General features: G+C 46.1%; 5 long non-coding RNA genes across 9 annotated transcripts, besides 1 other annotated feature; 2 read left to right on the forward strand and 3 right to left on the reverse strand.

Moving 5' to 3' along the window:
• Positions 1-6,345: 6,345 nt before the first annotated feature.
• Positions 6,346-22,867, reverse strand: LOC107985411 (uncharacterized). Of its 2 annotated transcripts, none has more exons than XR_001754485.1 (3): positions 22,836-22,867; positions 7,387-7,529; positions 6,346-6,625 (listed from the first exon to the last, which is right to left on the reverse strand). It is a non-coding gene; the product is annotated as an uncharacterized LOC107985411 (long non-coding RNA). The 2 variants fall into 2 exon arrangements; XR_001754484.1 differs by lacking the exon at positions 22,836-22,867 and adding an exon at positions 13,625-13,797.
• LOC643406 (uncharacterized) lies at positions 13,796-19,734 on the forward strand. The gene is made up of 2 exons (NR_029405.1): positions 13,796-14,093; positions 16,234-19,734. It is a non-coding gene; the product is annotated as an uncharacterized LOC643406 (long non-coding RNA).
• Positions 22,868-28,283: 5,416 nt separating the features above from the next.
• LOC124904863 (uncharacterized) lies at positions 28,284-45,202 on the forward strand. Of its 4 annotated transcripts, none has more exons than XR_007067507.1 (4): positions 28,284-28,499; positions 28,641-28,850; positions 29,698-29,791; positions 30,534-30,609. It is a non-coding gene; the product is annotated as an uncharacterized LOC124904863 (long non-coding RNA). The 4 variants fall into 4 exon arrangements; XR_007067510.1 differs by having other exon boundaries at positions 28,409-28,499; positions 29,729-29,791; XR_007067508.1 differs by having other exon boundaries at positions 28,409-28,499; positions 30,516-30,600.
• LINC00654 (long intergenic non-protein coding RNA 654) lies at positions 38,667-47,196 on the reverse strand. Its single transcript, NR_015406.2, has 2 exons — positions 46,898-47,196; positions 38,667-44,463 (listed from the first exon to the last, which is right to left on the reverse strand). It is a non-coding gene; the product is annotated as a long intergenic non-protein coding RNA 654 (long non-coding RNA).
• Positions 46,942-47,051: an enhancer, noted in NCBI's record as "active region_17518". NCBI's record gives its function as "activates an Ori minimal core promoter by ATAC-STARR-seq in GM12878 lymphoblastoid cells {active_cell/tissue: GM12878}" and the evidence as "EXISTENCE:reporter gene assay evidence [ECO:0000049][PMID:35858748]".
• Positions 47,197-50,474: 3,278 nt separating the features above from the next.
• On the reverse strand, positions 50,475-52,602 carry LINC01729 (long intergenic non-protein coding RNA 1729). Its single transcript, NR_109860.1, has 3 exons — positions 52,476-52,602; positions 50,861-50,928; positions 50,475-50,637 (listed from the first exon to the last, which is right to left on the reverse strand). It is a non-coding gene; the product is annotated as a long intergenic non-protein coding RNA 1729 (long non-coding RNA).
• Between the last annotated feature and the right edge of the window lie 16,004 nt (positions 52,603-68,606).

The following is a 68,606-nucleotide window of genomic DNA, read 5'->3' on the forward strand; positions in this document are numbered from 1 at the left end:
CCAGCTTCATCCATGTCCCTGCAAAGGACATGAACTCATTCTTTTTTATGGCTGCATAGTGGTTCCATGGTATATATGTGCCACATTTTCTTTATCCAGTCCATCATTGATAGACATTTGGGTTGGTTCCAAGTCTTTGCTATTGTAAATACTGCTGCAATAAACATACGTGTGCATGTGTCTTTACAGTAGAATGATTTATAATCCTTTGAGTATATATCTACCCAGTAACGGGATTGCTGGGTCAAATGGTATTTTTGGTTCTATATCCTTGAGGAATTGCCACATTGTCTTCCACAATGGTTGAACTAATTTACACTTCCACCAACAGTGTAAAAGCGTTCCTATTTCTCCACAGCCTCACCAGCATCTGTTGTTTCCTGACTTTTTATTAATCGCCATTCTGACTGGCGTGAGATGGTATCTCATTGTGGTTTTGATTTGTATTTCTCTGATGGCCAGTGATGATGAGCATTTTTTCATGTGTCTGTTGGCTGCATAAATGTCTTCTTTTGAGAAGTGTCTGTTCATATCCTTTGCCCACTTATTGATGGGGTTGTTTAATTTTTTTCTTGTAAATTTGTTTAAGTTCTTTGTAGATTCTGGATATTAGCCCTTTGTCAGATGGGTAGCTTGCAAAAATTTTCTCCCATTCTGTAGGTCTCCTGTTCACTCTGATGATAGTTTCTTTTGCTGTGCAGAAGCTCTTTAGTTTAATTAGATCCCATTTGTCAATTTTGGCTTTTGTTGCAATTACTTTTGGTGTTTTAGTCATGAAGTCTTTGCCCATGCCTATGTCCTGAATGGTATTGCCTAGGTTATCTTCTAAGGTTTTTCTGTTGTGTTTTGAGATGGAGTTTCACTCTTGTTGCCCAGGCTGGAGTGCAATGGTGCAGTCTCAGCTCACTGCAACCTCCGCCTCCTGGGTTCAAGCAATTCTCATGCCTCAGCCTCCCAAGTAGCTGGGGCTACAGGCGCATGCCACCATGCCCAGCTAATTTTTGTATTTGTAGTAGAGACGGGGTTTCACCATGTTGGCCAGGCCAGTCTTGAACTCTTGACCTCAGGTGATCCACCCACCTCAGCCTCCCAAAATGCTGGGATTACAGGCGTGAACCACTGCGCCTGACCTCTTCTAGGGTTTTTATGGTTTGGGGTTTTACATTTAAGTCTTTAATCCATCTTGAGTTAATTTTTGTATAAGGTGTAAGGAAGGGGTCCAATTTCTGTTTTCTGCATATGGCTAGCCAGTTTTCCCAGCATCATTTATTAAATAGGAAATCCTTTCCCCATTGCTTGTTTTTGTCAGGTTTGTCAAAGATCAGATGGTTGTAGATGTGTGGCGCTATTTCTGAGGTCTCTGTTCTGTTCTGTTGGTCTATTTATCTGTTTTAGTACCAGTACCATACTGTTTTGGTTACTGTAGCCTTATAGTATAGTTTGAAGTCAGGTAGTGTGATGCCTCCAGCTTTGTTCTTTTTGCTTAGGATTATCTTGGCTATGTGGGCTCTTTTTTGGTTCCATATGAAGTTTAAAGTAGTTTTTTCTAGTTCTGCAAAGAAAGTCAATGATAGCTTGATGGGAATAGCATTGAATCTATAAATTATTTGGGACAGTATGGCCATTTTCATGATATCGATTCTTCCTATCCATGAGCATGGAATGTTTTTCTGTTTGTTTGTGTCCTCTCTTATTTCCTTGAGCAGTTCTTTGTAGTTCTCCTTGAAGAGGTCCTTCATTTCCTTTGTAAGTTGTATTCTTAGGTATTTTATTTTCTTTGTAGCAGCTGTGAATGGGAGTTCACTCATGATTTGGCTCTCTGCTTGTCTATTACTGGTGTATAGGAATGCTTGTGATTTTTTCACATTGATTTTGTATCCTGAGACTGCTGAAGTTGCTTATCAGCTTAAGGAGTTTTTGAGCTGAGAGACGATGGGGTTTTCTAAATATACAATCATGTTGTGTGCAAACAGAAAAAATTGTACTTCCTTTCTTCCTATTTGAATACCCATTATTTCTTTCTCTTGCCTGATTGCACTGGCCAGAACTTCCAATACTATGTTGAATAGGAGTGGTGATAGAGGGCATCCTTATCTTGTGCCGGTTTTCAAACGGAATGCTTCCAGCTTTTGCCCATTCAGCATGATATTGACTATGGGTTTGTCATAAATAGTTCCTATTATTTTGAGATATGTTCCATCAAAATCCTAGTTTATTGAGAGTTTTTAGCATGAAGGGATGTTGAATTTTATTGAAGGTCTTTTCTGCATCTATTTAGATAATCATGTGGTTTTTGTCATTGGTTCTGTTTATATGATGAATTATGTTTATTGATTTGTGTATGTTGAACCAGCCTTGCATCCCAGGGATGAAGCTGACTTGATCATGGTGGATAAGCTTTTTGATGTGGTGCTGGACTCGGTTTACCAGTATTTTATTGAGGATTTTCGCATCGATGTTCATCAGGAATATTGGCCTGAAATTTTCTTTTTTTTGTTGTGTCTTTGCCAGGTTTTGGTATAAGGATGATGCTGGCCTCATAAAATGAGCTAGGGAGGAGTCCATCTTTTTCTGTTGTTTGGAATAGTTTCAGAAGGAATGGTACCAGCTCCTCTTTATACCTCTGGTAGAATTCGGCTGTGAATCCATCTGGTCCTGGGCTTTTTTTCATTGGTAGGCTACTAATTACTGCCTCAATTTCAGAACTTGTTATTGGTCTATTCAGGGACTCAACTTCTTGCTGGTTTAGTCTTGGGAGGGTGTATGTGTCCAGGAATTTATCCATTTCTTCTACATTTTCTAGTTTACTGGCTTAGAGGTGTTTATAGTATTCTCTGATGGTAGTTTGTATTTCTGTGGGATCAGTGGTGATATCCCCTTTATCATTTTTTATTGTGTCTATTTGATTTTCTCTCTTTTCTTCTTTACTAGTCTAGCTAGCGGTTCATCTATTTTGTTAATCTTCTCATAAAACCAGCTCCTGGATTGATTGATTTTTTGAAGGGTTTTTTGTGTCTCCATCTCCTTCAGTTCTGCTCTGATCTTAGTTTTTCTAGTCTTCTGCTAGCTTTTGAATTTGTTTGCTCTTGCTTCTCTAGTTCTTTTAATTGTGATGTTAGGGTATCGATTCTAGATCTTTCCAGCTTTCTGATGTGGGCATTTAGTGCTATAAATTTCCCTCTTAACACTGCTTTAGCTGTGTCCTAGAGATTCTGGTATGTTGTCTCTTTGTTCTCATTGGTTTCAAAGAACTTCTTTATTTCTGCCTTCATTTCATTATTTATCCAGTAGTCATTCAGGAGCAGTTGTTCAATTTCCATGTAGTAGTGTGGTTTTGAATGTGTTTCTTAATCCTGAGTTCTAATTTGATGCACTGTGGTCAGAGAGACTGTTATGATTTCTGTTCTTTTGCATTTGCTGAGGAGTGTTTTCCTTCCAATTATGTGGTCATTTTAGAATAAATGCTATGTGGCACTGAGAAGAATGTATATTCTGTTGATTTGGGGTGGAGAGTTCTGTAGATGTCTATTAGGTCCACTTGGTCCACAGCTGAGTTCAAGTCCTGAATATCCTTGTCAGTTTTCTGTCTTGTTGATCTGTCTAACATATTGGCAGTGGGATGTTAAAGTCTTCCACTATTATTGTGCGGAAGTCTAAGTCTCTTTGTAGGTCTCTGAAAACTTGTTTTATGAATCTGGTTGCATATATATTTAGGATAGTTAGCTCTTGTTGCATTGATCCCTTTACCATTATGTAATGCCCTTCTTTATCTTTTTTGATCGTTGTTGGTTTAAAGTCCATTTTATCAGAGACTAGGATTGCAACTCCTGCTTTTTTTAAATTTTCATTTGCTTGGTAAATATTCTCCATCCGTTTATTTTGAGCCTATGTGTGTCTTTGCATGTGAGTTGGGTCTCCTAAATACAGCACACCAATGGGTCTTGACTCTTTATCCAATTTTCCAGTCTGCGCCTTTTAATTGGGACATTTAGCCCATTTACATTTAAGGTTAATATTGTTATGTGTGAATTTGATCCTGTCATCATGACGCTAGCTGATTATTTTGCACATTCATTGATGCAGTTTCTTCATAGTGTCATTGGTCTTTATATTTTGGTGTGTTTCTGCAGTGGCTGGCACCAGTTTTTTCTTTCCATATTTAGTGCTTCCTTCAGGAGCTCTTGTAAGGCAGGCCTGGTGGTGACAAAATCCCTCAGCATTTGTTTGTCTGGAAAGGGTTTTAGTTCTCCTTTGCTTATAAAGCTTAGTTTGGCTGGATATGAAATTCTGGGTTGAAAATTCTTTTCTTTAAGAATGTTGAATATTGCCCCCCACTTTCTTCTGGCTTGTAGGGTTTCTGCCGAGAGATCCACTGTTAGTCTGATAGGCTTCCCTTTGTAGGTAACCTGACCTTTCTCTCTGGCTGCCCTTAACATTTTTTCCTTCATTTCAACCTTGGAGAATCTGACGATTATGTGTCTTGGGGTTGCTCTTCTCAAGGACCGTCCTAGTGATATTCTTTGTATTTCCTGAATTTGAATGTTGGCCTGTCTTGCTAGGTTGGGAAAGTTCTCCTGGATAATATCCTGAAGTGTGTCTTCCATTCTCCCTGTCACTTTCAGGAACTCCAATCAATCATAGGTTTGATCTTTTCACATAGTACTATATTTCTTGGAGGCTTTGTTTATTCCTTTTCGTTCCTTTTTCTCTAATCATGTCTTCATGCCTTATTTCAGTAAGTTGATCTTCAGTCTCTGATATCCTTTCTTCTGCTTGATCGATTCGGCTATTGATACTTGTGTATGCTTCACAAAGTTCTCATGCCATGTTTTTCAGCTCCATCAGGTCATTAATGTTCCTCTCTAAAGTGGTTATTCTACTTAGCAGTTCCTTTTACCAAGGTTCTTAGCTTCCTTGCATTGGTTAGGACATGATCCTTTAGCTCTGAGGAGTTTGTTATTACCCACCTTCTGAAGCCTGCTTCTGTCAATTCATCAATCTCATTCTCTGTCCAGTTTTGTGCCCTTGCTGGACAGGAGTTGCAATCATTTGAAGGACAAGAGGCATTCTGATTTTTGGAATTTTCAGCATTTTTGCACTGGTTTTTCCTCATCTTTCTAGATTTATCTACCTTTGATCTTTGAGACTGATGACCTTTTGATGGGGTTTTTGTGTGGGGGTCCTTTATGTTGATGTTGATGTTGTTGCTTTCTGTTTGTTAGTTTTTCTTCTAACAGTCAGGCCCCTCTTCTGCAGGTCTGCTGCAGTTTGCTAGAGGTCCACTCCAGACCCTGTTTGCCTGGGTATCACCAGTGGAGGCTGCAGAACAGCAAAGATAGCTGCCTGCTCCTTCCTCTGGAAGCTTTGTCCCACAGCCTGATGCCGGCTGTAGCTCTTCTGTATGAGGTGTCTGTCAACCCCTGTTGGGAGGTCTCTCTCAGTCAGTAGGCACGGGGATCAGGGACCCACTTGAGGAGGCAGTCTGTCCCCTAGCAGAGCTGGTGCACTATGCTGGGAGAATCCCTCTCATCAGGATCAGCTGCTCTCCTCAGAGCTGGCAGGCAGGAACGATTAAATCTGCTGAAGCTGCACCCACAGCCACCCGTTCCCTCAGGTGCTCTGTCCTAGGGAGATGGAGGTTTTGTCTGTAAGCCCCTGACTGGGGCTGTTACCTTTCCCCTGAGATGCCCTACCTAGTGAGGAGGAATCTAGAGAAGCAGTCTGGCCACAGCTGCTTTGCTGCAACCAGCCCAGACTTCCCAGCCTCCTTAGCACTGTCAGGGGAAAACCGCCTACTAAAGCCTCAGTGATGGCAGATGCCCCTCCCCACAGCAAGCTCAGTTGTCCCAGGTCGACCTCAGACTGCTGTGCTGGGAGCGAGAATTTCAAGCCAGTGGTTCTTAGCCTGCTGGGCTCCGTGGGAGTGGGACCCACTGAGCGAGACCACATGGCTCCCTGGCTTCAGCCCCCTTTCCAGAGCAGTGGACAGTTCTGTCTTGCTGGGGTTCCAGATGCCACTGGGATAGGAAAAACAAACTCCTGCAGCTAGCTTGGCGTCTGCCCAAACAGCCACTTGTGTTTTCTGCTTGAAATCCCAGGCCCTGTTGGTGTAGGCACACGAAGGAATCTCCTGATCTGCAGATTATACAAACCATGGGAAAAGTGTAGTAACCTGTCCCAGGTAGCACAGTCCCTCATGGCTTCCCTTGGCTTGAGGAGGGAGGTCCCCCAGCTCCTTGCACTTCCTGGGCAAAGTGACACCCCACCCTGCTTCTGCTCGCCTTCTGTGGGTTGGACCCACTGCCTAACCAGTCCCAGTGAGATGAACTGGGTACCTCAGTTGGAAATGCAGAAATCACCTGCCTTCTGCGTTGGTCTTTCTGGGAGCTGCAGACTGGAGCTGTTCCTATTGGGCCATCTTGGCCCCCTTCAGAAACCTGTATTTAAGAATACTTGTCAGAGTCTTTTCCATGAATTTCCATATAGAAGCAAATTTTGGTCTACAGCTGATTATGAACCTCTTTTTGAGAAGAATCAAAAAGTAAAACAATAATTGTCTGTGGATGGCAACAGTCTTAGATCAGCCATGGTTAAAGACACAATTGGCAAGAAAATTTGATTACTTCTGTAACAGAAAAAAATTTAACATAATAATTATAATTATTACTAATAACATACATTAAGACATCAGAATTATATGTATCTCATACAATTTTGGAAGACATATTAATAACACCCATAAAATATAATCCAAGGAAAGGCAAACACTGTTTCATATTTGACAAGGCTTTCTCTAGGATTTTAACATACCAAATAAACCCAATACGTCTCTCTTGGACTTTCAGGGACATTAATATCTAAAAGGTTAGTTTAAGGTCAAAAAGACTAAATTTAGAACTTGAAGCTTTGATTTTGAAAAGTTTGTCTAATATCAAAGGTTCAAAACACTTGATATCATAAAATAGGATGACAGATTACTGTAAACTAAGTCATTCACTTAGCCAAAGTGATAATTCACAAATTTACACTTCCCATTGCCCACCCCTCATGCCTTCCACCCTGAGATTTAACAATAGTGATGGTGGCAGGAGGCAGACAGGTACCTAGGTGGGAAGGGGTGGGTCCCTGGTGAGGCCCAACCTTCAAACCAGGGATGGCCTGAAGCCTGGAGGCCAAGCTGCCAGTTCCAGGTGGAGTCCCTGACTGGGAGTAAGAATTTCCTTGATGCCTTTCAGCCAGTTGATGGTGACTGGTTTTTTGGACCTACCCTTGAACCAATCAGCATGCACTTCCTCCCACTCATGGACCAATCAGCATGCACTTCCTCCATTCTGCACCTATAATAACCCCTAGACTCAGCAGGACTCAGACACACATTGGGATTACCTTCCTGCAGGTAGGAGCTACCCACTTTGGGTCTCCTCTCTGCTGAGAGCTGTTCTGTTGCTCAATAAAGCTCTTCTCCATCCTCACCCTCCAGTTGCCTGAGTAACCTCATTCTTCCTGGACTTGCGATAACAACTCAGGACCTGCGAACAGAGTGCACAAAAAGGGCTGTAACACTTTCCTGGCCAGCTCACTGAGCTGCAGGTCGTGATATGCTTCCCTGTTCACCAAACTGTGGGAGTGAAGAGTGGTGACCCTTCTGGGGACGCAGACCTCAGAATTCCCAAGCCAGAGCTGTAACACTATAGCCCTCCCGCCCTCCACCAGTGCTGGGCGGCTGCCAGATGTGACAGGAAGCAGTGGCGGGGCAGGCCAGCCCAGGAGCTGTGGGCTGGAGTTGGGGTGATGGGATTGAACAAGCCGTAACACAAATGGGCTGAAACACATTGCCTCCCACCGCTGTTTGCCATGCTGTCGCGCTGCGGGTGGTGGGAATGAGAGAGCTGTAACATGCACCCCCAACCCGTAGAGGATCTGCAGTTGCTGGCATCTCCAGGTTTTCAGGAGCCACCACATTCCCTTCATCCAGATGCTGGCAACTGCAGGAGAAGCCGCTTGTAGTATGCCTGCTCCAGCCGCAGCCTTGCATGGAGCCAGTGCCTATGCCGGTGCCTGGAGCCGTCCGCCCTGCTGCGGCAGTTGGCGTGCCTGGCTGTGTGCAGGGGCCACACTCCGCACTTGCTCACTCACACACCCTTCGCCTTTCTGCATCTGGCTTGCCCTCGGCAGGCATGGGATCTGGGCTGGTAGTGCAAGCTGGGCACAGCCTGCCAGGCTGAATGGGTGGAATGAACCCAGTGGGCGTGAGCAATATTCAAGTAGAGGCGCTGCCGGCCATGAGGTTTCTAGCTGGTGAAGCGACACCCAGAGGATCCTGTGACAATAGGATTTCTGAAATCTGCATTGGCTTGTGTACAATTTGGGCACTGTATGAGTCAATTGGGGGAAACAGTTTTTGAACAGGAGCTGCAGGGAATTAGAAAAATCTAAGGCAGACTGACAGAAAAGTCTTCAAAGGGAGACAAAAACAGGCTTTTCCTACTGATGAAATGGGACCTACTGTCGATGACTGCTACAGAGTTACTCTAGAAGAATTCAGAGGAAGATGTGAGGAGTTCACTCTGGAGCCACAGTGGCCGGTAGAGGCTGGAAAGAAGAGAGAAAGGAACTTACTGTCATTGCAATGACAATGACAATAAGATCTGAGCAAGAAGGACAGTAGGGAGAAGCTGGGAACAAAGACAGGAGGGCTTGGGATGTGCTTAAAGGAGAACACTTGGTTTATTTTCCCTGGGTTGGAGGGCTTAGGTATATTTTTGTCTTATAAGGTCCACAGTTAGATTTTCTTAAGGCACAGGGGAGCCATTGAGGGTTAGGGAGCTGGAGAGTGGTGTGATGAAAGGTATGTTTGCATAGCTTCTATAAGTAAATGTTTCTTTCCACTGGTTTCAGTGACAAGGCACCAGCTCTCCCGATACTGTGGTTCCCGCAGGAGTCCCCTATGCCTATGTAGGCACCACCCACTGTGACAGGAGATGCCCTTCCTGCCCACAGTGTCTGCCTGCATTTTGAGACTTTCTGCTTCCCCAGGGTGAGTGAGGAAGCTGGCAACAAGCCTCACTCAACGAGAGGAAACTTGAGGCCAGCTGGGCACTTGAGGGAAGGAGACCAGCAGTGGAACACAAGTCGGGGTCCCAGGATCCCTGGGCTTTACCTGACACTTCCACATTCCAACTGTGGGGTCCATAAGCAAGCCCTGCACCTTCTCAGTCTCAAGATCCACTGACAGCCATGCCATCCTCTCCCTGTCACCAAAGCAGTCTGGCCTTCCAGCTGGCCTCCAGATGCAAAGGCAGAGTCTGATGGAGACTTGGTGTCCTGAGAACTCCAGAATGGGCTGTCAGTGCTCTAATTTTTCAGGTATGTCTATTCCCATAATTTGAAAACAGTGATAACAATAATAATACCATCTATGGGGCACTTTCTACATGCAAGGCACTCCACTAAGCCCGTTAAGAATGCTATTTCAATCCTTATGATACACGTATGGTGTAGGAACCGTGATGCCACTTTTGTGGCTGAGGAAGCTGAGAGTAATAAAAGTTAATGGACTTGTCCAAAAGAATTCTTCTAACTCTAGAATTCAAACCCTCAATTCATGTGGCAGTAATTCTAAAGGGTCACCCATTGCATTTGCATGTCAGCCCCATCCTGTGAAAGTACAGATTCCCAAGGCTTCCCTGCAGACAGACTGAATTGGCCTGTCTCGGGCTGGGGCCTGAGAGAGCCTGCACTTTTAGCCACTGCACCACCACTTTCCACCTCCCCTACACTGCCGGGACAGATCGTATTTTCCCAAGATGGACACATCTATACATTTATTCCATGCCACCTGCTCTTCTTGCAATGTGATTAACCTTCCTCTTCCTGAAAGGTGGGGTCTAGTTTCCCTCCCCATCAATCTGGATGGAAGCTTGTGGCTTCTCCAAGCAGTGAAGTGTGGTGGGAGTGATTCTAGGTGACTTCTAAGGTTAGCTCAAGAGGATACAGCTTCTGCCTGGTGTTTCCTCCCTCTTTCCCTCAATTTCTCTCTCCCTCCCTCCCTCCCATTTCTTATTTTTTAATGTATTAATTTAACTTTTATTGAAGTATCGTATATGTGTATTACATGTAATAGTATACACACACACACAGAAAAACGTGCAAATGTCATAAGGGTACATCTTGATAAATTTTCTTTTCTTTTCCTTTTTTTTTTTTTTTTTTTTTTTTTTGAGACAGAGTTTTGCTCTTGTTGCCCAGGCTGGAGTGCACTGGTGCGTTCTTGGCTCATTGCAACCTCTGCCTCCTGGGTTCAAGCGATCCTCTTGCCTCAGCCTCCTGAGTAACTGGGATTACAGGTGCCTGCCACCACACCTGGCTAATTTTTTTGTATTTTTAGTAGAGATGTGGCTTTACCATATTGGCCAGGCTGGTCTCAAACTCCTGACTTCAGGTAATCCACCCACCTTGGCCTCCCAAAGTGCTGCAATTACAGGCATGAGCCACTGCGCCTGGCCCTTGAAAAATTTTCACAACCTCAACTCACTTGTGTAACCAGCACCAAATCAAGAAATATACAAAAAAGCCAGCATCGCAAACTCAACAACAACAAAAAACCTGATTCGAAAATGAGCGAAGGACTTTTGTAGACCTTTCTCCAAAGAAGGTATACAAATGGCCAATAAGCATTTGAAAAGATGCTCTGCATCACTAATCATTAGGGAAATGCAAATCAAAACTATAGCAAGATACCACTTCACACTCATTAGGATGGCTACTTTAAAAAAAAAAAGCGTGCGCACGCACACACACACACACACAGAAAATAACACATCTTGTGAGGATATGGAGAAATTGGAACCTTTGTGCACTGTTTGTGGGAATGTAAAATGGCATAGCTGTGGAGGAAAGCAGTATAGTGGTTCCTTAAAACATTAAAAATAGAATTACCATATAAGCTAGTAATTATACTTCTGGGTATATACTCAAAAGAATTGAAAGCAGGGTTTCAAAGAGATATTTGTACACTTTTGTTCATAGCAATAGCTAAAACATGGAAAAATCGAATTATCCATCAGTGGATGAATGGATAAGCAAAATGTGGTGTATCTATACAATGGGATATTACTCACCTTAGAAATTCTGTAATATGCTATGCTAAAACTTGAAGATATTATGCTAAGTGAAATAAGCCAGTCACAAAAAGAAAAATACCATATGATTCCACTTATATGGAATCTACGTACTTAGTCAAAATAAAGACAAAAAGTAGAATGCTGGTTGTTAGGGACTGAGGGAAGAAGGGAATGGAGAGTTAATGTGGCTGGCACAGGAGCCCACCATCAGGAGCTCTGGGTTCTGGGAACTGCTCTGCTCAGACTGTTTGAGACTTCAAGACCCTTCCACAATCTGGACCTAGTTCCTTTAGGGGAATGCAGCCTGTTTCAGAATATGCAGTATTGCACAGAATCACCTGGGTTATGGCCCCTTCATGGCGTCTCTACAAAAATATCTATATATATAAAAATCACTCAAGCATGGTGGTGCACCTCTGTGGTCCCAGCTACTCAGGAGGCTGAGGTGGGAGGATAGCTTGAGCCAAGGAAGTCGAGGCTGCACTGAGCCAAAATCGCATCACTACACTCCAGCGTGGTTAACAGAGTGAGACCCTGTCTCAAAAAAAATAAAAATAAAAATAAATCACTATTGCAATCACAGTTTTGTAGATGGCAGCATAGGGCATGACTCATCCCTGTGTGCTCAGGGTCTCAGGAGCTCCAAACCCCAAGGAAGTGCAGCCATTCTGCTAAATCACTCCAGGAATCAACCCCTGGGCGTCTTCTGAAGCACATGTCTACACCGGGGAAGAAAACCTCCTCCATAACACTAAATGCTGAAGGTAACATGAGAAGGACTTGGATAAATTTATTGCACTTCAACTACTGGAGAGCTATTTAGGCAGCACAGCTGCCATGGGCTGCAGCCTACCCGTGCCCCACAGCTTAGCCAAAAGAACCTGGCATCAAGAATAAATGTCATGTAGCAAAGGAGCCTCTATGGAGTTGGACATCACAATTTCCAGTCATGCTTTCTGCCCTCACTATGGGGAGGGCAAAGAACTTGTGAGCTAGATTGAAAGCTCCATCCTTGGTAGGAAACTGGAAGGCCAGGTTAGAGTGTGGGTCCCGATTTCCCAGAACTGAGCTGGTGTTTCCAAGGGACCTCCCTCATCCCTGGGCAACAGGACAGCTGGTCAGCATAGTGGCTATAGGTGCTTGGGTGAGAGAGGTGGCAAGTGGTTAGGAGGTGGCTGCTAGAAGAATGAAGGATTGGGGCAGACAGCTAGCTGCTCATCACAATAATCTGAGGGCTTTAAAACTGCTGATATTCACTCAGCCCCACAAAACAGTAGCAAGAGCTGGGGAAGTGAGGTCCAAGAGGCAGTAACTTTGATGAAACTACCAATGAGTCTCATGTGCAGCCAGGATGACAGCACATGGTAAGAACAGCAACAGTGGCTATCAACACCAGTGGTCGTCAGCACCAGTGACTGTCAGCACCAGTGACCATCAGCACCAGTGGCCATCAGCACCAGTGATCATCAGCACCAGTGGCCATCAGCACCAGTGATCATCAGCACCAGTGGCCATCAGCACCATGGCCATCAGCACCAGTGGGTCATCAGTACCATGGCCATCAGCACCAGTGGCCCGCATGGGAGGGGTTCTCACATGGGGCTTCTGCCTGGCTACCTGGTGAGATTCTCCAGGGCTGAGTGTTTTCAGAGGACCTAGTTGTTACGGATCATCCTGCATCTGCCCTTCCTGGCACATTAATGATCACAGTCAGCATGCAGCACAAAGCCAGGTGAAGCTTTCCGGTAAGGAGGGTCGCAGGCAGCCAGTGGCTCCACCTTCGTGTGCAGACACCACGTGTTCTCAATGATCAACACACAGTCACTAGGGACATGAACACATTGTGGCATAAACCGTGTCCGGGTGTGAATGTCCACAGACTCCAATGTCCCTGTATACACTCAGGTGCACAGCCCCTTCCAGCTCCAAGTGGCAGGTGCCAGGAATCTCAGGTAAAAATGTGGGCCTTTGGTGCTGAGCTGAAGCAGGAATTCTCCACTGTTCTGGGTGTCCTAGACCAGAAGTAAAGGGAGACTTCCACCTTACACCAGTGCGCCTTGCATATGGCAACTGCTCTTCAAGGGACAACTGAGTGAAGGACTCAGAGCCCCAGTTGGAACTCAGAGGGCACCCAGGGCCTCGACCCTCCTCCCTGACAACCTCACCCCCAGCTCAGTCCTTGGCATCCCGCCAAGGTGCCTCCATGATACCTTGGACTTCTAGGAGCAAGAGTGAAATGGGATTCAGTGAGTTTTATTCTGGGACCTTCCTGACCTTCTGGAGGGTCTCCGTGGAGAAGTGACTCCTAATATCTTTGAATTCTAAGATAGTCATTTTTGAGAGCTAGGTAAGTACTATGACCTCTCCTTACAGAAAGATGAATACGCTTTCAGGAACTCAGTGGTCTCTATGGAGCCCATCTGTGGGTCTCACATCAAGAAACTTCCAGAGACAGATCTGACTCTGAAGACTGCAGGGCACTGCAAGAACTCGATGGGTACCTGAGGCCAGAAACTGGCAGAGCTCGCGGAGGAAGCCACCAGCCCCTGGCCCGGCCTCCCTCTTGGCTGTTCCTCCCCCGGGCCCTACCGGGCTGTGCGTTTGATAGGCAGCTGGAAGACCCAGGTGGGCGGTTCAATCGGTCACGTGGACACGCAGCTCAGCCAATTAGAATCTCGCGGCAGTTGATTCCTAGAGGTGGAATCCATTAAACTGACAAAGCCCCAGTCCCGGGGTCCTAATAGTCGGGACTATTAGGTCATCCTGGGTACTCAGGCCTCTAGACTCTAGACTGAGCTGCCTTGGTCACTCGGGGACAGTTGGCAGAGTATTCGTGGTCAGGGAGGTGACCCGTGGTCAGCAGGATCAGGCCACCCAGGGACAAAGGGTGCTTCTGCGCCAGGCCCTGGAGAAGGACAGAGCGGTGGGGACTCGGGGTCGGCCGCAGATAGGGGAGTCACCACCTGCCGGGTAAGAGGGGATTCATCACAGGGGCCGAGGCAGGACGAGCGCCTCCTCCCAGCTCAGGCCGGGTCCCAGGCTGGACTCCTCCCTGTCCCCCAGGGCCGGCCTCCTTCAGAGCTGGCTCGGGACAAGCCTGGGATGGAAAGGGGAAGTAGAAAGAGCTCAGGGCACAGGGATTGGGGCCGATCCTGGGGTCTGAGCTGTGGGGTGAGGAGGGGATCGCCTGTCCCCTGGGGAGTGACGATGTCACCCAGCCGTGGCCGATGCTGGAGGTCATGATCTGAACCTTGACAGGTAACCCCAGGGCTGCCTTCCTGTTCTTCCCCTGGGCTGTCAGGGGACACCCTGCTCTGTTTTGTTTTTAAGTGACCAGAGACAGACACGTAACATAGAAAACGCTATCACTTTGATCATTTGTTTCAAATGGAAGAAAAACCGACACAAGTGGGTTTCTGGTGGGAAGCGCTTCCCTCCAACTCCAGGAACTCCATCAAGGAGTTAAGAAAGCACAGAGTCCTGTCAGCAGCCAGAGACATGCTGGGCAGTGGTGACCTCGGAGCCACCCCGCGACATGGAGATCTCGAGCTCCGCCCTCCGTGCAGGGAGATTCCTTTTGGAAAAAATCTCTGGCAGAGTGGGAGGGTGTAGGGGCCAGCCACATACATGCTTGCTGCTAGGACCCCTTAGCCATGGGCAGGGTGGGCACAGTGACCAGGGCCAGGAAACTTACAGGCCCACCAAAGAGTGTCAATTTCAGTCAGAAGAAAAAAAATTGAACTATATGATATTAATATATTTATCATTATACCAGTAACTCATAAAATAAAACTTCAAACTTTTTTTATTTTTTGAGACAGAGTCTTGCTGTGTTGCCAGGCTGGAGTGCAGTGGCTCCATCTCGGCTAACTGCAACCTCCTCCTCCCAGGTTCAAGCCATTCTTCTGCCTCAGCCTCCCGAGTAGCTGGGACTACAGCCACCCACCACCACGCCTGGCTACTTCTTTGTATTTTAGTAGAAACAGGGTTTCACCGTGTTGGTCAAGATGGTCTCGATCTCCTGACCTCGTAACCTGCCCGCCTTGGCCTCCCGAAGTGCTGGGATTACAGGTGTGAGCCACCGCACCCAGCAAACTTCAAACTTTTTAATGGAACAAGGACACACAGACATTAATCCCCAGTGTCCATCAAAGTTGCAATGCAGCCCTAACGCCTGGCATCCTTGAAAGGGACGGGCATTTAGTAATGAGATATGCACAGCAGCATAGTCAGCTGTGTGGTGCATTCTCAGCTGTGCCTCAGCAGCCCTGATGCAGACATCCAGAAGGAGCACAGCCACTTTATCCAGAGGTGAAGTTTTGCAGCAAGACAGCATTCATAGGGGGAGTTCTCAACAAATGTCAGTCCCCAAAAAGGGAACTGGCTTTATTATGGTCCTTAGGATATTCACTCGTAGAGAACAGGACCTGACAGACAAAGCAAAGAACGAATACTAAGATTAGAAGTATTTGGCACATTTGGGATGAGAAGGAGGCACAATGGGAAAGTGTTGAGTTGAAATCAAACTTGGGTTAAATGTGTTCAGTTTTGCCCAGGATCATTCTTGGCCACAGGACTCAGTTTGCTGAGCAGGTACACAACACACAAGGATACAAGCAGCCATTGCACACAGACACACCCACATCAGACACAACCTGCTCCCCTCTCCTCCCTGCACCAACAGGCGCATGTGGCAGGGGTCCTGGTGGAGCTCTTCCAGGAGAAGTGTCTGGGGACCCTCATGGGAAGGGAACTCCGTGTCAAGGCACCCCCTTTCCTCAGCCACAGTGAGCTCTTGGGAGCTGGGCAATGGTGTGGGAGAGGTTGTGGGGGGTAGCAAAGCAGGGGAACCAGCCTGGAATTGTCTCAGAGAAAGACCAGGCCACTAAGAGTGCAGATGGAGACATGAGACATCCGAGGGAGGGAGGAGAGGGGACCCCCTCGTGAAATTGGGGCTCACGTAAACCTGCATCAAGCACTGTGGCAGTGTTCAATCAGAAATGCTGCCCAGTACCCAGGTGGGGCACATACATGCTCAACACGTGAAAAATATCTGTTCTGATTTGTGCTTCAGAAGAAGAGTTAATGTCTCCTTCATCTTTCTCTCTAGCAATCAGCCATGACTGCCTTTGCACTGTCCATGCTCTCAGCCCACCACCTCCTCCCCCTGCCATTGCAGTGGCTAACACTGGAGACGAAGACCAAGACACCACCGCCTTTCTCCAGTACCACTCAAATCAGCACAGGCAAGGACAAAGGCCTCAATCCACAACTGCTGAAGATGGACCCTGGCCACATGGGATGGTCAGACACGCCTGCCCAGCTATCTGCAGGCGAAGAGGCTCAGAAGAGGTTTAGGGGCCTGAAGGACATCTTGCTTCCATGTCCATATGAGCAGGCTATTTCTGCTCCATGAGTCAATTTTGCCATATAAAATACTTAATTTCAGCCATTCCAGGGTGCTGTAGGATGCACAGCTTCCCATCAGCCCACCTGAACTCCAGCCATGCCATTTTAATACCAGGAATAAGGTCACCTGCTTTCCTGCCCCTTAGGAGGCCAGAGCCGTGGAAGCAAAATGGCACTTCTGTTTACCTGTTATATTATTTTTTTGTCATCCTTATATGCTTGGAAAATGCAATTATATGAAAAAAGTTTAGTAATTACAGACATAACAGCAGAAAGTCCTCGGAACCAAGCTTACTCTCATGGCCGATTCTGCTCCACCTGGGACTCTGCTGTGCTGCGGGCATCCTGTGGTCAGAATCGCAGAGGGGCCATCAGGGAGGGCCTTCCCAGAGGATGGACCTCACGTGACTGCTGCGTGGGCAAGTGGCACTGGCCACTCTGCCTGGAGAGAGGAGTAAATGCAGGGCTGGCCAGGCGACCTGCACACTCTGCTACTGGCCTTGTCCATCTTTAGCCTCTAATTTGAAAATGAGGCTCACACAGACCAAGAGTATCTTTGAGGGTTAGTACAGACCACAGAAATGCCCTGGGCCTTTCACTCTCTCCTTTTGCAAATTCCCATGTGTGGAAATGCCGTTTGGATAATGAGGGAGCCTGAAGGAGGTGGACACATGAGCAGCCCCGACAGGCCTGGCTCCATCCTCTGAAAATGGGGCCCCGTGCCCGGCGTGTGGCCTTACTGGTTCAGTCTTCTTTACAGTGGTAGGTTTTGAGTGCCCAGATGCCCAGTGCCTCCTACCTGGAACAGCACAGGATCTGGCAGACCCCTGGAAGAATCACATGCACACTTAAATATTCAGGGAGTTCCCACCCAGCAGAGCTCGCCTCTGTGGCTACCTTGGTCTTGCTGCTGATATCTGCCAGAAAAGGCCTGGACTTGGAGACAAGCCTGGGATTTACACTCAGTCCTTCCCCATCTGGCTGGTTCCATTTCCTTGGCTCTCACTGCTGGAAGTCTGTGCTCCTGAACATCAAGTCAGAGGGGGCATCTGAATGCAGGGCAGGGAGCCTCAGATGGGAAGAAGTCAGAGGAACCAGAATGTGTCAGAAAATGCCAAGTCATGTGCCTGAGCTCAAAAGTCAGCTGGGCCACAGGCTGGCTGTGTGATCTTGGGCAAGTTCAACCAGCTTCTTTATACCTCTTTTCTTGCCTCAAAATGATAAGAGAAACCACTTCACTAATACACTGAGGGCTGCTATTAAGTTCTATGTACAAAGACCCATGGCAGGCCCTATGCCCTTCGGTGAGCACTACTCCTCCTTACAATTTACTGCCAGGAACACTGGGCAAGAGAACTTCAGTGGAGCAGGGATTGGCTGAGCATGAGCCAGGGTTGGGGGAAGTAAATAATGGGCTGTTGCCAGGGCCTGAGCCCAACAGAGAAAGGCTGTGTGCAGAGGGAGGGCCTCAGGTCCTGGGGCTCCTCCTGGCCTCTTTCGTCCCGACTACTTCACACCCTCCTCTAACAACGACTCCCACCTCCTTTTCCAGCTCTCCTTGATCCTGCTCAGGGTGGCGCCTGCTGTCCCTGGTCCCTTGGTCCCCACCTGCCTCAGTGCCCCCCAGTCACATCTGCTGTTTCTGCCATGGGTCAGCAGACAGGGTAGGGGTGACTGGTGGTGCAGAAGAAACCATCTGAGAGGGGGACCCCAACACGGACAGGGCACAGACGGGGCTTCCACCAATCTCAGTGGATGAAGATTCTGTCCCTGCCATCCCCGCATTCTCTCCCTGGTCTCAGAGGCCCTCCTGGGTCTCCAGTTGTCCTCTCTCCCACCTCCACACTTTCTTGTTCCAGTCCTGCTCTTGGATTTCTTTAATAATTTTCCTACCTCCAAGATCCCCTGATGATCAGTTTCTGCCTGGGGTCACCAGGCGACTGACCATGGTGGGGATGGTGACTTGAGACTCCTGGACCACAGTGCAGGTGACATATGCAACCTACAGAGTGAAAAGGAACAGTGTCACTGCTGGGTCATTTTGAAGATGAGGCTTAGGTAATGGATTAAAGACTTAAATGTTAGACCTAAAACCATAAAAACCCTAGAAGAAAACCTAGGCAATACCATTCAGGCCATAGGCATGGGCGAGGACTTCATGACTAAAACACCAAAAGCAATGGCAACAAAAGCCAAAATTGACAAATGGCATCTAATTAAACTAAAGAGCTTCTGCACAGCAAAAGAAACTACCATCAGAATGAACAGGCAACCTACAGAATGGGAGAAAATTTTTGCAATCTACCCATCTGACAAAGGGCTAATATCCAGAATCTGCAAAGAACTTAAACAAATTTACAAGAAAAAATCAAACAACTCCATCAATAAGTGGGCAAAGGATATGAACAGACACTTCTCGAAAGAAGACATTTATGCAACCAAAAGACACATGAAAGAATGTTCATCATCACTGGCCATCAGAGAAATGCAAATCAAAACCACCATGAGATACTATCTCACACCAGTTAGAATGGCAATCATTAAAAAGTCAGGAAACAACAGGTGCTGGAAAGGATATGGAGAAATAGGAACACTTTTACACTGTTGGTGGGACTGTAAACTAGTTCAACCATTGTGGAAGACAGTGTGGCGATTCCTCAAGGATCTAGAACTAGAAATACCATTTGATCCAGCGATCCCATTACTGGGTATATACCCAAAGGATTATAAATCATGCTGCTATAAAGACACATGCACACGTAAGTTTATTTTGGCACTACTCACAATAGCAAAGACTTGGAACCAACCCAAATGTCCGTCAATGATAGACTGGATTAAGAAAATGTGGCACATGTACACCATAGAATACTATGCAGCCATAAAAAGAATGAGTTCATGTCCTTTGTAGGGACATGGATGAAGCTGGAAACTATCATTCTGAGCAAACTATCACAAGGACAGAAAACCAAACACCACATGTTCTCACTCATAGGTGGGAATTGAACAATGGGAACACTTGGACACAGGGTGGGGAACATCACACACTGGGGCCTGTCATGGGGTGAGGGGAGGGGGGAGGGATAGCATTAGGAGATATACCTAATGTAAATGACGAGTTAATGGGTGCAGCACACCAACATGGCACATGTATACATATGTAACAAACCTGCACGTTGTGCACATGTACCCGAGAACTTAAAGTAAAATAATTAAAAAAAAAAAAAAAGATGAGGCTCAGGCAACACATGTCCCTTAAATCCAGTCTATGAGGGCACCACAAAGTCCTTATTCTTTGCAAATTCTAGCAGAGAGGTTGTACTAGTTTTGGAGAGAGGCCTCAAAAGCAAGATCCTGTTTCTTGACACAGCTTACCCTGGTGAAGCTCCCTGGCCAAGCACAAACTCCCAGGTCAAGCACAAACAGCCTTCACCAATGGCACCATCAGCCCTCAAAGAGGAGGTGGCACTAACACTGTAAGTGGGCAGCTGCTATGGTCTTCTGCTGCCTGGAGAGTTTTGCCTCCATCACTGCTGACCACCTGGGGAATTCCCAGGAACTACTCTTCAAAGGTACACTCGGATGCCCCCTCTGCAAAGACATTTTGTTCCCTTACTGTACCTCTGAAATCATTTGTTATCCAAGCATTTGCAAATCCACCTGTCTTCTGTGTGTGGCTTTCTGTGTGGCATATCTATGGACATTGAGGGTGAAAAACAAGAGGAAGACTCTGTTCCTTTTCTTAGGGAGCTCACAGTTCACTGGATAAGACAGAAGGAAGCCATTGACTCTGAAAGGGAACAGGATGTGGCAAAGATGGGGCAGAGGGGTGAGCACAGAGGGGATCAAGAGAAGGGGGAGAAAGACCATTGTCATCAGTGCAGCCTTTCTGGGGAGCAATGTGTGAGCTGAGCTTTGAAAAAGAAATGAGGTTTTAAAAGAGTGTGGGAGGAGAGCCCTCCTGAGATGTATGGAGAGACCAGTGCCCCTCGTCCCTGCCACTCCCGCTCCTGCAGCTGTTCCCTTCTTCCCTCTGTCCCAGCTCAGCACAGTCACAACTCTCCAAATCATGACACTCAAAATGCCACATCTAAAAAGAACATCATGGCTGGGTGCAGTGGCTCACACCTGTAATCCCAGTACTTTAGGAGGCCAAAGTGGGTGAATCACCTGAGGTCAGGAGTTTGAGACCAGCTTGACTAACATGGTGAAACCCTGTCTCTACTAAAAAAAAAAAAAAAAGTTAGCCGGGCATGGTGGTGCATACCTGTAATCCCAGCTACTTTGGAGGCTGAGGCAGGAGAATCACTTGAACCTGGTGGGAGGAGGTTGCAGTGAGCCGAGATCATACCACTGCACTCCAGCCTGGGTGACAGAGCAAGGCTCCGTCAAAAAAAAAAAAAAAATCCGAGTTCTGGGTGGGTGCCTCTGCTTCTTCTGACTTGACCGCCCCCTTCCCTGCTCTCTTTGTGTCTCATGTAGTTGTTTCCACTCACTCAACCTCCATACTCCCTGGACAGCACATGAAAAAAATTGCAACTCTGAATCCCCATCTGCTTGTGTGTGATTCGTATCCTCTGTGAGTCAACAAGGTGAATATATTCCTCATTTGGTTGCGGGATTTTTTAAAACGTCTCAAACAGTCTCTGCCCCCTGAGAAAGTAAATTCATTCACCTACAAAGAGAAAGGAAAGGGACAGCCATCCACCAATTGACTCCTGAGATTCCCTCTGCATCCTTCAACACTTATTGGGACTTACATGAAACAATATGACAACTTTTTATTTCTATCAAACTACAGCTTTCTTCCTTGTATCTGAAGAAGTTGGCACCCTCTACACAGAATAGGAGAGCACAATTTCAACAGTTATTGCATACATCACTGACCATTCTTACTACTCCTCAAAATTCATTGCAGGTCCACCAAATGTTCTGTTTGTTGAAGATTAAATTATAAAATTAAATTTCAGCAATATGCATATATAATTAATGAACCCAGAGAAAAGATCAAAATGGTGAGCATATAATATAAATGTGTACATATTACAAAGAAAAAATATGGAAAGCTACTATCATACTTACTTGTTTTTCTAATCTGTCATGAGGCCATTTTTTTTTTTTAAGACAAGGTTTCACTCTATCATCCAGGCTAGAGTGGAGTGGCCCCATCATGGCTCACTCCAGCCTGGGTTTCCTGGGCTCAACTGATCCTCCCACCTTAGTATCCAGAGAAGCTGGGACTCACAGCATACATAAAAATTAATTTCAAAATGGATCAAAGACCTAAATATAAGAACTAAACTATAAAACTTTTTGAAAAAAACATAGGGGTAAATGTTTGTAACTTTGGATCAGAAAAATAATTTTTTAAATATGACACCAAAAGTAAAAGTGGCCGAGCATGGTGGCTCATACCTGTAATCCCAGCACTTTGGGAGGCCAAAGCGGGAGGATCTCTTGATCCCAGGAATTTGAAACGAGTCTAGGCAACATAAAGAGACCCCATCTGTACAAAACAAAATTTAAAAATTACCTGGGTATGGTGGCATGTGCTTGTAGGTCTACTCTAGCTACTCAGGAGGCTGAGGCAGGAGGATCACTTAAGCCAAGGAGTTTGAGGCCTAATTTGAGGCCGAAGTAAGCCATGATTGTACCATCATGCTCCAGCCTGGGTGGCAGAGTGAGACCCCTGTCTCAAAAAAAAAAGTACAAGTGACAAAAACAGAATTGGAGTTCATCAAATTAAAAACTTATGACTTCTAAGACCACCACCAAGAAACTAAAAAGACAACCCATAAGATGGGAGAAAAACTTGGCAACTTGTCTATCTGTTAAGGGACTTGTATCAGAATACATAGGGAACCCTTAACAACTCAACAAAAGGCAAGTAACCCAAGTGAAAAAATGAGTAAAGGATTTGCACAGACATTTCTCCAAGATGATACACAAATTGCCAATAATCACATAATTAGATGCTCAACACCATTAGTCACTAGGGAAAGGCAATCAAAAGCAGAATGAGATGCCACTTTATACCCCCTAGAATGGTTATGATAAAATCTACAGACGAGAAGAACGAGTGTTGGTGAGGAAGGAGAAATGAAACCCTCATACACTGCTAGTGGGAGTGTGAAATGGTACAGTCATTTTAGAAAACAGGTTGGTGACCAGGTGTGGTGGCTCACATCTGTAATCCCAGCACTTTGGAAGGCCAAGGTGGACAGATTGCCTGAGCTCAGGAGTTTGAGACCAGCCTGGGCAATATGGTGACACCCCCATCTCTACAAAAAAATAATAAAAAATTACCTGGGTGTGGTGGCTTGCGCCTGTAGTCCTAGCAACCTGAGGGGCTGAGACTGGAGGATTGCTTGAGCCCAGGAGGTCAAGGCTGCAGTGAGTCATGTTCGTGCCACTGCACTCCAGCCTGGGTGACAGAGTGAGACCTTGTCTCAAAACAACAACAATAAAACCATAAAATAGGTTGGAAATTCCCCTAAACAATTAAACAGAGTTACACTTTGACCCAAAAATTATAGGCCAGGTGTGGTGGCTCATGCCTGTAATCCCAGCACTTTGGGAGGCCGAGGCAGGTAGATCACCTGAGGTCAGGAGTTCGAAACCAGCCTGGCCAACATGGTGAAACCCCGTCTCTACCAAAAATATAAAAAATTAGCCAGGTGTGGTGGCTTGTGCCTGTAATCCCAGCTACTCGGGAGGCTGAGCAGGAGAATCGCTTGAACCCAGGAGGAAAATGTTGCAGTGAGCTGAGATCACGCCATTGCACTCCAGCCTGGGCAACAAGAGTGAAACTCTGTCTCAAAAATAAATAAATAAATAAATAAATGAAATTATACTCTTAGATATATATACAGAAATGAAAACATGTCTATGCAAAACTTTACACAGGTGTTCATAGCAGCTTTATTCATAGTAAACAAAAGTGGAAACAGTTCAAATGTCCACCAGCTGATGAATGGCTAAATGTAATACCTGCATACAAGGGAATATTTTTCAGCAAAAAAAGTTATAGGCCAGGCAGGGCAGCTCATGCCTGTAATACCAACATTTTGACAGGCTAAGAGGATGATGTCACCTGTTGCCGGAGAGAGTGTCCTAAATGTGAGTTGTCCAGCCAGGATGTGGCCTGTATGCTGCACCTGCTGTTCTTGGTGTATTGGGCAAGGAACTGAACAAAATGCCAGTGTGGGCACAGATTTATTGAAGAAAATTCAGAGTGGGATTGGGCTTGAGCAAGCGGCTGCTCAAGAGCCCCCTCAATTACGGTTTTTATTAAAGAAAAAACCCGGCAACACCTCTCAGTGCCCTTCAGAGGCCTCCAATTGACCACACCTCATAAAGGATTGGCCTGAGACCAATCGGAGGCTGAAGTGGCTTGTTATCATGGGAGCAAGGATGTGGCCTATATGCTGCACCTGCTGTTCTTCTGCTCATTTGAACTGGCTGCACCTGCTGTTCTTCCACCCCTGCGGCACTGGCTGCACCAGCTGAAACCCTGGTTACCCTAATTCCCTATTCTCCTGCCTCATTTCCCTCTGAGAGATATGATCCCCATAAATCTTTATGGGAGGCAAAAGGGCTGAAGATCAGTTTTCTGTAGCTACTTTCTACTGGTCATGGGCATTGTCCCTGCCTACTGAGGATCATGGCTCTCTATTCCTAAGTATTTAGGTGGGTATCCATGGGTTGCGGCAAGCCTTGTACGTGGTTATAAAAGGTACAGCTGGCTTGATCTAGTCACAACAGGTAAGTATTTTGGCCTGATTTTGAATTTTGTTCCAAAATTGGCTGAAACCCTTATACAAACATCTGTAAGTGAGAGAGCAAAAATCAGTTAACATTTTACACCAGGGAAAATTGGTAGGCATTTACTTATCTTTTGACTGTCTTTTAAATAGGTAGTTCAGGTCTTCTACGGGTTCACAGGTATAGTGGCTGGTGGGAGTCTCCGGTTCCAGGTCCAGGGCTTCAGATGTTGCAGGCTTAAACCTGGAAAGAGGTATCCAACTATCTAATCCTAGTACTTTGGCCATGGAAGGCATGGCCAACACCAGTGAAAATAGTCCCTTCCATTAGGGTTGTAGTTGTTGAGCAGGTGACTCCTCATTCCATGTTTTAACAAGTACCTTATCTCCTGGCCTGACCTTGGTTTGCTGGTTAGTTCCTGGTGCGGGGAGCCTTTGAGTTCCAAACTCTTGCGAGACCTGCTGAAACTGTCCTAGGTTAACTAGGTATTTTATTAACTCAGCCGTTTCTGGATCAGTAATTAGATCATTAGTTAAAATGGCCTCCCATATAACATTTTATATGGGCTTATATTAATTTTTGCTCTTGGAGAATAATGGTTTCTTAAGAGGGCTATGGGCAGTAAGTTGATCCAAGTTTCTGATGTTTCCTGACATAGCTTAGCTAATGCCAGTTTTAGAGTTTGATTAGCCCTTTCTACTTTCCCTGAGGATTGAGGCCTCCATGCTGAGTGTAAATAGTATTTAATTCTGAGAGCCTTAGCAACCCTTTGAGTTATTTGGGAGGCAGAAGACAAGCGATTATCACTTTGGAGGCTTTGGGGCAACCCAAACCAGGGGATTATTTCCTTCAAGAGAACCTTGATAACCGCATTAGCCTTATTCCGTTCTGATAGGGTAGGCTTCAACCCAGCCAGTAAAGTTGCTTCATTCTCTCCTCGACTCCAACTGTCTTTCTGGAATCAGGTGCAGTTTGCTCACAGGGTCTTAGAGTAACTGTCTTCCCAAATCTCACCCTCCTTTGTGATGTACTCCTCCCAGTCTTTTTTTTTTTTTTAATTGGATTCTACTTCTTTGGATGATGCATGCTGGTGTTTTCAAAAGGTTCCTGACTAGTTGTGTCCTTTATAAAATAATCTGATAATATTTTAGCTTCTTCCTGAATTTTGTAGCATATTTTTGAGCTTCTGCTGAACCCATTTTTGAGTCTCATGACATTTTCCATGTATGGAATTGTGCCAATAGAAACAAAATGTGGTCATATAGCCTCCCCCAACACTTCAACCAAACTGGTTTACGTCAGATCCTGGCAGCTTCTGCTGTCATTGGATCTCAGTGAGGCCTTTGCACCCATTCCCTCCCTTTGTGATTCATCCACGGACATCTCTCTCCATTGATTTGAGAACCATCTCAGCAATATTCCTTGCCTTATTCCAGTTCTCACTCCATCTCACTGCCTGCTGTTTCCTGTGAAATAAAGAAATGTCCCACACTTTAGAGAGTAAAACAAAAATTGGGGCTTAGAGAGGGTGGACTTGTCAAGAAGACACAGAGCTGTGAGTGTGGTAAGCCCTTAAAATGGGCTCAATGACATCGCTGCCTCCCAGGGATCCCTAATGTCTAAGAGTCCCAGTGAGCTGGGATGAACCCAGGGCCCAAGACGTGCTGTCTGACCCTCCCACCTCCAAAAGCACACCCAGTGCACATGGCATGAGGCTTCCATGGTGATGGTAAAGAAACGTCATCTGCCATCTCTCCCATTACTGCCGTGTCCCGTTACTGCTGAGTTGCCTGTCATCCCATTCTGTGCTGAGTGTCCAGATGTGATCAATAGAATCAAGGGGAAATGTTCTGAGAGGAAAGGGCCTGGAGTCAGACCAGGGGCTTTGAGCGCTGAGCTCAGAGCCTTCAAACCCGGGGAGCTCAACAGCAGTGCCAAGAAGAATGGGGGACATTGGGGTTTGAGTTTATGTTTGGAAGAATATAAGCATGACTTGGAGACTCCTATGTTCTTGTGTCCCCAGAAAGCAGAGCTAGGAGCCGCTGGAGGGAAGATTGGTGCTAGAAGTTCATGTGAGAACAGGGCAGACCCCTGCATAAATGCGGGGCGGGCGGGGCGGGGGAGGTCTCCCAGGCACTGCGGGTGTTTGAATCAAGGCCCAAACCCTGTGGCAGGAGTACTCTCAGGGAACTCAAACATTTATTTTACTAGGGCTTTAACATGAAGTATCAGTTCTTAAGAAAATCCACAACATGTGAGTGAAAATCTCATTTAATCGGCTATGAGATGTTATACAGGTGGAAAACTGGGTTAAGTGTTAAATTGTTATCACCAAATTGTTGCAACAAATTACCAATGCAGCAATCATGCATAGCTGTAAGGGCTCAAGTAATGGAGGGGGTGGCCAGCACCCTGGCAGAGGGAGACAGCACAGAAGGTCTTTGTGACTCAGGTCATAGAATGGAAAATGGTTTTGTGGGCAGACAATGAGAAAAGGGGGACAGAGTAGCTGTGTCCTGAAATAAAGCCTCTTAGGTGTTATTTGACCATTTGTTTCTCCATGTGAATGTGTAACTTTGATTTTAAAAATAAATAGAAAAGAGCCTCTTTCCTGACAACACCCGATCCCTGAGCCCCACAGATGGTGTTCTGGTTTCTTGCAGGAGTTTCTCTTCCCGCCTGCCTGCTCCCTTTTAGGACAAACCCACCAGCAAGGAGGTCTTCTAGCTCTTATTGTGTGTGTTCTCCTGCTGGTCCTGGCTTTGGCCCCAGGGACCTCTGGGTTCCCTCAGCTGCACTTCCATCCAGCCTCAGTGCATAGGACTCTGTGCCTGACCTCCTCCAGGCGGGGCTGCTGCCCCCAGGTGTCCAGCTGGTACGGAGCTCCCGTGGCAGCTCTCCTCTGATGACCGAGTGTGCTGGGGATGCTAAGGCTGACTTGTTGCTGGCACAGCCAAACCTTCTTTGCTGACTGTTTCAAAGACTCCCTAAAGGCTCCACGTATTTTCCTTAGAACACAGTCCTGAGCAGTCCCACCCATCCTCTTCCCCTCTCTCCCCCACACTGGGGGTCACACTTGCTTCATGGTCTAGTGGCTTACCCAGTTTTTTCTCATTCTTTTCATTATGTCTGTTCCCTCCTAAAACCCCTGCAATTTAGTTTTGGCGTCTGTTTCTCAGAGGAGCTCGGTAACAGACTCCACACTCTCTTCTCCCAGTCCCTGCTGCCCCTGTGGCAAGGTGGGCAGTTGGGGACAACAGAGCCGGCTTCCCTTGTCCAAAGCATAAGCTATTCCTTAGCAAAATGGAGCGCCGCCCCCGCAGCTAAGGGCTGCATTTCTCCTTGTTCCTGCTAGTCACATCCAGCACATCTGGGCTATCACTCTTGATGGCAACATTAGATTGGGGCCCACTGTGGTCATAACAGGGGTGGACCAGGTGGCAGAGTCTTCAGTCACCATGGAAACCCCGGCATCCAGTGCTAACAGGTATTTTAGAATAGAGGCTCAGATGCTCGCAGATGCGGCCCCAATCCTCCGCCCCCTCCCTGCAGCTGCTGGGCAGGCCTCCTGGGCTCATCACTGCCTTCTGGCAGGGCCTCAGTGGCAGCTTGCTCTGGAAGGCATCCTGACTCTGGGTTCAGGAGCTTGCTGGGCTTCTGCTTGAAAGTTTGAGGTTAGAATGTCACCTTTTCTGAGTTACATTTTTCTGCTGCAGATTTTGGACATTTCCTGAGGGACACTGAATACATGGGAGTTGATGGAGGGGAGGAAGGAGGGGCTAGAAGGAAGGAAAGGGCTATCACTGGGTGGGCCCTCTGGGACAGGGCGTAGCGCAGGGACAGTGCTAGGGGGACTTCACACGGAGGAATGAGGGGTGGGATGCAGTGACATCACAAGGGTCCCATTATGACCCCTCCTCCATCAGCTAAGGGGGGATGGGCTGAGCCTGAACAGAGGGAGAGGGGAGTAAATAAGGGGCTGTTGCCAGAGCCTGAGCCCACCAGAGAAAGTCTGTGTGCAGAGGGAGGGCCTCAGGTCCTGCTGCTCCTTCATCTTGACCCCTTCACACCCTCCTCTAACAGGGACCTCGACCTCCCTTCTCCACTCTCCTGGATCCTGCTCAGTGTGGTGCAGGCCTTCTCTGGGGCCCTGGAGTTCCCACTGACCTTCAGCCCCGCCAGTTGCATCTGCTGTTCCCACTGAAGGTTAGTGGACAGGGTGGAGGTGGCTAAAGGTGGAAAAGATACTTTGTGAGAGGGGGACCCCAACACGAGGACAGGGCACTGACGGAGCCTTTACCAAAATGCTGGGAAAGGTCTCCCCACCATCCACATATTCTCTCCCAGGCCTCAAAGGGCCCTCCCCAGTCTCCAGCTGTCAGCTTTCCCACCTCCACCTTCTCTCCTCCTTTCGGTTCTGCTTCTGAATTTCTTCAAAAATTCTCCTGCATCAAGACTCTCATGCTAGTCAGTTCCTGCCTGGGGTCACCAGACTGCTTCGAAGTCAGGAAGAACATGGTGGGGACGGTGACTTGAGTTTCCTGGACCACAGTGCAGGTGAGAAATGCACCCTACAGAGTGAAAAGGCACAGTGTCATCGTAAGGTCATTTTAAAGATGGAACTTAGACAACAGATGTCCCATAAATCCAGTCTATGAGGACACCACAAAGACTGTATCTTTTGCAAATTCTAGAAGAGAGGTTGTACTAGATTGGGAGAAAGCCCTAAAGAACAAGATCCTGTTTCTTGACACAGTTTACCCTGAAGATGCTCACTGGCCGAGCACGAACTCCCAGGTCGAGCACAAACAGCCCTCAGAGAGGAGGTGGCACTAACACTCTAGGCGGGTGGCTGCTCTTTGGTCTTCTTCTGCCTGGAGAGCTTTGCCTCCATCACTGGTGACCACCTGGGGAATTCCTTAGTGTACTCAGGGGAATTCCTGAGTGTACCCTTCAAAGGTACACTCGGATGCCCCCTCTGCAAAGACATTTTGTTCCCTTACTGTACCTCTGAAATCATTTGTATCCAAGCATTTGCAAATCCACCTGTCTTCTGTGTGTGGCTTTCTATATGGCATATCTATAGACATTGAGGGTGAAAAGCAAGGGTAAGACTCTGTTCCTTTTCTTAGGGAGCTCACAGTTCACTAGATGAGACAGAAGGAAGCCACTGACTCTGAAAGGGAACAGGATGTGGCAAAGATGGGGCAGAGGGGTGAGCACAGAGGGGATCAAGAGAAGGGGGAGAAAGACCACTGTCATCAGTGCAGCCTTTCTGGGGAGCAATGTGTGAGCTGAGCTTTGGAGAAGAAATGAGGTTTTAAAGAGTGTGGGAGAAGAGTCTTCCAAGGACTCTTCTTGGAAGACCAATGTCCCCTCCTCCCTGCCATTCCCCCTCCTGCAGCTGTTCCCTTCTTCCCTCTGTCCTTGCTCAGCACGGTCACAACGACTCTCCAAATCATGATGCTCAAAACGCCACATCTAAAAAGAACATCCGGGTAGGTGCCTCTGCTTCTTCTGACTTGGCCTCCCTTCCCTGCCCTCTTTGTGTCTCATGTAGTTCTTTCCCCTCACCCAACCTCCAAACTCCCTCTACAGCAGATGAAAAAATTTACATTTCCGAATCCCCATCTGCTTTTGTATGATTTGTATCCTCTGTGAGTCCACAAGGTGAACATATTCCTCAATTGGTTGTGATTTTTTTTTTTTTTTTGAGATGGAGTCTTGCTCTGTCACCCAGGCTGGAGTGCAATGGCACAGTCTAGGCTCACTGTAACCTCCACCTCCCCAGTTCAAGCTATTCTCCTGCCTCAGCCTCCCGAGTAGCTGGGACTACTGGTGCGTGTCACTACACCCAGCTAATTTTTGTATTTTTAGTTAGATACAGGCTTTCACCGTGTTGGCCAGGCTGGTCTCAAACTCTTGACCGCGTGATCCACCCGCCTCGGCCTCCCAAAATGCTGGGATTACAGGCATGAGCCACCGTGCCTACCCAGTTGTGGAATTTTTTAAAACATCTGCAACAGACTCTGCCCCTAAGAAAGTAAATTCAGTCACCTACAAAGAGAAAGGAAAGGGACAGCCATCTACCATTTGACTACTGAATTTCCATCTGCACCTTTCAATGTTTACTAGGACTTACATGAAACTATGTTTCAAAATACACCTTTCTTTTTATTTCTGTCAAACAAAATACACCTTTCTTCCTTGTATCTGAAAAAGTTGGCACCCTCTCTACAGAACAGGAGACGCACAGTTCCAACAGTTATTGTATACATCACTGACCATATTAATGACTCCACAAAATCAATCCTGGGTCCACCAAACATTCTGTTACCTGAAGCCTAACTTATAAAATTAAACTTCAACAACATGAATATACAACAAATGAACAGAGAGAAAAGATCAAATTGGTGAGCATATAATATAAATGTGTACGTATTACAAAGAAAAAATACAGAAAGCTACTACATATCTGTTTCTGTAATTTGTCATGAGGCTGTAATACCATTAAAATTTTTTAATTAATTAATTTATTTTTCACCACACTTCTTTTGCTTTGTGGATTCAGGCCATGATGGATACAATGACTTCTTCCTTTCATTATCCCCTCCATATTTCTCCTGCCCTCATCAAGAACCTCAATTCATCTCAGGTCTTTGTATTTTACAGTGCCCTAAACCTCCATTCCCAAAGGACTAAGTCCTCAATCATCCTGCCGTCTTTTAGTTTAGTACCTTTCCCTTAAACTTTACAACTGAATGTGGAAGTACAAAGAACCACCCTAAGAATCCCCTGGGTTGCTAACATAGCCATCCTTTGACCCACGGGGTAGCAGCAACCCAATTTTTTCTTGGAAATCAGAATCATTAACACCAACCAGACAGTCAAGTAATCCCTTGTGTCTGTTGGTTCAATAAAATAAAGAACCTAAGTATTCAGGTAGAAGTCTCATCTTCCAGTTTAATGAAGCAATTGCTGTCCTCTGATATTAACCCCCTAGGGACAAATTCCTCTAAATCATCAGAACTAAAAATTGCTGAGACAAAATGCAAAAATTCTTTAAGTGGGTTACTAGATGTGATTGTCAAAGGAGCCACACTTAATTCTATTCTTTTTTATAAACCAACATATTCTGACTATGGGGGAGACAGCACCATATATCTTCTAATTCAAAGCAGATTCTGCATCAGGTAAAACAGAACTCCATCCTTATAGGGTGTCATAACCAAATCTAAGCCATTCCACCTTTCAATTACGACAGCTGCTTCCAGAAGATAGGGGCTGTGGTGAGAACAGAACTTCCTTTGCTGCGACATGAACTGCTTCCTCAGATGATGGCTGGATTCCTGTGAATGTGGATAAAGCATTCTGTCAGTCCACAGATGGTGTTGCTGGCAGAAGCATTACAGGCAAGGCAGGCAGCTCCATCATACTCCAGGGTCACCCCTGTAATGCTGAGGCTGTCCACTTTTGTGTATTGCCAGCTTACTGCATAGGTTCAGCTGTAACCAGGTCTAAGTGTTTTCCTCAGTAAACTGGTCATAAGGAGCAGTTCATGAGGTCACAGGCATGGGGTGAAGGACAGGACACAATGCAACAGGAGTTTGTGTCAAAGGAATCTGAAGTGCCTGTTATGAAATCTACTCATATATTCCAGACCTACTCAAACTTGATCTCTTATATACCATGTCCATTTGATGATAGACTGTGCACATGCCTGATCTCTTGGCAAGGTGAGTTTGTGACGGGAAGCATTAGGCATTCAGTATCTACCAAGGCCTGGTAGCAAGACAGAAGCTGTTCTCAAAAAGAGAATAGTTATCTGTAGAAGACATGGATTTTATTCAAAAATTCTAGAGGTCAAGGTGGTCATTTTCCTATTCATCCTTTTGAGAAGCTACATACATCAACTGTTTGCCACACTTAAAGTATCATTGGGTCTGTTGAGTCAGAAGGACAAGTGATAGAGCAGCTTATACTATAGCCTGAATTTAGAGCAGAGCCTTCTTTGTCCCAGGTCCCATGTGAAACAGGAAGCCTTACAAGTATCTCTGTAGATTCACAAATGTGATACATGTTGCCTCCAAAACCCAAAAAGGCTTATCAAGAGTTGTGCCTCTTTGTGGTAGGTAGTACAAAATGCAGAAGTTGGTCTTTTGCCTTGGAGGAGATATTTCGGTGTTCTCCAGACTACTGAATCCCCAAACCTTCACTCAGGTGACCAGCCCCTGGCTTTTTGTGGGTATTATCTCCTTCAATATGGTTCACATATGTCTTATTAAGACATCTAAAGTACTTGTAACTTCCTGCTCATCAAATCCAATCAGCATAATATCATCAATATGGACCAGTATTATGTTTTGTGGAGTGTCAAGACACTCAGTATTTCTTTTCTTTCTTTCTTTTTTTTTCTTTTTTGAGATGGAGTTTCGCTCTTGCTGCCCAGGCTGGAGTGCAATGGCGCGATCTCAGCTCACCGCAACCTCTGCCTTCTGGGTTCAAGCAATTTTCCTGCCTCAGCCTCCTGAGTAGCTGGGATTACAGACATGTGCCACCATGCCCAGCTAATTTTGTATTTTTAGTAGAGACAGGGTTTCTCCATGTTAGTCAGGCTGGTCTTGAACTCCTGACCTCAGGTAATCTGCCCGCCTCAGCCTCCCAAAGTGCTGGGATTACAGGCATGAGCCACCATGTCTGGCTTAACGCTCAGTATTTCTATAGACCATGTCATGGTGGAGAACAGAATAGAGCTACCCTGTGGCAATGCTGTGAAGGTATACTGTTAGCACTACCAGGTCACAGCAAACTCTTTCTGGTGGTCCTTGAAAATTGGTATGATGAAAAACAGCTTTAGCTGAGTCAGTAGCTGCATACCAAGTTTCAAGGGTGATGATGATTTGCTCCAGTAAAGTTGTTATATCTGAGCCTGCAATTGCAATGAGAGTCTCTACCTGATTTACTTAATGATAACCCACAGCCTCTCTCCAAAACTCATCTAACTCCTGAACAGGCCAAACTGGTAAGTTACATGGGGATGTGACAGGTATCACCACTTCTTTTGAGTCTTTGATTGTGGCATTCATTGATACAATTTCTCGAGTGATGCTTTGCTTCTGGTTTATTCTTGGTAGGGAGGGGAAGTTGCAAGAACTTTCACTTGTCAAATGTACAAAAAAAGGGCAAAGCATGACTGATTTGACCAGTAAAGATACAAAAGCCATTTTTTGATTTAGATTGTTTATTATGTACGTAGACGTAGACACTGAAAGGAAGAATAGTCAAAGGTGACAGCTCCCTGTGGTTCTTGTCCCCCAACCACATCCCTACACACACACACACACACACACACACACACACACACACACATACACACACACGAAACTGAAATGAAAGGAGCCAGATGACTGCAAGACAAGTTGGAGGGTACCCACTGCTGAGGATCCAATTCTGCAACTCTGTTATGCAACTCTATTCTGAAGAGGGTGGGGTAGAAAGCCTCATACCTCATCAGAACCCAAGAGGCAATATCAGCCTCTTAGCATATATACAGGAGTGGGAAATGGCCTTACAGCAGCTCCTTATAGGCCTCTCACCCTGTGTTCCAGGAGGATAACAGGGTGTTCTGCCAAGAGTCAGATTACCTGTGATCCGTGCCTTTACCCAGAAGGCCTGTGTGGATATGTGCAAGGTTGTCAGGGTGCAAGGTGGGGGCATTCCCCTACAACTTCATGCGCCACCTCCTGCTTGTTCACATATGCAGTGAAGAATTCTTGGTAGCATAGGCCACCATTATTACATTCTTTAAGTAACTGTAAACGTATCAGACCAAGTCTGTTCTGTTTGTCTTGGGCAAAATTAGATGAGAGTGATCATGCTATTACATTAGTGCAATCAGACCATAGCCAGATGCCACATCTGGAGTTAAGCCAGTGAAATATGTTACTAACCCAGGTGCAGCATGAGGTGTTATCAACCACACACCTCCCACACTCACTGGCCAGCAGGAAGTCCAGGGCAATATGATTGTCCATTATCACTCATGCTACAGAGTTTAGAATAGTCGGTGAAAAGCATATTAAAAATTCTAACAACATGAGTGTCTGCAAAGTTAACCTTGTTCTTCCACGTCACTGGAAGCTATTTCCTGGTGCCAAGGGCTATTGGGAGGGTTCTGATTAAGATTCTATGCTGGCCAGCAGTGGAGGGTGGTGGTGGCACTCTGGGTTAAATTGGCCAGATGCCCTGCAGACAACTCCCACCACCCCTGACACTCCAGGGCCCAAGATGTTCTCTCCTCACATCAACCAGGGTTGCTCTTCTCCTTGCACAGCTGGGTGGTCAGTATGACCAGTCCTTGCAGCATTCACTTCACTGTGTTTGCAGCTCTTCCCACATCTAGCCAACACCACACATTCAGACTCATCCTTAAGTGGCTCAGGAGTTTCTTCCTTATATACTTTGTACCACCCTAAAAACTCTCTCTTCCCCACTGATGCACTGAGGTCCACCAGAACTACCTTAGGAATTGCCACCTCATATTCATGATCATTATCATCAATGTCCATAACTGCCTAAATTCAGTAAGCATAGCCAGACAGCAAAAGATGTACCATATTAGAGTCACCTATTCTCTGGCTCATTTTTGCTACTCCGAAATTCCAGTAGCTCAGAAGTAGACACAGAAGATAGTGCAAGAAGTGTTAATTATGTGGTTTGGGAATTTTATAGGCTGCCTGGGCCTCCTCTGTTCCAATCTGTCACAAATTCTATTTAAATATAATAGAAGGTACCATTTCAGGGAACTGCCACATTTTTTGCCCAAAGTGCCTTCATGATGATTATGCTCCACTTGGTGCATAGGCTTCACTGTTAGTTACCTTTATCCGTTTCTCTTTAAGGGCAGCACATTCCATCTTTTAATGGCTCCTGGCACCAGGGCAGTACAGGTCTCCTGATCAGCTTGTGGATTTCAGTGATGTCCATTATTGAAGGGTCTTTTTTCTTGGCATCCACAAGTGTCACAAACCGGGGGTTGAAATCTTGTGCAATCTGCACCATAATATTTGTCCTCATGGAAGCTACAACTTGATCGTCCAGTCATCTCATCACCAGCACCACACTGCCAATTCCACTGTTGACTGCCCACAAGTCAGTGAATTGTAACAAGGTGCATTTTGGGGGCAGGGGGGTGTTTCTAGGGCAAGTGTTGGCCGGCAACTCCACCAACTGAGCAGAGTTCCTTTTTCCATGCAGTTTTGGGCAATTTCCTTTGGGGCTCCACAGCAGCAGCAGCCCAATATCCCCCACTGGTCTTGAACTTAGCTGACCCATCTGTGAACCAAGCCCAGGTATCCTCAAGGACTTCAGTGCACTAAAGTCCCCAAGAAGCCCACGGTGCTGGCACAGATCCTGTGTCTGAGACAGCCACATCTAGAGGGTGACTAGGCACTTTTTCATGTAGCTGTGAGATGCCATTAATGTCTAGTTTACTTCTTTCCTGGATGTAACACCTCCATTAGTAATGGATGCTTGTCGGGCAATATCCACTTTGTTAGACTTCTCATTTCTGCCCCACCCCAGGATAGGGATGTTGGCGTGTAACAACACGTACTGTTACTCCCGCTTATGTACTTGTGCCTCTCCATTGTTCTACTTTGTATTTTCTTACAGGGAATGTCCTTTACAGTTAAACATAGTATTACATACACACTCTACATGTATTCCCACAATACATTCAGCATTATTAATTACAGCCACTCCAGTGTATATTGGCACAAAAGGGCCCACCCACAAAGATATATCAGCCCATTGTTCAGAGTTACTTCCAAATCCAGTTAATTTTTCAAAATGGGCATAGACATTTCTTGGCATGTCCATGACTTGTGACCCTGTGTCCAGAAGAATTGACATGTTTGGCAACCTTGGTTGCCATCAAGTCTCTGACACACCTTGCCGGGCATAAGGCCTCACGTTTTATTATGGACTGAAGTTCCTCAGCCTCTGCCCTGATGCAGTTTATTCTTGAAGAGTTTGAAGTCAGGGTAGAAGGTGGAGTTAGATGCATTAGATACATCCCTGTCCTCACAGCACAGACCTCAGCATGGAGATTCAGGTCTTTCTGGTCATCCTGCAGTTTCTTCACAGTCAGCACCAAAGCTGCTCAGGCATCTTCTCCTGATAACTGCTCAGAGCTTTAAGTGTGTTTGCCCTCTCATGGACTGATAAGAGAGAATTTCCCTCATGGGAAGTTCATCAGTATCTGCTCTTTGGGAATCACCTGGCATTGTAGCCATGTCCACATGGTCCTATGGTTTGGATCTTTGGTTAGATTTTTCTTCCTCCTTATCCTGAAGGCATTTCCCTTGGTGCCTGGAAAGGGCTCACTCAGTGGGCCTCGGCTGCTCAAACCCTGCATATTCCCCAGAAAAGCCTGTCTTCAGGACTGGACTTTGGTGATTTAGGTCACTCATATTAGACAAAGACCTGAGACAAATTGAGGTTCTCAGTGAGGACCGGGAAAATATGGAATGGGTAGTGAAACAAGAAAACAAACGTACCATCATGGCCTGATTCCACAAAATAAAAGAAGCGTAGTGAAAAGAATAAATATTTTTAAAATAAATTTTTATATTTTTTAAATATATTTTTTAAAAGGTGTCGTGGCCTCATGATAAATTACAAAATCAAGTGTGGTAGTAGCTTTGCATATTTGTAATATGTACACATTAATATTATACGCTCACCACTTTTATTTTTCTCTCCATTCATTTGTTGTATATACATGTTGTTGGAGTTTAATCTTACAATGTAGTCTTAAGGTAACAGAATATTTGGTGGACCTATGATGGATTTTGAGGAGTGACTAATATGGTCAGTGATGTATACAATAACTGTTGGAACTGTGCATCTCCTTATTCGGTGTAGAGGGTGCAAACTTCTTTACATACAAGGAAGAAAGTTCTGTTTTGTTTGATAGGAATAAGAGTTGTCACACTGTTTCATGAAAGTTCTAATAAGTGTCGAAGGGTGCAGGTGGAAACTCAGTAGTCAAATGGTGGATGGCTGTCCTTTCCTTTCTCTTTGTAGGTGCATGAATTTACTTTCTCAGTGGCAGTGTGTATTTTAGACGTTTTAAACATTCCATAACGAAATATGAGGAATATGTTCACCTTGTTGACTCAAAAAGTATTTAGATCATAGACAAGCAGATATAGGATTCAGAGATACAAATTTTTCATCTTCTGTCAAAGGAGTGTGGAGGCTGGAAAGAATTACATCCAAAAGAGAAGGGAGGACGAGTCAGAAGAGGGCAGAGAAGGGAGGTCAATTCAGAAGAAGCAGAGGCACCAACCCTGATGTTCTTTTTAGAAGTGGCATTTTGAGTGTCATGATTTGGAGAGTCGCTGTGGCTGTTCCAAGCAAGGAGAGAGGGGAGAAGGAAACAGCTACAGGAGGAGGAGCAGCAGGGAGGAGGGGCATTGGCCATTCCATACTGCTCTGGAAGGCTCTTCTTATTTATTTATTTATTTATTTATTTATTTATTTATTCATGTTTTTTTGAGACAGGGTCTCACTCCGGTTGCCCAGGCTGGAGTGTACTGGTGCGATCTCAGCTCACTGCAGCCTTGACCTTCCAGGCTCAGGTGATTCTCCCACCTCAGCCTCCCAAGTGGCTGTAACCACACATGCGTGCCACCATGCTTGGCTAATTTGTTGTATTTTCAGTAAAGATGGGGTTTCACCTTTTGCCACACTTAAAGTATCATTGGGTCTGTTGAGTCAGAAGGACAAGTCATAGAGCATCTTGAGACCACCTTGTTGCCCAGGCTGGTCTCAAGCCCCTGGATTCAAGCTGTCCACTTGCCTTGGCCTCCCAAAGTGCTGAAACTACAGGAGTGAGCCACCACATCCAGCTTCCTTATTTCTTCTCCAAAGCTCAACTCACACATTGCTCCCCAGAAAGGTTGCACTGATGACAATGGTTTGTCTCCCCTTTCTCTTGATCCTGTCTGTGCTCACTCCTCTGCCCCATCTTTGCCACACTCTGTTTCCTTTCAGAGTCGGTGGCTTCCTTCTGTCTCATCCAGTGAACTGAGAGCTCCTTAAGGAACAGAGTCTTACTCTTGTGTTTCACCTTCAATGTCTATAGTTATGCCACATAGAAAGCCACACACAGAAGACAGATAGATTTGCAAGTTCTGGGATAACAAACTGTTACGAGGTAAAAAGTCTTGACTCTGAGTTGTCCAGGCTCATGGGGCATTGAACAAAGAATGAACAAAACACTCAGCCAAAGCAACAAAAGAGCAAAGCAATGAAAGAAGCAACAAAAGCACAGATTTGTTGTGCACAAACAAAGCAAAAAAAGAATGAAGCAATGAAAGCACAGATTTATTGAAGCAAAGTACACTCCACAGAGTGGAAGCCAACTTATGTAAAGGGCTCAAGAGCGCTGATTACAATGTTCTTTAGGGTTTTAAGCTATTAATAATTTAGCAACACCCCTAGGTGCCCTTTAGAGGCCTCCAATTGGTTACACCCTATGAAGGACTTACCCAGGATGAAACAAAAGGCTGAAGTGGAAACTTCTGTTTTGTTATAACAGGAGTGAGGATGTGGCCTATATGCTGTCTAGAGCTGGCTGCACCTGCTGTTCTTTTGCTTATGCCTTAACCGTTGTTTACCCTAATTCCCTATTCTCCTCTCTCAAAATGATTTCAGAGGCACTGTAAGGGAACAAAATGGCCTTGCAGAGTGGGCGTCCGAGTGTACCTTTGAAGAGTAATTCCTGGGAATTCCCAAGGTGGGCACCAGTGATGGAGGCAAAGCTCTCCAGGCAGCAGAAGACCATAAGTCTTAGGTGTCAGTGCCACCCACTTAGGGTGTCAGTGCCACCTCCTCTCAATGCCATTGGTACCAATGATGGTGCCATTGTTGAAGGCTGTTTGTACTCCACCTGGGAGTTTATGCTCGGCCAGGAAGCTTCACCGGTGTAAACTGTGGCAGGAGACAGGGACTTAATTCTGAGGCCTCTCTCCCAACCTGGTAAAACTTCTCCACTAGAATTTGCAAACAAGAAAAAAATGTGGTATTTGCAGTGCCCTCATAAACAGGATCTCAAAGATTCTCCCCTCCTCATCCATCAGATGCCCCAGGCTGGAGGGTGGCCCCAGAAGAACACTTTCTAGCCCCTGCCTCCCTCCCCCCATCCACCCCCATCTATTCAGCATCCCTCAGAAAACATCCCAAGTTTGTAGCAGAAAACAGAAGTGTAAATCAGAAAAGGTAACATTCACACTTCACACCTTCATGTAGAAGCCCAGCAAGCTCTTGAACCCAGAGCCGGGATGCCTTCCAGAGCCGGCTGCTGCCAAGACCCTGACAGAAGGCAGTAGAGGGAGGGGGCCTGCTCAGAAGCTCAAGCATCTGATCCTCCATTACAAAACACCTGCTAGTGCTGCATAGCTGGGATTTCCATGACGACTGAAGACAAGACTGCCACCTTGTCTACTCCTGCCATGGCCACAGTGGTCTTCAATGTAATGTTGCCATCCAAGTGGTAGCCCAGATGTGCTGGATGTGACTAGCAGGAACGTGTGCAAAACATAGCCCTTAGCAGGGCCCAGCCTTACTAAGAGGTCATGTATGCTCTGGGCAAGGCCAGGCTGGCTCTATGGTCTGCAACTGTCAGCCTCACTACAGGGGCAGCAGGAACTGAGAGAAGAAGGGTTGAAGTCTCTGTTCCTCAGCTCCTCTGAGAAGCAGACGCCAAGAGCAGATTAAACTGCAAGGGTTTTAGGAAGGAACATAACATTGTGAAAATTATGAAGGACTGGGTGAGCCATCAGACCTTAAAGCAAGTATCAGCCCTAGTGGGAAACAGAGGGGAAGAGGATGGGCGGGACTGCACAGAACTGTATTCTAAGGAAAATCCATGGTGCCTTTAGGGAGTCTTTGAAACAGCCAGCAAATAAGTTCTGGGCGTGCCAGCAGCAAGTTGGCCTTAGCACCCCCACCACACTCGGTCATCAGAGGAGAGCTGCCACGGGATGCCCATACCAGGTGGACACCTGGAGGGAGCAGCCCCGCCTGGAGGAGGTCAGGCACACAGAGTCCTAGGCACTGAGGTTGGGCACCACGGATGGAAGTGCAGCTGAGAGAACCCTGAGGTTCCTGGGCTCCCTGGGGCCCAAGCCAGGACGAGCAGGTGAACACACACAGAAGGAACTAAAAGACCTCCTTGCTGGTGGGGTTGTCCTAGAAGGGGGCAGGCGGGTGGGACCCAGAACCTCCTGCAAGAAACCAGAATACCATCTGTGGGGCTCAGAGATTGGTTGGTTTTAAGAAAGAGGCTCCTTTCTACTTATTTTAAAAATCAAAATTATACATTCACAGGTAACAAATGGTCAAATAACACCTAAGAGGCTTTACTTCAGAAAACAGCAACTGTCCCCCTTCTTTGCCATTTGCTCTCTTTGATCTGAGTCACAAGGACCTTCTCCAGTGCTATCTCCCTCTCCCAGAGTGATGGCCACCCACTCTGTTACCTGAGCTTTGTATGATTGCTTCATTGGCAATTTTTTGCAACAATTTGGTAGTAATTTGACAGTTAACCTGTTCTTCCAGGTGTATGGCATCTCATAACAGAGTAAATTAGATTCTCATATGTTTCCAATTTTCTTAAGAATCAATATTCCTTATGTTAAAGCCCTGATAAAATACATGTTTGAGTTCCTTGGGAGTGTCCCTGCCACGGTGTTTGGGCCGTGATTCAAACAGAGAGATCCCACATTTATGCAGGGGTCTGCCCTGTTCTCACCTGAACTTCTAGCACCATTCTCTCCTCTGGCGACCCCTAGCTCTGCTTGATGGGGGCATATGAACATCAGGAGTCTCCAAATCATGCTTATATTCTTCGAACATAAACTTGGACCCAAATCCACCCCCATTCCCCTTGGCATTGCTGCCAAGCTCCCAACACTTGAAGGCCCTGAACTCCTTGCTGAACAGCCCTAGTCTGACTTCAATCCACTCTCCACTCCCAGAGTCTGGCCCCCTCCCCTCAGGCCTCAATTTTCTCCTGATTCTATTGATCACATCTGGACATTTGGCACAGAATAGGATGAGAGGGGACATGGCAGTAATGGGAGAGATGGCAGGTGAGGTTTCTTTACCATCACCATGGACGCCTCAGGCCATGTGCACTGGGTGGGGCTTTGGAGGTGAGGAGGTCAGAGAGTTCTTCTTAGGCCCTGGGTTCATCTCAGCTCACTGGAACCCTCAGACATTAGGAATCCCTGGGAGGTAGCGGTGTCATTGAGCCCCATTTCAAGGGCTTACCACACTCCCAGCTCTGTGTGATATTGACAAGTTCACCCTCTCTGAGCTCCAATTTTTGTTTTTACTCTTTAAAGTGTGGGACATCTCTTTATTCCCGAGTGAACAGCAGAAAATGAGATGGAGTGAGAGCCGAAAGAAGGCAAGGAATATTCCTGAGATTGTTCTCAAGGAGATGGGGATGTCCGTGGATGAATCACAAAGGGAGGAAATGGGTGCAAAGGTCTCACTGAGATCCAATGACAGCAGAAGCTGCCAGTCTAAGATCTGGACCAGATTTGAAGTTTTAGGGGAGCCTATATGACAGCATTTTGTTTCTACTGGCATAACTTCATACATGAACAATGTCATAGCACTCAAAAATGGGTTTAGGAGAGGCCTAAAAATATGCCACAAAATTCAAGAAGCTAAAATACTATCAGATTATTTTTTAAAGACACAATCAATCAGAAAACTTTAGAAAACGCCAGCATGCATCATCCAAAGTAATAGATTCCAGTTCAAAAAGAGAGAGAGAAAGACAGGAATACAGCAGAAACTCAGAGGTAAGTGAGATTTGGGAAGACAGTTACTTTGTAGGATGCTGTGAGCAACCTGCACTTCAGTCCAAAAAGACAGCTGGAGTCAAAGAGAGAATGAAGCAGAAGTTGCACCCCAGGCAAATAAATATTTGGTGAGAAAAGCTTCTAATATCATCTCCAGGAAGATCTGGTCATAAAATCCTTCCAGAGAGAGGTCCTCAAACCCAAATTCACTTCTTGGGGCCAAACACTGAAATTGGCTGAACCCCTGTCTACCCCCACCATGTTTCACCTGCAAGGCTTTTCTCTCCTTTAAATGAGATGAGCTAAGAATGGAACCCGTGTTTGAGGATGGTACTTCATCTTCACTTGACCATAACTTGCTTACACCTTTAGGGTAAATGTAATACTTTCAATACTTTTGCTCTCTATAATTAAAAACCAAAGCAAAACCCCACACCAATAACTTCATCAAGAGATTCTCACTTGGGCATTGGACCCATTGGCCACATCAAACTCTGATCTGTATACTCTGGGGGGATTAGAATATGCCCAGTTGGTAGAGCACCTGACCAGCTGGGAAAGCACTTGCCCTTCACCTCATTCCACCCTCAAAACAGAGGGTCCAGGAGGACAAGGACTGCCAAGGTGCTAAGAAGTTCTGTCACCCAATGTTGCTCCGGGCAGCAAATTGTAAGGAGGAGTAGCACTCACCAAGAGACCTAGGGCCTGCCTTGGATCCCTGCACATAGAACTTAATGGCAGCCCTCAGTGTACTAGTGAAGACATTTATCTTATTAAGGAGAGAAAAGAGGCACAAAGAAGCTGGTCGAACTTGCCCAAGATCACACAGCCAGCCCAAGGCCCAGCTTGCTTTGAGCTCAGGCACCCAACTCCACATCGTCTGATACATTCTGGTTCCTCTGACTTCTTCCCATCTGAAGCTCCCTGCTCTGCGTTCAGATGCCCCCTCTGACTCGCTGCTCAGGAACATAGGCTTCCACAGACAGAGGTAAGGATATGAACCAGCCAGGCTGGCAAGGACTGAATCCAAATCCCAGGTTTCTCTCCAAGTCCAGGCCTTTCCTGGCAGATATGAGCAGCAAGACCAGGGTAGCCACAGAGGCGAGCTCGGCTGGGTGGAAACTCCCTGAATAGCCAAGTGTGCATGGGATTCTTCCAGGGGACAGCCTGGTCCTGTCCTGTTCCGGGTAGGAGGCACTGGGCATCTGGGCACTCAAAACCTACCACTGTAAAGAAGACTGAACCAGTAAGGCCACACGCCGGGCACGGGGCCCCATTTTCAGAGGATGGAGCCAGGCCTGTCGGGGCTGCTCATGTGTCCACCTCCTTCAGGCTCCCTCATTATCCAAACGGCATTTCCACACATGGGAATTTGCAAAAGGAGAGAGTGAAAGGCCCAGGGCATTTCTGTGGTCTGTACTAACCCTCAAAGATACTCTTGGTCTGTGTGATCCTCATTTTCAAATTAGAGGCTAAAGATGGACAAGGCCGGTAGCAGAGTGTGCAGGTCGCCTGGCCAGCCCTGCATTTACTCCTCTCTCCAGGCAGAGTGGCCAGTGCCACTTGCCCACGCAGCAGTCACGTGAGGTCCATCCTCTGGGAAGGTCCTCCCTGATGGCCCCTCTGCGATTCTGACCACAGGATGCCCGCAGCACAGCAGAGTCCCAGGTGGAGCAGAATCGGCCATGAGAATAAGCTTGGTTCCGAGGACTTTCTGCTGTTATGTCTGTAATTACTAAACTTTTTTCATATAATTGCATTTTTCAAACATATAAGGATGACAAAAAAATAATATAACAGGTAAACAGAAGTGCCATTTTGCTTCCACGGCTCCGGCCTCCTAAGGGGCAGGAAAGCAGGTGACCTTATTCCTGGTATTAAAATGGCATGGCTGGAGTTCAGGTGGGCTGATGGGAAGCTGTGCATCCTATAGCACCCTGGAATGGCTGAAATTAAGTATTTTATATGGCAAAATTGACTCATGGAGCAGAAATAGCCTGCTCATATGGACATGGAAGCAAGATGTCCTTCAGGCCCCTAAACCTCTTCTGAGCCTCTTCGCCTGCAGATAGCTGGGCAGGCGTGTCTGACCATCCCATGTGGCCAGGGTCCATCTTCAGCAGTTGTGGATTGAGGCCTTTGTCCTTGTCTGTGCTGATTTGAGAGGTACTGGAGAAAGGCTGTGGTGTCTTGGTCTTCGTCTCCAGTGTTAGCCACTGCAATGGCAGGGGGAGGAGGTGGTGGGCTGAGAGCATGGACAGTGCAAAGGCAGTCATGGCTGATTGCTAGAGAGAAAGATGAAGGAGACATTAACTCTTCTCCTGAAGCACAAATCAGAACAGATATTTTTCACGTGTTGAGCATGTATGTGCCCCACCTGGGTACTGGGCAGCATTTCTGATTGAACACTGCCGCAGTGCTTGATGCAGGTTTACGTGAGCCCCAGTTTCACGAGGGGGTCCCCTCTCCTCCCTCCCTTGGATGTCTCATGTCTCCATCTGCACTCTTAGTGGCCTGGTCTTTCTCTGAGACAATTCCAGGCTGGTTCCCCTGCTTTGCTATCCCCCACAACCTCTCCCACACCATTGCCCAGCTCCCAAGAGCTCACTGTGGCTGAGGAAAGGGGGTGCCTTGACACGGAGTTCCCTTCACATGAGGGTCCCCAGACATTCCTCCTGGAAGTGCTCCACCAGGACCCCTGCCACATGTGCCTCTTGGTGCAGGGAGGAGAGGAGAGCAGGTTGTGTCTGATGTGGGTGTGTCTGTGTGCAATGGCTGCTTGTATCCTTGTGTGTTGTGTACCTGCTCAGCAAACTGAGTCCTGTGGCCAAGAATGATCCTGGGCAAAACTGAGCACATTTAACCCAAGTTTGATTTCAACTCAACACTTTCCCACTGTGCCTCCTTCTCATCCCAAATGTGCCAAATACTTCTAATCTTAGTATTCATTCTTTGCTTTGTCTGTCAGGTCCTGTTCTCTACGAGTGAATATCCTAATGACCATAATAAAGCCAGTTCCCTTTTTGGGGACTGACATTTGTTGAGAACTCCCCCTATGAATGCTGTCTTGCTGCAAAACTTCACCTCTGGATAAAGTGGCTGTGCTCCTTCTGGATGTCTGCATCAGGGCTGCTGAGGCACAGCTGAGAATGCACCACACAGCTGACTACGCTGCTGAGCAAATCTCATTACTAAATGCACATCCCTTTCAAGGATGCCAGGCGTTAGGGCTGCATTGCAACTTTGATGGACACTGGGGATTAATGCCTGTGTGTCCTTGTTCCATTAAAAAGTTTGAAGTTTGCTGGGTGCGGTGGCTCACACCTGTAATCCCAGCACTTCGGGAGGCCAAGGCGGGCAGGTTACGAGGTCAGGAGATCGAGACCATCTTGACCAACACGGTAAAACCCTGTTTCTACTAAAATACAAAGAAGTAGCCAGGCGTGGTGGTGGGTGGCTGTAGTCCCAGCTACTCGGGAGGCTGAGGCAGAAGAATGGCTTGAACCTGGGAGGAGGAGGTTGCAGTTAGCCGAGATGGAGCCACTGCACTCCAGCCTGGCAACACAGCAAGACTCTGTCTCAAAAAAAAAAAAAAAAAAAAGAAAGAAAAAGTTTGAAATTTGATTTTATGAGTTACTGGTATAATGATAAATATATTAATATCATAGGCCAGGCGTGGTGGCTCACACCTGTAATCCCAGCACTTTGGGAGGCCGAGGCGGGTGGATCACGAGGTCAGGAGATCGAGACCACGGTGAAACCTCATCTCTACTAAAAATACAGAAAAAATTAGCCGGGCGCAGTGGCGGGCTCCTGTAGTCCCAGCTACCCGGGAGGCTGAGGCAGGAGAATGGCGTGAACCCGGGAGGAGGAGCTTGCAGTGAGCCGAGATCACGCCTCTGCACTCCAGCCTGGGCGACAGAGCAAGACTGCGTCTTAAAAAAAAAAAAAATCACATAGTTCAATTTTTTTTTCTTCTGACTGAAATTGACACTCTTTGGTGGGCCTGTAAGTTTCCTGGCCCTGGTCACTGTGCCCACCCTGCCCATGGCTAAGGGGTCCTAGCAGCAAGCATGTATGTGGCTGGCCCCTACACCCTCCCACTCTGCCAGAGATTTTTTCCAAAAGGAATCTCCCTGCACGGAGGGCGGAGCTCGAGATCTCCATGTCGCGGGGTGGCTCCGAGGTCACCACTGCCCAGCATGTCTCTGGCTGCTGACAGGACTCTGTGCTTTCTTAACTCCTTGATGGAGTTCCTGGAGTTGGAGGGAAGCGCTTCCCACCAGAAACCCACTTGTGTCGGTTTTTCTTCCATTCGAAACAAATGATCAAAGTGATAGCGTTTTCTATGTTACGTGTCTGTCTCTGGTCACTTAAAAACAAAACAGAGCAGGGTGTCCCCTGACAGCCCAGGAGAAGAACAGGAAGGCAGCCCTGGGGTTACCTGTCAAGGTTCAGATCATGACCTCCGCAACGGCCACGGCTGGGTGACATCGTCACTCCCCAGGGGACAGGCGATCCCCTCCTCACCCCACAGCTCAGACCCCAGGATCGGCCCCAATCCCTGTGTCCTGAGCTCCTCCTACTTCCCCTTTCCATCCCAGCCAGCTCCGAAGGAGGCCGGCCCTGTGAGACAGGGAGGGGTCCAGCCTGGGACCCGGCCTGAGCCGGGAGGGAGGGCTTGTCTTGCTCCGGCCCCTGTGATGAGTCCCCTCTTACCCGGCAGGTGGTGACTCCCCATCCGCGGAGGCTCCCCCGCTGACCCCAAGTCCCCACCGCTCTGTCCTTCTCCAAGGCCCGGTGCAGGAGCACCCTTTGTCCCTGGGTGGCCTGACCCTGCTGACCACGGGTCACCTCCCTGACCACGAATACTCTGCCAACTGCCTCCTGAGTGACCGAGACAGCTCAGTCTAGAGTCTCGACTACCCGGGGTGACCCAATAGTCCCGACTCCCCGAGACAGGGACCCGGAGACGTGGGCTTTGTCAGTTTAACAGATTCTGCCTCCGGGAACCAACTGCCGGGAGATTCTGATTGGCTCAGCCGCGTGCCCACGTGACCGACCAAAACCGGCCACCAGGGTCTCCCAACTGCCTGTCAAACGCACAGCCCTGTTGGGCCCCCGGAGAGGAAGAGCCGAGAAGGAGGCCAGGCCGGGGGTCAGGTGGCTTCCTCTATGGGCCCTTTAATCCACCTCACTTTTTTATCTTCTTTTTTTTCCCAGCAGCTTTATTAAGTTATAATTCACACACGATGTAATTCGCCCATTTAAAATGTACAATGGGCCCGGCGCGGTGGCTCACGCCTGTAATCCCAGCACTTTGGGAGGCCGAGGGGGCAGCGGGGATGGGGGTGGCGGGTCACCTGAGGTCATGAGTTCAAGACCAGCCTTGCCAACATGGCAAAACCCTGTCTCTACTAAAGATACAAAAAATATCCAGGCATAGTTGTGTGTGCTTGTAATCCCAGGTACTCGGGAGGCTGAGGCAGGAGAATCGCTTGAACCTGGGAGATAGAAGTTGCTGTGACCTGAAATCGCACCACTTCACTCCAGCCTGGGTGACAGAGTGAGACCCTGTCTCTAAAATAAAATGAAATAAAATAGAATATACACTGGTTCTTAGTATAGTCACAGAATTGTGCAATCATCGGCACCATCTAATTTGAGAACATTTTCTATATATATGTAGAGAAAGGGGTCTTGCTATGTTGTCCAGGCTGGTCTTGAACTCTTGGGGTGAAACCATCCTCCTTCTTCAGCCTGTGCAATACCTATGCTTGCACGGGTGCAAGCATCAGCATTACAGGCATGAGATGCCTCACCTGGCCCAGAACTTAGTTTTTTACTGAAAAATATTCCCTTGTATGCATATATGATATTTATCCAGTCATCAGCTGATGGACTTTTGAACTGTTTCCACTTCTGTTTATTATGAATAAAGCTGCTATGAGCATTTGTGTAGAAGTTTGTGTAGATTTATGTTTTCATTTCTGCTTATATAAGTAGGAGTATAATTTCTGGGTCAAAGTATAACTGTGTAGTTTTTGAGAGGAATTGCCAACCTGTTTCCCCTCTTCTTTTTTTTTTTTTTTCTTTTTTTTTTTTTTCAGAGATGTGGTCTCACTCTGTCACCCAGGCTGGAGTGCAATGGCACAAACACCACTCACTGCAGCATCAACCTCCTGGGCTCAAGTGACCCTCCTGTCTCAGCTCCTTAAGTAGCTGAGACTACAGGAACATGCCACCATGCCTGCATAATGTTTTTTTGTTTGTTTCTTTGTTTGTTTGTTTGTTTGTTTGTAGAGACAGGGTTTCATCATGTTGCCCAGGCTGCTCTCGAACTCCTGACCTCAGGCAATCCACCCATCTTGGCCTCCCAATTGCTGGGATTACAGGCATGAGACACAGCACCTGGCCGCCAATCTGTTTTCTAAAGTGGCTGCACCATTTCACATTCCCACCAGCAGTGATGAGGGTTTTTTCCTCCATCCTTGCTAACACTTGTTCTTGTCTGTAGATTTTATCATAGCCATCCTAAGGGGTAGAAGGTGGCATCTCATTGTGCGTTTGATTTGCCTTTCCCTAATGACTAATGGTGTTGAGCATCATATCATGTGATTATTGGCAATTTGTGTATTATCTTTGGAGAAATGTCCATGCACATTTTTCACTCATTTTTCACTTAGGTTATTTTCCTTTTGTTGAGTTGTAAGAGTTCCCTGTGTATTCTAATACAAGTCCCTCATGAGATAAACAAGTTGCCAGGTTTTTCTCCCATCCTATGGCTTGTCTTTTTACTTTCTGGGTGGTGTTATTTGAAGTCAATTTTTTTAAATTTTGGTGAAGTCCAATTTTGTTTTTGCCACTTGTACTTTTTTCTTTTTTTTGAGACAGGGTCTCACTCTGTCACCCAGGCTGGAGTGCAGTGGTGCAATCATGGCTTACTGCAGCCTTGACCTCCTCAGCTTAAGTGATCCTCCCTCCTCAGCCTCTGGAGTAGCTGGAGTAGCTGGGACTGAAGGCACATGCCACCATACCCAGCTAATTTTTTTATTTTGTTTTGTAGACACAGGGTCCCCTTATGTTGCCCAGACTGGTCCAAACTCCTGCGATCAAGGGATCCTCCCGCTTTGGCCTCCCAAAGTGCTGGGATTACAGGCGTGACCCACCATGCTCGGCCACTTTTATTTTTGGTGTCATATTTACGAAATCGTGGCCGGGCGCAGTGGCTCACGTCTGTAATCCCAGCACTTTGGGAGGCCGAGGTGGGCACATCACCTGAGGTCGGGAATTGGAGACCAGCCTGACCAACATGGAGAAACCTCGTCTCTAATACAAAATTAGCAAGGCGTGGTGGCACACGCCTGTAATCCCAGCTACTTGGGAGGCTGAGGCAGGAGAATTGCTTGAACCCAGAAGGCGGAGCTTGTGGTGAGCCGAGATTGTGCCATTGCACTCCAGCCTGGGCAACAAGAGCAAAACTCTGTCTCAAAAAAAAAAAAAAAAAAAATCGCTTCCTAATCCAAAGTCACAAAGATTTATCTATGTTTATCTATGTTTTCTTCAAAAAGCTTTATAGTTAGTTCTCATATTTAAGTCTCTGATGCATTTCGAATTAATTTTTGTGTACAGTTTGAGTAGTACCAGCTACTCTGGAGACTAAGGTGGGAGGATCACTTGAGCCCAGGAAGTCCAATCTAGAGTGAGCCATGATTGAGCCACTGCACTCCAGCCTGGATGACACAGAGGGACCCTGTCTCAAGGAAAAAAAAAAAAAAAAGCTGGGCCGGGTGGCTCATTCCCTGTAATCCCAACACTTTGTTAGGCTGAGGCAGGTAGATCACTTGAGGCTAGGAGTCAAGACTAACCTGGCCAACACGGCAAAACCCCGTCTCTACTAAAAATACAAAAATTAACCAGGAATGGTGGCATGCACTTGTCCCAGCTACGCGGGAGGCTGAGGCAGGAGAATTGCTTGAACCCCAGAGGCGGAGATTGCAGTGAGCAGAGATCACACCACTGCACTCCAGCCTCAGCGAGCATGAGAAACAGAATAAATAAAAAGTTTAAAAAATTTTTATGTAGGTCCCATTTTGATCTTTTCCCTGAGTTTATTAACTGTGTATGCATGTTGCTGGAGTTTAATTTTATAATTTAATCTTCAACAGAATATTTGGTGGGCCCAGGATTGATTTTGTGGAGTCATTAACGTGGTCAGTGATGTATACAATAACTGCTGGAACTGTGGGCCTCCTGTTCTGTGTAGAGGGTGCCAACTTCTTCAGATACAAGGAAGAAAGCTGTATTTTGTTTAATAGAAATAAAAAGATGTCACATAGTTTCATGTAAGTCCTAATAAGTGTTGAAGGGTGCAGATGGAAACTCAGGAGTTGAAAGGTGGATGGCTGTGCCGTTCCTTCCTCTTTGTAGGTGCATGAATTCTTTCTTAGGGGCAGAGCCTGTTGGAGATGTTTTTAAAAAATCCCTCAACCAAATGAGGAATATATTCACCTTGTTGACTCACAGAGGATACGAATCATATACAAGCAGATGGGGATTCAGAGAGCAAATGTTTTCAACTGCTGTCAAGGGAGTGTGGAGGTTGGGTGAGGGGAAAGAACTGCATGAGACCCAAAGAGGGCAGGGAAGGGGGGTCAAGTCAGAAGAAGCAGAGGCACCTACCCGGATGTTCTTTTTAGATGTGGCATTTTGAGCGTCATGATTTGGAGAGTTGCTGTGACTGTGCCGAGCTGGGACAGAGGGAAGAAGGGAACTGCTTCAAGAGGGGGAGCAGCAGGGAAGAGGGGCATTGGTCTCTCCACATATCTCAGGAGGGCTCTCCTCCCACACTCATTAAAACCTCATTTCTTCCCAAAGCTCAGCTCACACATTGCTCCCCAAAAAGGCTGCACTGATGACAATGGTCTTTCACCCCCTTCTCTTGATCCCCTCTGTGCTCACCCCTCTGACCTATCTTTACCACACCCTGTTTCCTTTCAGAATCAGCTTCCTTCTGTCTCATCCAGTGAACTGTGAGCTCCCTAAGAAAAGGAATAGGGCCAGGTGCAGTGGCTCACACCTGTAATCCCAGCACTTTGGGAGGCTGAAGCGGGTGGATCACCTGAGGTCAGGAGTTCGAGACCAGCCTGACCAATATGATGAAACCCCATCTCTACTAAAAATACAAAAATTAGCCAGACATGGTGGCATGAGCCTGTAATCCCAGCTACTTGGGAGGCTGAAACAGGAGAATTGCTTGAACCCTGGAGGCGGAGGTTGCAGTGAGCCAAGATTGCACCATTGCACTCCAGCCTGGGCAACAAGAGCAAAACTGTCTCCAAAAAAAAAAAAAAGAAAAGAAAAAGAAGAAAAAAGAAAAGAAAGCAAGAAAGCAAAGAAAGCAAGAAAGCAAGCAAGCAAGCAAGAAAAGGAATCGAGTCTTGCCCTTGTTTTTCACCCGCAGTGTCTATAGATATGCCATACACAGAAGACAGACGGATTTGCAAATGCTTGGTTAACAAATGATTTCAGAGGTACAATAAGGAAACAAAATGGCTTTGCAGAGTGGGCATCCGAGTGTACTTTTGAAGAGTAGTTCCTGAGCATTCCCCAGGTGGGCACCAGTGATGGAGGCAAAGCTCTCCAGGCAGCAGAAGACCATAGAGCAGCCGCCCACCTAGAGCGTTAGTGCCACCTCCTCTCTGAGGGCTGAAGTTTCCAGGTCGAAACTTCTGTGCTCGACCTGGAAGTTTGTGCTCAGCCTGGGAGCTTCACCAGGGAAACTGTGGCAGGAGACAAGGTCTTGATTCTGAGGCCTCTCTCTCAACCCAGTACAACCTCTCTGCTAGAATTTGAAAAAAAAAACATGGTATTTGTGGTACCCTCAGAGACTGGATTTAAGGGACATGTGTTGCCTAAGTCCCATCTTCAAAATGACCCAGCAGTGACACTGTTCCTTTTTACTCTGTAGGGCACATTTCTCACCTGCATTATGGCCCAGGAATCTCAAGTCACCATCCCTACCATGGTCACCCCAATTTGAAGCAGCCTGGTGACCCCAGGCAGGAACTGATCATCAAGGGAGGCTGGAGGCAGGAGGATTTTAAAAGAAATCCAACAGCAGGACCAAAACAAGGAAAAAGGGGAGGCAGGAGGGTGGTCAACTAGAGACCCAGGAGAGGATTCCAGGATGGTGGGAAGCCCTCACCCAGCAAGACTGGTGGAGGCCCCATCTGTGCTCTGCCCCTTTCAAGAGGTTTCCTTTGCACCAACACCCACCCCCACCCTGGCCACTGACCTGCAGGAACAGCAGATATGACTGTGGGGCCCCAAGGCCTGCGGGAACCCAGGGACCGAGAGAAGGCAGGTGTTGGGTTGAGCAGGATCCAGGTTAGCCGGGGAGGGACGTGGGAGTCCTTGTCAGAGAAGGATGTGAAGGGATTGGGATGAAGGAGTCCAGGAGGAGCAGCAGGACCCGAGGCCCTCCCTCTGCACACACCCTTTTCCTGCTGGGCTCAGGCCCTGGCAACAGTGCCTTATTTATTTCCCCCACCCTTGCTCAGGCTTAGCCAGTCCTTGCTCCAATGATGGGGGAGGGGTCACAGTGGGACTCTTGTGACATCACTACATCCCACCCCTCATTCTTTCCTGTGAAATCCTCCTGGAGCCATCTCTGTCCTATGCCCTGTCCCAGAGAGCCCCCCTGCTATAATGCTTCCTTCCTTCCTTCTAGCCACTGCCTCCCTCGCCCCATCCACCCCCCAACTATTCAGTGTCCCTCAGTAAACGTCCCAAGTTTGCAACAGAAAATGAAAATGTAACTCAGAAAAGGTGGCATTCACACTTCACACCTTCATACAGAAATCCAAGCAAAGCTCTTGAATCCAGAATCAGGATGCCTTCCAGAGCCAGCTGTTTCAAGACGCTGCTAGAGGCAGTGAAGAGCGCAGGAGGCCTGCCTAGCAGCTGCAGGGAGGGGCGGAGGATTGGGGTCGCCCTCTCAGGGAGGGCAGAGGAGGGTTAGAATGCATCTGACCCTGCATTCTAAAATACCTGCTAGCACTGGATGCTGCGGTGTCCATGGTACTGAAGACAAGACTCTGCTGCCTGGTCCACCACTGTTATGACTACAGTGGCCCCCAGTCTAATGTTGCCATCAAGATTGGTAGTCCAGGCCGGGTGTGGTGGCTCACACCTGTAATCTCAGCACTTTGGGGGGCCAAGGTGGGAGGACTGTTTGAGCTCAGGAGTTCCAGAACAGCCTTGGCAACATGGCAAAACCCCATCTCTACTTAAAAAAGAAAAAAAAATGAGCCAGGCATGGTGGCTCACGCCTGTAATCCCAGCACTTCGGGAGGCCAAGGCGGGTGGATCACCTGAGGTCAGGAGTTTGAGACGAGCCTGACCAACAAGGAGAAACCCTGTCTCTACTAAAAATACAAAATTAGCCGAGTGTGGTGGCTCATGACTGTAATTCCAGCTACTCGGGGGGCTGAGACAGGAGAATTGCTTGAACCTGGGAGGCGGAAGTTGCAGTGAGCCAAGATCATGCCATTGCACTCCAGCCTGGGCAACAAGAGCGAATCTCCATCTCAAAAAAAAAAGGCAATCTAGATGCACTGGATATGACCAGCAGAAACATGGAGAAACACAGTTCTTAGTGGGGTCAGGCCTTGTGAAGTAGCAGCCTGCGGTTTGGACGAGGCCAGCCTGGCTCTGTGGTCACCCACAGTCAACCCCACCACAGGGGCTGCAGGGACTGAGAGAAGGGTTGGAGTGTGTTATCCAGCTCTTCTGAGAAGCAGACACCAAGACAGGATTAAATTGCAAGGGTTTTAGTGGGAGATATACCTTTGTGAAAAGAGTTACAAAAGACTGGGAGAGCCACCGGACCATGAAGCAAGTCTCACTCCCAATGTGAGGGAGAGAGGGGAAGAGAAGGGGTGGGAGCACTCCGGACCACAGTTCTGAGGAAAATCCAGAGCCTTCACCAACTATTTGAAACAGTCAGGCAGCAAAGTAGGTCTGGGCAACCAGCCTGGCCTTAGCATCCCCACCACACTCGGTCATCAGAGAGCTGCCGCAGGAGGCCTGGCCTGATGCACTACAAGGTAGATACCTGTGAGGAGCCACACTCCCTCCAGGAGGTCAGCCACAGCATCCTGGACACTGAGGTTGGGGACCACGGATGGAAGTGTAGCTGAGAGAACCCAGAGGTTCCTGGGCCCAGGGGCCCAAGCCAGGACCAGCAAGAGAACACTCACAGAAAGAACTAGAAGACCTCCTTGCTGGTGGGGTTGTCTTAGAAGGGAGCAGGCAGGTGGGACCAGAACCTCCTGCAAGAAACTAGAACATCATCTGTGGGGCTCAGAGATTGGGTGGTGTCAGGAAAGAGGCTCTTCTCTATTTATTTTTAAAATCAAACTTATACATTCACAGGGAACAATCAAGTAGTCAAAAAACACCTAAGAGGCTTTATCTCAGAAAACTGCAACTCTGTCCCCCTTTCCTCATTGCCTGCCCACAAAACCATTTTCCTGTCTTTGAGCTGAGTCACAGACCTTCTTCTGTGCTGTCTCCTTCTCCCAGGGTGATGGTGACCCCCTCTGTTCCCTGAGCCCTTATAGCTATGCGGGATTGCTGCATTGGTCATTTGTTGCAGCAATTTGGTAATAATTTGACACTTAACTTTGTTTTCCACATATATAGCATCTTATAGAAGATTAAATGAGATTTTAACTCCTGGTGCCGATTTTCTCCAGAATTGATATTTATGTTAAACCCCTGATAAAATACATGTTGGAGTTCTTTGGCACTATCCCCACCACAGTGTTAGGGCCTCTATTCAAACCCCTGCAATGCCTAAGAGACCCCACATTTATCCAAGGGTCTGCCCTGTTCCCACATGAACTTCTAGCACCAATCTTTCCTCCAGTGCCTCCCAGCTGTACTTGTTGGGGACACATGAACACCAGGAATCTCCAAATCATGCTTATATTCTTCCCAACATAAACTTGGACCTCATTCCCCCCGATTCCACTTCACACTGCTGTCGAGCTCTTAAGGTTTGAAGCCCCTGCACTCAGAGCTGCAGATCCCCCCGTTTGACTCCAACCCCTCTCCTCCCGGAGTCTGGCCCTCTCCTCAGGGCTCGATTTCCCTTTGATTCTATTGATCACATCTGTACATTTAGCATGAATAAGATGAGAGGGGACTCGGCAGTATTGGGAGAGGCAGCAGGGGAGGTTTCTTTACCATCACCATGGAAGCCTCAGGCCATGTGCACTGGGTGTGGCTTTGGAAGTGGTGGAACCAGAGAGCCATTCTTAGGCCCTGGGTTCACCCCAGCTCACTGGGACTCTCAGATATTAGCAATCTCTGGAAGGCAGCCTTGTTGTTGAGACCCAGTTTCAAGGGCTTACCACATTCCCAGCTCTGTGTGATCTTGACACGTCCACCCTCTTTTTTTTTTTTTTTATCTTTTTTTAATCTCTAAAGTGTGGGACATGTCTTTATTCCATAAGGGAGAACAACAGGCAGGTGGGATGGAGTGAGAGATCGGCTGGAGGCGGAAGAAGGCAAGGAATATTGCTGAGATAGTTTTCAAATCAATGGAGGTGGATGTCCATGGATGAATCACAAAGGGAGGGAATGGGTGCAGAGGCCTTACTGAGATCCAACGACAGTAGCTAAAATATCAGATTTTTATTTTTATCTTTTTTTTTTTTTTTTTGAGATGGAGTCTTGCTCTTTCGCTCACGCTGGAGTGAAGTGGTGTGATCTTGGCTCACTGCAACCTCTGCCTCCCAGTTTCAAGCAATTTTCCTGCCTCAGCCTCCCGAGTAGCTGGAATTACAGGGGCCCACCACCACACCCGCTAATTTTTGTATTTTTAGTAGAGATGCGGTTTCACCACGTTGGCCAGGCTGGTCTTGAACTCCTGACCTCAGGCGATCCACCTGCCTCGGCCTCCCTAAGTGGTGGGATTACAGGCGTGAGCCATCATGCCCAGCCAATATCAAATTTTTGTTTGTTTGTTTTAAGACAGAGTCTCACTCTGTAGCCCAGGTTGGAGTGCAATGACGGGATGTCAGCTTACTGCAACCTCTGCCTCCCAGGTTCAAGTGATTCTCCTGCCTCAGCTTCCTGACTAGCTGGGATTATAGGTGCTTGCCACCACACCCAGCTAATATTTTGTATTTTTTTTAGTAGACACAGAGTTTCACCGTGCTGGCCAGGCTGGTCTCGAACTCCCGACCTTAGGTGATCCACCCACCTCGCCCTCCCAAAGTGCTGGGATTACAGGCATGAGACACCGCGCCTGGCCTCAAATTTTTAAAAGGACAAAACCAGTGAGAAACCTTTTGAAAATATGATTCTAGAAAATAAAGGATGGGAGGAGTAGTGCAAAAGCTCTGAGGAGAGGTGAGCCCTGGGAAGACAGTTGAAGACTCTGTGAGCAACCAGCACCTGAGCCAAAAAAGACAGTATTGATTCTCCAGACCTGAGACAAGGCAGGAGGAAATCTGGGCATAGAGATATAGTTCTCTAGGCCCTATGCTGCCTCTGATCCCTTTCTTCCCAAAATCCTACAAATAGGACTCTAGTATTGAGTATACCCAGGGCCACCAGGGGACTGTGAGGCCTAGGGAGCCAGGGTAGAGCTGGCTGCTTCAAAAGACGAGAAGTCGTGGGGATAAGGAAAGTGGAAGGACAACGCCTCAGTGTAAAGTCCAAAATCATGTACAAGCCCCGTTCCATGATGTTAATGTCCTTGGCCCTTTGATGATAATTACTTAGTGACTCAACATGACACTAAAGAAAGGAATGCAAACATCAGTAACCAAAACGAGGCCCACTACCCTAGAGGCAAATATGAGAAAATCAGAAAACAAGTCTTCAAGTGGAAGTGCCTCAGTGAATTTACACTTGTTCGAGCCCACAGAGCTAATACCAAAGCTTCACTTAGAAAACCTCTTATGTCGGAGCTGGTACCATTCCTTCTGAAACTATTCCAATCAATAGAAAAAGAGGGAATCCTCTCTAATTCATTTTATGAGGCAAACATCATCCTGATATCAAAGCCTGGCAGAGGCACAACAAAAAAAGAGAATTTTAGACCAATATCCCTCATGAACATCGACGCAAAAATCCTCAATAAAATACTGGCAAACCGAATCCAGCAGTACATCAAAAAGCTTATCCACCATGATCAAGTGGGCTTCATCCCTGGGATGTAAGGCTGGTTCAACATACACAAATCAATAAACGTAATCCATCATATAAACAGAACCAATGACAAAAACCACATGATTACCTCAGTAGATGGAGAAAAGGCCTTTGACAAAATTCAACAGCCCTTCATGCTAAAAACTCTCAATAAACTAGGTATTGATGGGACGTATCTCAAAATAATAAGAGCTATTTATGACAAACCCACAGCCAATATCATATGGAATGGGCAAAAACTGGAAGCATTCCCTTTGAAAACCGGCACAAGACAGAGATGCTCTTTGTCAGATGAGTAGATTGCAAAAATTTTCTCCCATTCTGTAGGTTGCCTGTTCACTCTGATGGTAGTTTCTTTTGCTGTGCAGAAGCTCTTTAGTTTAATTAGATCCCATTTGTCAATTTTGGCTTTTGTTGCCATTGCTTTTGGTGTTTTAGTCATGAAGTCCTTGCCCATGCCTATGGCCTGAATGGTATTGCCTAGGTTTTCTTCTAGGGTTTTTATGGTTTTAGGTCTAACATTTAAGTCTTTAATCCATCTTGAATTAATTTTTGTATGAGATGTAAGGAAGGGATCCAGTTTCAGCTTTCTACATATGGCTAGCCAGTTTTCCCAGCACCATTTATTAAATAGGGAATCCTTTCCCCATTTCTTGTTTTTGTCAGGTTTGTCAAAGATCAGATGGTTGTAGATATGCAGCATTATTTCTGAGGACTCTGTTCTGTTCCATTGGTCTATATCTCTGTTTTGGTACCAGTACCATGCTGTTTTGGTTACTGTAGCCTTGTAGTATAGTTTGAAGTCAGGTAGTGTGATGCCTCCAGCTTTGTTCTTTTGGCTTAGGACTGACTTGCCAATGCAGGCTCTTTTTTGGTTCCATATGAACCTTAAAGTAGTTTTTCCCAATTCTGTGAAGAAAGTCACTGGTAGCTTGATGGGGATGGCATTGAATCTATAAATTACCTTGGGCAGTATGGCCATTTTCACTTTACTGATTCTTCCTACCCATGAGCATGGAATGTTCTGCCATTTGTTTGTATCCTCTTTTATTTTGTTGAACAGTGGTTTGTAGTTCTCCTTGAAGAGGTCCTTCACGTCCCTTGTAAGTTGGATTCCTAGGTATTTTATTCTCTTTGAAGCAATTGTGAATGGGAGTTCACTCATGATTTGGCTCTCTGTTTGTCTGTTATTGGTGTATAAGAATGCTTGTGATTTTTGCACATTGATTTTATATCCAGAATCTACAATGAACTCCAACAAATTTACAAGAAAAAAACAACCCCATCAAAAAGTGGGCAAAGGATATGAACAGACACTGCTCAAAAGAAGACATTTATGCAGCCAAAAGACACATGAAAAAATGCTCATCATCACTGGCCATCAGAGAAATGCAAATCAAAACCACAATGAGATACCATCTCACACCAGATAGATGGCGATCATTAAAAAGTCAGGAAACAACAGGTGCTGGAGAGGATGTGGAGAAATAGGAACAATTTTACGCTGTTGGTGGGAGTGTAAACTAGTTCAACCATTGTGGAAGTCAGTGTGGTGATTCTTCAGGGATGTAGAACTAGAAATACCATTTGACCCAGCCATCCCATTACTGGGTATATACCCAAAGGATTATAAATCATGCTGCTGTAAAGACACATGCACACGTATGTTTATTGCGGCACTATTCACAATAGCAAAGACTTGGAACCAAGCCAAATGTCCAACAATGATAGACTGGATTAAGAAAATGTGGCATATATACACCGTGGAATACTATGCAGCCATAAAAAATGATGAGTTCATGTCCTTTGTAGGGACATGGATGAAGCTGGAAAGCATCATTCTCAGCAAACTATCGCAAGGACAGAAAACCAAACACTGCATGTTCTCACTCATAGGTAGGAATTGAACAATGAGAACACATGGACACAGGAAGGGGAACATCACACACTGGGGCCTGTCATGGAGTGGGGAGATTGGGGAGGGATAGCATTAGGAGATATACCTAATGTTATATGACAAGTTACTGGGTGCAGCACACCAACATGGCACATGTATACATATGTAACTAACCTGCACATTGTGCACTTGTACCCTAAAACTTAAAGTATAATAAAAAAATAAAATAAAATAAAATAAAAAATTAAAAAAAATAAAAGACAGGGATGTCCTCTCTCACCACTCTCCTATTCAACATAGTGTTGGAAGTTCTGGCCAGGGCAATCAGGCAAGAGAAAGGAATAAAGGGTATTCAATTAGGAAAAGAGGAAGTCAAATTGTCCCTGTTTGCAGATGACATGATTGTATATTTAGAAAACCCCATCGTCTCAGCCCAAAATCTCCTTAAGCTGATAAGCAACTTCAACAAAGTCTCAGGATACAAAATCAATGTGCAAAAATCTCAAGCATTCGTATACACCAATAACAGACAAACAGAGAGCCAAATCATGAGTGAACTCCCATTCACAATTGCTTCAAAGAGAATAAAATACCTAGGAATCCAACTTACAAGGGACGTGAAGGACTTCTTTAAGGAGAACTACAAACCACTGCTCAACGAAATAAAAGAGGACACAAACAAATGGAAGAAAATTCCATGCTCATGGGTAGGAAGAATCAATATTGTGAAAATGGCCATACTGCCCAAGGTAATTTATAGATTCAATGCCATCCCCATCAAGCTACCAATGACTTTCTTCACAAAATTGGAAAAAACTACTTTAAAGTTCATATGGAACCAAAAAAGAGCCCACATTGCCAAGACAATCCTAAGCCAAAAGAACAAAGCTGGAAGCATCGCGCTACCTGACTTCAAACTATACTGGAAGGCCACAGTAACCAAAACAGCGTGGTATTGGTACCAAAACAGAGATATAGATCAATGGAACAGAATAGAGCCCTCAGAAATAATACCACATATCTACAACCATCTGATCTTTGACAAACCTGACAAAAACAAGAAATGGGGAAAGGATTCCCTATTTAATAAATGGTGCTGGGAAAACTGGCTAGCCATATGTAGAAAGCTGAAACTGGATCCCTTCCTTACACCTTATACAAAAATTAATTCAAGATGGATTAAAGACTTAAATGTTAGACCTAAAACCATAAAAACCCTAGAAGAAAACCTAGGTAATACTATTCAGGCCATGGGCATGGGCAAGGACTTCATGACTGAAACACCAAAAGCAATGGCAACAAAAGCCAAAATTGACAAATGGGATCTAATTAAACTAAAGAGCTTCTGCACAGCAAAAGAAACTACCATCAGAGTGAACAGGCAACCTACAGAATGGGAGAAAATTTTTACAATCTACCCATCTGACAAAGGGCTAATATCCAGAATCTACAATGAACTCAAACAAATTAACAAGAAAAAATCAAACAATCCCATCAATAAGTGGGCAAAGGATATGAACAGACGCTTCTCAAAAGAAGACATTTATGCAGCCAACAGACACATGAAAAAATGCTCATCATCACTGGCCATCAGAGAAATGCAAATCAAAACCACAATGAGATACCATCTCACACCAGTTAGAATGGCGATCATTAAAAAGTCAGGAAACAACAGGTGCTGGTGAGGATGTGGAGAAATAGGAATGCTTTTACACTGTTGGTGGGACTGTAAACTAGTTCAACCATTATGGAAGACAGTGTGGCGATTCCTCAAGGATCTAGAACTAGAAATACCATTTGACCCAGCCATCCCATTACTGGGCATATACCCAAAGGATTATAAATCATGCTGCCATAAAGACACATGCACATGTATGTTTATTGCAGCACTATTCACAATAGCAAAGACTTGGAACCAACCCAGATGTCCATCAATGATAGACTGGATTAAGAAAATGTGGCACATATACACCATGGAATACTATGCAGCCATAAAAAGGATGAGTTCATGGCCTTTTTAGGGACATGGATGAAGCAAGAAACCATCATTCTGAGCAAACTATCGCAAAGACAGAAAACCAAACGCTGCATGTTGTCACTCATAGGTGGGAATTGAACAATGAGAACACTTGGACACAGGGTGGGGAACATCACACACTGGGGCCTGTCGTGGGGTAGGGGGATGGGGGAGATAACATTAGGAGATATACCTAATGTAAATGATGAGTTAACGGGTACAGCACACCAACATGGCACATGTATACATTTGTAACAAACCTGCACATTGTGCACATGTACCCTAGAACTTAAAGTATAATAAAAAAATAAATAAAAAAGAAAACCTCTTATGTCTTAAAGTTATAAGACAGGATAGAATTGGATTGGTATACACTATACCACATAAGCATCTGAGACCTGGGCCAGGTTTCACTGAAGCTTTAGGGGAGCCTTTTATGGTAGCATTTTTAAATTTTGGCACATTCCATAAATAGAAAATACCAAGTAGCTCAAAAATGGGTTTAACAGGCAGGCACAGTGGCTCATGCCTGTAATCCCAGCACTTTGGGAGGCCAAGGCAAGAAGATCACCTGAGGTCAGGAGTTTAAGACCAGCCTTACCAACATGGAGAAACCACATCTCTACTAAAAATACAAAAATTAACCAGGCATGGTGCCACATGCCTATAATTCCAGCTACTTGGGAGGCTGAAGCAGGAGAATTGCTTGAACCCAGGAAGCAGAGGTTTCAGTGAGCCAAGATCACGCCATTGCACTCCAGACTGGGTAACAAGAGTGAAACTCCATCTCAAATACATAAGTAAATAAATAAATAAATAAAAGGTGATTTTACAATCAGCTATAGGACTCCAACACATGCTCTTAAATGCAGGTTTCCAATAACTTTGGAGATTGTGACATTAGAATAGAAGAAAAAAACTTTCAGGACTCTCATGGAGAGCTAAATGTTCATGAATATGAAGCAGAACAGGAGTTAACTACATGAACTGAACTAATGGAAGACTAAAATAATCCTTTTATGACTTTTTGCTTAAAGAATTACTAACCCTTTGTTTTGTTTTTTGAAGCCAAGACAACTTTTCTGAGCTATTTACAGCTTTTAAAAATTGAGTAAAGAATACTCCTGTAAACAAAATTTGGAGTATATTTCTCTCTACTGGATTTCTCCAAAATGTGGAAACTATTTGTATTCTTAATTTATAGCAATATAGTTATCTGCATAAGTGCAATGTGAATCTGTTTTCTTTTTTAACAGGACACAATTGGAGACACTGGTTATTTTACCAAGGCTTTGACTGGAATGGTTTTCTTTGAGATACAAACAGACTCCTTTAAGGAATCAAAGTTGACTTATAGAGCCAATAAAAACCCCTTGAGAAAACTGGCCTCATACCTAGTCTATACAGTTCCTGTACAGGGTTCCTAACCTGTGATAAGTAAAGAATATCAGTTCCTAGCAGGCCCGGAAGGCCCAAGTTATATTAGGACCTCAGGAGGAGAGAAATTTACTCAACTCATACAGGTATGTGATGGCAAAAAACCATGGCTGGGCTCAAGGCTTTAAAGTCTTATCTGAGGTTCCTCATGGAATAATGTTTCATCAAAGCCAATATAAAAAGGAGCCTATATGGCAAACAGTTATTCTTGCTGTGCTTTATGCAAATAATCAGTATAAAAAGACTAAAGCTTATTTTGCAAACAAATCAGTCCTATCGTGGTCTGTTTTTAATAAAAATGAGGACTGGAGAGAGGAAAATTATGTTTTAAGAACTATGGGGCCGGGTGCGGTGGCTCACGTCTGTTATCCTAGCACTTTGGGAGGCTGAGGCAGGCAGATAACCTGAGGTTGGGAGTTGGAGACCAGCCTGACCAACACGGAGAAACCCCATCTCTACTAAAAATGCAAAAAATTAGCCAGGCATGGTGGCACGTGCCTGTAATCCCGGCTACTTGGGAGGCTGAGACAGGAGAATCACTTGAACCTGGGGGAGCAGAGTTTGCAGTGAGCTGAGATCACGCCATTGCACTCCAGCCTGGGCAACAAGAGTGAAACTCCATCTCAAAACAAAACAAAACAAAAAACTATGACTATGGTACACCTGTTATTAGATTCTAGTCTCATCAATTGTTTTTGAGGGTTTTTTTCTGCAATTTAGACTGATCCTGCTTACTTCTGTGAACCAACCAGTGATCTCTGGCTACAGCTCAGATGAAATAAGAGGCATGGGTAATGTAAAAATCTGGATCAATATTCTAATTCCGGGCACATATTGGAATCAGCTAGCAACCCCAGGCACCCAAGTCTTACCAGGTATGACAATAGCCATGAGCTACCTGGGCATGTTGGCAGCCTCAGGATTTTTTGAAGCTGTCCTCACCGACTTATTTCATTTGGACATCTCTACTTGTCTTAAAACCCAAGGAGCCATCTATATTTGTGGCCAATCAGTTCACCAATGCCTCCCCACTAACTGGAATGAAACTTGTACCATAGGCTATGTATCCCCAGACGCCTTCATAGTCCCTGGCAATCTCTCTCTTCCAGCACCAATCTACAGGCATCCTATCTTGCCCAAGGTGAAGAGGGCTATCCAATTAATTCTGCTTCTTGTGGAACATGGCATTATACCCTGTATGGAAATCAGAATTGCTGGAATCACAAAAGTCTCCTTGATCTATAGCCAACTCACAAAGGAAATAGCCGACAACATTGAGGCTAAAATTTTAACAACAGTGTAAGAACAAATGGACTCTTTAGCAGCTGTAGTCCTCCAAAATCTCCAAGGACTATGATATGTTAATGGAAGCACAGGGAGGAATTTGCTTAGCCTTAGATAACAAATGTTGCTTTTGGGTAAATGAATTGCCAAAAGTACAAGACAACATCAGACAACTCCTATACTGAGCCTCTAGTTGATGGGAACAAGCATCTCAGGGTTTGTTAGATTAGGAAGCAACATGGAAATGGTTCTCTGGGTTTTTCCCTTTTTAGGTCCACTTGTTAATCTCCTACTTTTGCTCCTTTTTGGTCCATGTCTTCTAAATCTAATCACCTGATTTGTCTCCTCTCACTTTGGGGCTGCCAAGCGCCAGATGATCCTTGGTGAGGGATACCATCTCCTCAATGATCAAGAGTCACCCTTCTACAGAAGATCAGTAGACTGCCCATCAGTGGGACACGGCAGAGGTGAATTCCCTGTCTCTGCTAGATCTGGCTGGATACTGTTTTCATCAGTCTATGGAGTCACCCTGCCCTGACAGCTAGCAAGAGGCCAAAACCCACAGAACAACCACCACCACCCCTCTGCCAGCAGGAAGCGGCTACAGAAGACTGACCTTCATCCATTTTTTCCAGAATTGGGTCTAGAATCTCGAGGGGGGAAATGTTACAGTAGGTAGTTAGACAGACATGAGCAGGGAAGGAGAGGCCCCCAACACCACCAGGACTGTCAGACAACCATCAGGTGATGGTTAGGTGGTTGTTAAACTGTCTCTCTAAAATACTAATTGGTCACAGCTGGCACAAGGGAACGGCCGTCTCCCAATAGATACAAAACACCTGAAGCTGGTGATTAGCTGCATTAGCAGTTTCCTGATAAGATCTCAGGAGTTGGGTGAATGAGCTCAAGCATGCCTACTAAGAGGCAAAATGGCAGAGTTTAACTGGTATATGACCTTCCTCTAGGAACATTCCACTGGTAAGTGAAAAACACTTCAAGTGAGCATGCATACAACTTCAGTAAACACACTGTGCATGCAGACCCTCCCAAGTGCTGGTAGGCCACTCTGCATGGGGATATCCCACCCCAAGGGAAGAATAAGGGAAAGAGAGACACAACCCTCCAGAATCATGCCAATGTACAAAACCCCAAGTCAAAGGGCAATCTCTCAAGTTTCCTGCTTGGCCCTTTTCCAAGTGTACTTTACTTCCTTTCATCCCGCTCTAAAACTTTTTAATAGACTTTCACTCCTGCTCTAAAACTTGCCTTGGTTGCTCACTCTGCCTTCTGCCACTCAGATGAATTCCTTCCATCAAGGAGGCAGGAATTTAGTTGCTGCAGATCCATATGGATTCACCGCTGGTAACAGCATCATGAAAGATAGTCATTTTGATGGAGGAGGAAGGAGAGATGTATTCCTATCAATAGCCCTACAGTTACCAGTCACTGAGTAAAAAGTGAAGAGTTAATATTAATGCAAGAATCCAAAGTATTTGCAAGGAAGTAGAATAGGAGGAACCTGTTTTCACTGGGATGGGGGTGGCGGGCAAATGTCCAAATTAGTATGGCCACTTTGGAAAACAGTTTGGCCTTATCCAATAAAGTTGAACATGCAACTCTTGCCCTGCAATTCCACTACTACATAGCACTTTGCGCATGTGTCCTGGAAGACAGGTAAATATTGATCAAGGCAGCAAAACTGAAAGCAATCCAAATGTACATTAACAGAAGAATGGAGAAATGATATGCGCTACAGCCACTACAGTGGAATACTGCACAGGCTCCATGCTCCAACATGCAGAAAAGTCACAAACAAGGTGTGGAGATCCAGAAGAACAGTAGGGCATAAAAAGCTTGCAAAACTATTCCATGTAATCTGTGCAAATACAAAGAATTGAAGCAGACTACAAAGAAAGGCAATTGATTGAAAAACATAAAATTCTGGATAGTGGTTGCCAAGGTGGGTACAGAGAGGTCTGCAAAAATAATCACAGAAGTTTGTTTCTGGAGCTGAGCAATGGCTACACTGGGATGAGTTCTGGAGTTAGTTCTCTTTCTGCATAACATATATGTGTTTATATGTACTTTCATGTTGGCTACTGTATTTCTTTTTTTTTTTAGAGACAAGGTTTTTCTCTCCATCGCCCAGGCTGGAGTGCAGTGGTGCTATCACAATTCACTGCAGCGTTGACCTTCCGGACCCAAGTGATCCTCTCACCTCAACATTCCAAGTAGCTGGTACCACAGGTATGTGCCACCATACGCGACTCATTTCAATTTTTTTTTTTTTTTTTTTTGAGACAGAGTCTCACTCTGTTGCCCAGGCTGGAGTGCAATGGCATGATCTCAGCTCACTGCAACCTCCACCTCCCAGGTTCAAGTAATTCTCCTGCCTCAGCCTCCTGAGTAGCTGGGATTACAGGTGCGTGCCACCACGACCAGCTAATTTTTGTATTTTTTAGTAGAGACAGGTTTTCACCATGTTGATCATGCTGGTCTTGAACTCCTGACCTTGTGATCCGCCTGCCTTGGTCTTCCAAAATGCTGGGATTACAGGCGTGAGCCATCGCACCTGGCCTAATTTTTGTATTGTTAATAGAGATGGGGTTTCACCATGTTGGCCAGGCTTGACTCGAACTCTTGGCCTCAAGTGATCCATTTGCCTTGGCCTCCCAAAGCGCTGGGATTACAGGCATGAGCCACCATGCCCAGCCTCATTTTTTTTTAACCTTTATTTTGTAGAGACAGGGTCTCCCTATGTTGCCCAGGCTGGTCTCAAACTTTTGGGCTCAAGTGATCCTCCTGCTTCAGTCTCCTGAATAGCTAGGACTCCAGGCATGCACCACCATAACTGGCTACTTTTATTTTTTGGAGAGATGAGGGTCTTGCTCTATTGCCCAGGCTGTTCTCAAACTCCTGGTCTCAAGTAATCCTCCTGCCTCGGCCTCCCAAAGTACTGGGATTACAGGTGTAAGCCACTTCTCCCAGTCCTATATTTTATTTTTTTTTTAATGGAGAAAAAAACTCACAGACAGAGACCTTGGCTTCCCATGATAATTCATCAGAACCTGGACCACAGTGCTTCTTCATCTTTCTCTAGACAAGCTTTCTGCTAAAATCAACTTAGGAAAAACTTGCCACATTCAGACATAAAAGTTAGCAAGAAAGAATGACCTGGAGAGAAGTACAAAAATCATACAAAAAGAAGAATTGAAAAGAAAAGAAAAAGCAAAGCAAGGCTTATGGAGAACATTCACCAGAAAAGCACTGCCATAGCCTTGACAACATGGCAAAACCCCATCTCTACAGAAAATACAAAAATTAGCCAGGTGTAGTGGTGCATGCCTGTGGTCCCAGCTACTCGGGAGGCCTGAGCCCAGGAGGCAGAGGTTGCAGTCAGCCAAGATCATGCCACTGTGCTCCAGCCTGGGGCAACAGAGCAAGACCCTGTCAAAAAAAAAAAGAAAAAAGAAAAGAAAAGAAAGAGAGGAAGGGAGGGAGGAAAGAAGGAAGGAAGGAAGGAAGGAAGGAAGGAAGGAAGGAAGGAAGGAAGGAAAAGCATTGCCTTAGAGCAAAGACAACTGTGACCCGAATTGTTGCAACAAATTATGATGTAATAATCCTGAGATCTAGCCACTTACAGAACAGAAGGGAAGACAGCAGGCTGCCTTGAAATCGAGCTGGCAGATGTGGGTCATTGGGGGATGGGTATAATATGAGAGAAGCTCCTTGTGGCTCAGCTCAGAAAGGTTTGCATGTGTAATACCAATTATTCCGGAGGCTGAAGCAGGAGCCTCGCTTGAGCCCAGGAGTTTGAGGCTAGCCTGGGTAACACAATGACAGCACCCCTTAAAAAAAATGGCTGGGCGCAGTGGCTCACACCTGTAATCCCAGCACTTTGGGAGGCTGAGGCGGGCAGATCACCTGAGGTCAGGAGTTCGAGACCAGTCTGGCCAACATGGTGAAACCCCGTCTCTACTAAAAATACAAAAATTAGCTGGGCGTGGTGGTGCACTCCCAGCTACTCGGGCGGCTGAGGCAGGAGAATAGCTTGAACCTGGGAGATGGAGGTTGTGGTAAGCTGATATTGCACCACTGCACTCCAGCCTAGGCAACAGATCAAGACTCTGTCTCAAAAAAAAAAAAAAAAAAATGAGACAGAGAGGAGAAAATGGCATCCTGGCCGGGCGCGGTGGCTCATGCCTATAATCCCAGCACTTTTGGAGGCCGAGGCGGATCACCTGAGGTCGAGAGTTCGAGACCAGCCTGACCAACATGGAGAAAACCCATCTCTACTAAAAGTACACAATTAGCTGGGCGTGGTGGCGTATGCCTGTAATCCCAGCTACTCAGGAGGCTGAAGCAGGAGAATCGCTTGAACCTGGGAGGCGGTGGTTGCAGTGAGCTGAGATCGCTCCATCGCACTCCAGCCTGGGCAACAAGAGTGAAACTCTGTCTCAAAAAAGAAAAGAAAAGAAAAGAAAAGAAAAGAAAAGAAAATGGCATCCTAAGGGGCAGGTACTGGGGACAGGCAAGGGGAGGAATTTGCCGTTTCCTGAAATAAA

Source organism: Homo sapiens, chromosome 20, assembly GCF_000001405.40.
Source record: "Homo sapiens chromosome 20, GRCh38.p14 Primary Assembly".
NCBI lineage: Eukaryota > Metazoa > Chordata > Mammalia > Primates > Hominidae > Homo > Homo sapiens.